Source organism: Amblyraja radiata, unplaced genomic scaffold (genome assembly GCF_010909765.2).
Source record: "Amblyraja radiata isolate CabotCenter1 unplaced genomic scaffold, sAmbRad1.1.pri S149, whole genome shotgun sequence".
Classification (NCBI taxonomy): domain Eukaryota; kingdom Metazoa; phylum Chordata; class Chondrichthyes; order Rajiformes; family Rajidae; genus Amblyraja; species Amblyraja radiata.
In genome coordinates this window covers 1-71,384 of record NW_022630135.1, presented here as the reverse complement: position 1 = coordinate 71,384, position 71,384 = coordinate 1, and the positions used below count along the sequence as shown (strand labels likewise).

General features: G+C 48.3%; 3 protein-coding genes across 4 annotated transcripts; 2 read left to right on the top strand and 1 right to left on the bottom strand.

The window, feature by feature from the left end:
- Window positions 1-18,655: 18,655 nt before the first annotated feature.
- On the bottom strand, window positions 18,656-20,886 carry LOC116969303. Its single transcript, XM_033016174.1, has 2 exons — window positions 19,830-20,886; window positions 18,656-19,414 (listed from the first exon to the last, which is right to left on the bottom strand). Exon 1 carries the CDS (start codon window positions 20,802-20,804, stop codon window positions 19,941-19,943), a length of 864 nt encoding a protein of 287 aa, XP_032872065.1. The 5' UTR covers window positions 20,805-20,886; the 3' UTR covers window positions 18,656-19,414; window positions 19,830-19,940.
- A 6,452-nt stretch (window positions 20,887-27,338) lies between these two features.
- LOC116969302 (pyridoxal phosphate phosphatase-like) lies at window positions 27,339-36,320 on the top strand. The gene is made up of 4 exons (XM_033016172.1): window positions 27,339-27,672; window positions 29,866-30,157; window positions 32,667-32,738; window positions 35,320-36,320. Exons 1-4 carry the CDS (start codon window positions 27,352-27,354, stop codon window positions 35,652-35,654), a joined length of 1,020 nt encoding a protein of 339 aa, XP_032872063.1. The 5' UTR covers window positions 27,339-27,351; the 3' UTR covers window positions 35,655-36,320.
- Window positions 36,321-36,570: 250 nt separating this feature from the next.
- rps18 (ribosomal protein S18) lies at window positions 36,571-64,160 on the top strand. 2 transcript variants are annotated; one of them, XM_033016171.1, is made up of 6 exons: window positions 36,571-36,605; window positions 49,245-49,343; window positions 54,319-54,405; window positions 57,377-57,478; window positions 58,896-58,987; window positions 64,036-64,160. In XM_033016171.1, exons 1-6 carry the CDS (start codon window positions 36,603-36,605, stop codon window positions 64,109-64,111), a joined length of 459 nt encoding a protein of 152 aa, XP_032872062.1. In that variant the 5' UTR covers window positions 36,571-36,602; the 3' UTR covers window positions 64,112-64,160. The 2 variants fall into 2 exon arrangements, with proteins under 2 accessions (XP_032872062.1, XP_032872061.1); XM_033016170.1 differs by lacking the exon at window positions 36,571-36,605 and adding an exon at window positions 44,382-44,486.
- Window positions 64,161-71,384: the final 7,224 nt, after the last annotated feature.

Sequence of the window (71,384 nt, the reverse complement as noted above, 5' to 3'; positions counted from 1 at the left end):
CCTGCACCCGGCGTCGGCAGCCCACGGCGTTGCCCCAACTGCAACTTTTCGTCCCATCAGTTTGATGTGTGCCCAGCTTTGGGAAAGACATGTAACTTTTGCAGGAAATTAAACCATTTCTCTGCAGCTTGCCGCTCCAAGGGCAAGCCAGTACCCGCTCCACGGAGAATGTTAAACAACATTGCACAGGCTGATAGCGAGTTTGATTCCCAGCATGCTTGTTTAAACTGTTTGCCTACCTGCTCGTAGCGCATGAGACGTGGTCGCTATGTCACTACTGTATTGTTTGTTTCCAAGGGAAAGGATGTAGATGTTCCTTTAACATAGTGACCTCACCACTACTAACCACTCCCTATATCACAAGTATAAATGTAACCTCCCCACCCCTTGATCTCTCTCTAGCTCGTGTGACGGACCACGTACAGCTAGTGCAGTATTGTTTGTGAGTTAATGATAATAAAAGCAGTAAAGACAACTGTGCGTTATTGAAGCTCTTTACAGCCACCTCCAACGGGATCCCACCACTGGCCACATCTCCCCATCTCCTCCCCTGTCGGCTTTCCGCAGAGACCGCTCCCTCCATAACTCCCTGGTCAATTTGTCCCTTCCCACCCAAACCACCCCCTCCCCTGGTGCTTTCCCTTGCAACTGCAGGAAATGCTACACTTGTCACTTTACCTCCCCCCTTGACTCCATCCAAGGACCCAAGCAGTCTTTCCAGGTGCGGCAGAGGTTCACCTGCACCTCCTCCAACCTCATCTATTGCATCCGCTGCTCTAGGTGTCAGCTGCTCTACATCGGTGAGACAAAGCGCAGGTTTGGCGATCGCTTCACCCAACACCTCCGCTCGGTTCGCAATAACCAACCTGATCTCCCGGTGGCTCAACACTTCAACTCCCCCTCCCATTCCGAATCCGACCTTTCTGTCCCGGGCCTCCTCCATGACCACCGTAAATTGGAGGAACCTCACCTCATATTTCGCTTGGGCAGTTTACACCCCAGCGGTATGAACATTGGCTTCTCCAATTTCAGGTAGTCCTTACTTTCTCCCTCCTTCCCCTCCCCTTCCCAGCTCTCCCACAGCCCACTGTCTCCGCCTCTTCCTTTCTTCTTCCCTTCCCGACCTGGGGTCCGATCGCCCGGCGCGGAGGGAGCTGAGATCCCCCCCTCCCCGATGCGGGCGGTTGATCGCCCCGATACAGCGGGCTCGACCACCGGCTACGGGAGTCAAGATCGCCCCGACAACGGAGGGCTCGAGGACCACGAGGGAAACAAAGAAGGGAAAAGATTGAACTTTCTTTCACCTTCCACCACAGTGAGGAATGTGGAGGAGTCACTGTGGTGGATGTTTATGTTAAAATGTATTTTGTGTGTTTATTGGTATGACTGCATGGCAAATCAAATTCCTCGTATGTGATATGAGACTCCTCCTCGCAAGCAAAGCAGACCACTTCCAAAAGACGTGGTCTGCATTTTGGACTTACGACAAGCATAAGTTGCAACAGTAATTTAAAAAATAAATGGTGCCAGGATCTGGTAATGGGGGATGAAAAATATGGTTGGTATATCCCTTTTTGCGTAGTTTTGTTACAATAGAGCGATTGTTTCTCTTTCTTTCTTTTCTAGGGTCTATTTCTTAACTTTCTTCTCTAACTCTCTTTCAAATGGGCTTTCTTTTCCCAACACTTTCCTGCACTATCACGACTCTTTCTCACTTTCCTTACTTCTTTTATTTCTATCTTTCTTAAAGTTCAAAAAATGAAGGGGTACAACAAATGTAATAAGATATATGTGGCGTGTATTACTGTAACTTATTGTACTTCTAATAAAAATAAATAAATAGATAAATGAAACTAAGAAAAAATTCCTCGTATGTTGCAAAACATACTTGGCTAATAAAGTATTATTATGATGATTATGATTAAATCTTCTCCACCTTGAAGAAAATCCTAATAGATAAACAAAACCAATTCTTAACGAGTTAGTCTCCATTTATTGACCTCTTGGATTCATGTGGTGCAACAGTATATCGTAAAAAACAACTGTTTCGGGTCTGGGTGAAAGATGATCAAGAATATAAAACCTCATCTTCTATCGCCTATTCTCTAATCTCTCTCCTGCTCTCTTTTCTTTCTTATTTCTCTTCCTCACTATCTATCTCTTTTTTTATACACACTACACATTTTTCTACTCTCAACGATCTCTTTTTTTTCTTATTTCTCTCTTTTAAAAAAATAAAACATTGTTGTAGAGAATGTATCAGGTTAACATATATTCGCCACCTGAAAAAAGGTGCCACTGTATTGTACTTACTTCTAATAAATATATATGTTTTTTAAATGATTAAATCCTCTCTGAACCCTTTCCAGCTTGACAATATCTTTCCTATAACATGGTGCCCAGAACTGAACACAATACTCTAAATGTAGTCTCACCAACGTCTTATACAACTGCAACATGACCTCCCAACTTCTATACTCAATACTCTGGCTGATGAAGGCCAAAGTGCCAAAAGCCTTTTTGACCACCCCATCTACCTGTGACTCGACCTTCAAGGAACCATGCACCTGTACCCCTAGATCCCTCTGCTCTACAACACTACCCAGAGGCCTACCATTCACAATTATAATGTTTTATTTTTTAATTGTCTGCTGTAGATTGTGTATTTATCCTTTAGTCAGCAAAGCACCAGGGCAAAGAACCCACCTGTGTAGGACTAGTGAACTCGGGACCCCTACAATCTTTCCAGGTGAGGCAGAGGTTCACTTGCACCTCCTCCAACCTCATCTACTGTATCCGCTGTTCCAGGTGTGGGCTCCTGTACATCGGCGAGACCAAGCGCAGGCTCGGCGATCGTTTCATAGAAATTAGAAACATAGAAATTAGGTGCAGGAGTAGGCCATTCGGCCATTCGGCCCTTCGAGCCTGCACCGCCATTCAATATGATCATGGCTGATCATCCAACTCAGTATCCCGTACCTGCCTTCTCTCCATACCCTCTGATCCCCTTAGCCACAAGGGCCACATCTAACTCCCTCTTAAATATAGCCAATGAACTGGCCTCGACTACCCTCTGCGGCAGGGAGTTCCAGAGATTCACCACTCTCTGTGTGAAAAAAGTTCTTCTCATCTCGGTTTTAAAGGATTTCCCCCTTATCCTTAAGCTGTGACCCCTTGTCCTGGACTTCCCCAACATCGGGAGCAATCTTCCTGCATCTAGCCTGTCCAACCCCTTAAGAATTTTGTAAGTTTCTATAAGATCCCCTCTCAATCTCCTAAATTCTAGAGAGTATAAACCAAGTCTATCCAGTCTTTCTTCATAAGACAGTCCTGACATCCCAGGAATCAGTCTGGTGAACCTTCTCTGCACTCCCTCTATGGCAATAATGTCCTTCCTCAGATTTGGAGACCAAAACTGTACGCAATACTCCAGGTGTGGTCTCACCAAGACCCTGTACAACTGCAGTAGAACCTCCCTGCTCCTATACTCAAATCCTTTTGCTATGAAAGCTAACATACCATTCGCTTTCTTCACTGTCTGCTGCACCTGCATGCCCACTTTCAATGACTGGTGTACCATGACACCCAGGTCTCGCTGGCACTCCCCTTTTCCTAGTCGTCACCATTTAGATAATAGTCTGCTTTCCTGTTTTTGCCACCAAAATGGATAACCTCACATTTATCCACATTATACTGCATCTGCCAAACATTTGCCCACTCACCCAGCCTATCCAAGTCACCTTGCAGTCTCCTAGCATCCTCCTCACAGCTAACACTGCCCCCCAGCTTAGTGTCATCCGCAAACTTGGAGATATTGCCTTCAATTCCCTCATCCAGATCATTAATATATATTGGAAATAGCTGGGGTCCCAGCACTGAGCCTTGCGGTACCCCACTAGTCACTGCCTGCCATTGTGAAAAGGACCCGTTTACTCCTACTCTTTGCTTCCTGTTTGCCAGCCAGTTCTCTATCCACATCAATACTGAACCCCCAATGCCGTGTGCTTTAAGTTTGTAAACTAATCTCTTATGTGGGACCTTGTCGAAAGCCTTTTGGAAGTCCAGATACACCACATCCACTGGTTCTCCCCTATCCACGCTACTAGTTACATCCTCGAAAAATTCTATAAGATTCGTCAGACATGATTTACCTTTCGTAAATCCATGCTGACTTTGTCCAATGATTTCACCACTTTCCAAATGTGCTGCTATCCCATCTTTAATAACTGATTCTAGCACTGTATCTCTAAAGTGTAAAGTTATGTCATCTAAGCTACTTCGCTGAACACCTCCGCTCAGTCCGCCTAGACCTACCCGATCTCCTGGTTGCCAAACACTTCAACTCCCCCTCCCATTCCCACACTGACCTTTCTGTCCTGGGCCTCCTCCGATGTCAGAGTGAGGCCCAGCGCTAATTGGAGGAACAGCACCTCATATTTCACTTGGGCAGCTTACACCCCAGCGGTATGAACATTGACTTCTCTAACTTCAAGTAACCCTTGCTTTCCCTCTCTCTCCATCCCTCCCCCACCCTAGTTCTCCGACTAGTTCCACTGTCCTCCTGATTAGATATTACTGATTGTACGCCTCGTTGTCAGCTTCCCCTCAGCTAACAATGAACCTTCCACATTTCCTTGATCACCATCTGCTTTGATCTGTCGTATTCACACCTTATCCTTCCATGTCTCTTGACTCCCTCTCCCCTGACTGTCTGAAGAAGGGTCTCGACCCGAAACATCACCCATTCCTTCTCTCCAGAGATGCTGCCTGTCCCGCTGAGTTACTCCAGCACTTTGTGTGTCTTCCATGTAAACCAGCATCTGCAGTTCCTTCCTACACGCTCCATCCTGCATAGGTTTATTATACCAATGTCTGACATGTATATAAAGTGTGTTTGTGTGTTACTTGAAGTAGCTTAGATGACATTACTTTACACTTTAGAGATACAGTGCAGAAACAGGCCCTTCGGCCCACTGAGTCTGCGCCGGCCAGTGATTGCCCCGTACACCAGCACATTCACTATCCTACAAGTGGTACAATTTTAATTTAAGCTTACTGAGTTCAATTACCTACAAAGCTTCACGTCTTTGGAGTGTGAGAGGAAACCGGAGCACCCGGAGAAAACCCAAACTGTCACAGGAAGTGTAGGAAGGAGCTGCAGATGCTGGTTTAAATCGAAGGGAGACACAAAGTGCTGGAGTAACTCAGCGGGACAGGCAGCATCTCTGGAGAGAAGGAATGGGTGACGTTTTGTGTTGAGGCCCTTCTTCAGACTGAGATTCAGGGGAAAGGGAAACGAGAGATATGGACAATGATGTATGATCTCTCATTCATTTTCTATATCTCTCTACATCATCATCGAAATCTCTCCTTTCTCTCTCCCCTGACTCTCAGTCTGAAGAAGGGTCTCGTCCCGAAACGTCACCCATTCCTTCTCTCCAGAGATGCTGCCTGTCCCACTGAGTTACTCCAGCTTTTTGTGCCTACCTGTCACGGGGAGAACGTACAAACTCCGTACAGACAGCACCCGTAGTCAGGATCGAACCCGGGTCTCTGGCGCTGTGAGGCAGCAACTCTACCGCTGCGCCACCGTACAACTCCAAAACGGACACAAAATCCTGGAGTAACTCAACGGGTCAGGCAGCATCTCTGGAGAACATGGATAGGTGACGTTTCGGGTCGGGATGCTGGTAAATGGGTTGGTTTGGCAGCACCAAGATCTCAAAGGGTGCAGAGTTACAAAAGGTCGACTGTTTATCTATGTTCGATGATGATTCAAAGCTAGGTGTCCGTGAGAGAAAATAGATTATAGACTTCAGAGATACAGCGGGGAAACAGGGCCCTTAGCCCACCAAGTCCGCGCCAACCAGCGATCCCCGCAAACTGACGCTACCCTACACACACTGGGGACAATGTACAATTTTAACCAAAGCCAATTAACCTACAAACCTGTACGTCTTTGGAGTGTGGGAGGAAACCGGAGCACCCGGAGAAAACCCATGCAGGTCACGGGGAGAACGTCCAAACTCCGTACAGACAGCACCTGTAGTCAGGATCGAACCCGGGTCTCTGGCGCTGTGAGGCAGCAACTGTGCCTCTATGCCACCCAAAAGGATAGGGGTAGGCTAAGGAGATGGGAAAAGATATGGCAGATGGAATATAATGTGGGGTGATCCGGTGCTGTAACAAGAAAAGGGGAGAGTTAACAAAAGGTTGAAAGAATATTATGCTTACATATCTTGTGCTGCTGCAAGTAAGAATTTCATTGTTCCATTTTGTGACATTTGACAAATAAAATACTAAAGATTCTTGAGATAAAGGGTGTTTCAGGCAACCTGAGGATCTTTGTAAAGGGATTCTAGAGACATTAATGTTCAGGTTTAACCAAAGAGCAAAGGGGAATGGTGTACAAGGAACTGCAGATGCTGGAATCTTGAGCCTATGTTTCCATTCACGAGGATGCTGCCAGGACTAGAGGGTGGGAGCTACAGGGAGAGGTTGAGCAGGCTGGGTCTCTATTTCTTGGAGCGCAGGAGGATGAGGGGTGATCTTATAGAGGTGTATAAAATCATGAGAGGAATAGATCGGGTAGATGCACAGTCTCTTGCCCAGAGTAGGGGAATCGAGGACCAGAGGACATGGGTTTAAGGTGAAAAGAATGGATCGATTAGGCAGCAACTCTGCCGTTGTGCCACTATGTTGCACCCTAAACTAAACTCATTCTGCTCCTATGTCCAGAACCAGGGGTCACACAGTTTAAGAATAAGGGGTCGGCCATTTAGGACTGAGATGAGGAAATACTTTTTCACCCAGAGAGTTGTGAATCTGTGGAATTCTCTGCCATAGAAGGCAGTGGAGGCCTATTCACTGGATGTTTTCAAGAGAGAGTTAGATAGAGCTCTTGGGGCTAACGGAATCAAGGGATATGGGGAGAAAGCAGGAACGGGGTACTGATTGTGGATGATCAGCCACGATCATATTGAATGGCGGTGCTGGCTCTAAGGTCCGAATGGCCTATTCCTGCACCTATTGCCTATGTTTCTATGAGCCAAACACAATGTGTTGGAGGAACTCAGCGGGTCAGGCAGCATCTGTGGAGGGAATGGACAGACAACGTATCGGGTCCGGACCCTTCTTCAGACTCTGGGCAAGGGGGCAGCACGGTGGCGCAGCGGGTAGAACTGCTGCCTCACAGCGCCAGAGACCCGGTTGGATCCTGACCACGGGTGCTGTCTATGTGGAGTTTGTACGTGCTCCCTCTGACCTGCGTGGGTTTTCTCCGGGTGCTCCGGTTTCCTCCCACACTCCCAAGACGTACAGGTTTGCTGGTCTGAAGAAGGGTCTTGACCCAAAACTTCACCCATTCCTTCACTCCAGAGATGCTGCCAATCCCGTTGTGTTACTGCAGCTTTTTGTGTTTATCTTCAGGTTTGTAGGTTAATTGGCTACTGTAAAAATTGTCAATTGTCCCTAGTGTGTGTGGGGTAGTGCTAGTGTGCGGGGCTGGTGGGCAGAAGGGCCTGTGTCCCCGCTGTATCTCTGAGCTAAACTACCGAACCCAGGGGGTCACTGGCGCTGTGAGGCAGCAACTCTACCACTGCCCATGTCTGCTTACTGGGGCAGGGGTGGTTAGTGCTGGCCGCCGGGGCCGTGTACCGTTTCCATCCACGTCCACCCATCCCCATAACAGCAGCCACACTGAAACGGCTGAACAAGAGAAAATGACTCCTTTAGACTTTATAGAGATACAGCGCGGAAACAGGCCGTTCGGCCCACCGAGTCCGCGCTGACCAGCGATCCCCGCACACTTTAAGGAGCCCGCCTGTCATTTTAGGTTTCAGGTTCAGCTTCAACTTTATATAATGCCCCTGTCCCACTTAGGAAACCTGAACGGAAACCTCAGGTTTCCGTTCAGGTTTCCGTTCAGGTTTCCGTTTAGGTTTCCTAAGTGGGACAGGAGTATAACACACACACACACACTGGGGGAAATTTACAATTTAAACTTTGCCGATTAACCTACAAACCCGCACGTCTTTGGAGTGTGGGTGGAAATATTGACTTCCTCAATCAGTGAATCGTTCAGTGTCTGCCTATCTTCGGTGTAAACCAGCATCTGTAGTTCCTTCCTACGCATTTGGTAGGTTTTCCTGCTCGCTCTCTCTGTTTCGAGTGCTCTGTCTAAATAAAGACTTTGATCTACAAACCAAAAGCCTGTTTAATAATAAGCAGACGTGTTTATCCCGCCCCCTCCCCCACCCCGCACAGTTCCACACGGGATGTGATGAACAACGATCAGAGGAAGTAGTGCACAAAACAAATCCCCGCCCCGTTCAATGACGACCCGTCTGCGTTGGTTTCGTTTCCCGAGCGCTGGTGAGTTTCGCCGCATTAAGTTTCACTTCGTAATAACATGTTTGTGGGCGGGCGGAGGAGGGGGGGGGGGGTGAGAGCCCGCCTGGCATTTTAGGTTTCAGGTTCAGCTTCAAGTCAAGATATAGCTTTCCGTTTGTTATTGTCACCCTCTCTCACCGAGGGACTGTGGAAACGCGTCTGCCGGGAGGATGTTGTCCCATGGCTTTAACTCAAGAGGCAAAAACAATGAGAATAATTTACCTGCAACAGCGAGACAGAATATGTTGTGTACGGGCGTCGGGGGTTATGGGGGGAAGGCAGGAGAATGGGGTTAGGAGGGAGAGATAGATCAGCCGTGATTGAAACATAGAAACATAGAAAAGAGGTGCAGGAGTAGGCCATTCGGCCCTTCGAGCCTGCACCGCCATTCAATATGATCATGGCTGATCATCCAACTCAGTATCCCGTACCTGCCTTCTCTCCATACCCCCTGATCCCTTTAGCCACAAGGGCCACATCTAACTCCCTCTTAAATATAGCCAATGAACTGTGGCCTCAACTACCTTCTGTGGCAGAGAATTCCTGATGGGGCAGTAGACTTGATGGGCCGAATGGCCTAATCCTGCTCCAATTCCTTATGACCTTATAACATGGTACACGGTAAACAATATAATAAACGAGAAAAACAAAAAAGATCCGTGTGTAAATACACACACACACACGCACAAGAACACTTAAAAAAAACATTTTAATAATAAGGTGCAGTAATATCAGCATTAGTCTAGGTAGTTCAGAGCTTATTTGAGGTTTTGTGTTTAATAGCCCAATGGATTTAGGGAAGAGGCTATTCGTGAACCGTTCCTCCATTCCCGCACTGACTAACACCCCCCCCCCCCCCCCCCCCACACACACGCACCCACCCCCCACCCCCCCCCCCCCCCCCCCTCTCCTCCCATTCCTGCACTGACCTTGTGTGGAGGAAGGAACTGCAGATGCTGTTTTAAACCAAAGATAGCCACAAAAAGCTGGAGTAACTCAGCGGGACAGGCAGCATCTCCAGAGAGAAGGAATGGGTGACGTTTCGGGTCGAGACTTAAGAAGGGTCTCCACCTGAAACATCACCCAGTCCTTCGCTCCGGAAATGCTGCCTGTCCCGCTGAGTTACTCCAGCTTTTTGTACCCACTCTGACCTTTCTGTCCCGGGCCTCCTCCACTGTCAGAGTGAGGCCCGGCGCTATTGGAGGAACAGCATCTCATATTTCACTTGGGCAGCTTACACTCCAGCGGTATGAACATTGACTTCTCTAACTTCAAGTAACCCTTGCTTTCCCTCTCTCTCCATCCCTCCCCACCCCAGTTCTCCCACCAGTCTGACTGGCCTCCTCATGAAATTTTATCTCTGTTTGCTTCGTTGTCACCTTCCCCGAGCTAACAGGGATCCATTCTACATATTCCTTGAGCTTCGTCCCCTTGGATGTCTTGTTTTCACACCTTACCCTTCCATATCTCTGTATCTCCCTCTCCCCTAACTCTCAGCCTGGGGAAGGGTCTCGACCCAAAACGTCACCCATTCCTTCTCTCCAGAGATGCTGCCTGTCCCGCTGAGTTACTCCAGCATTTTGTGCTCAGTCTCCTCTATAAGGCGCTGGTCTCCTCTATAAGGCTGGATTTGGAGTACTGTGAGCAAATGTGGGCCCCATATCTGTGGAAGGATGTGCCGGCTCTGGAGAGGGTCCAGAGGAGGTTTACGAGAATGATCCCAGGAATGAGTGGGTTAACATAGGATGAGCGTTTGACAGCACTGGGCCTGTGCTCGCTGGAGATTAGAGGGTTGAGGGGGGAACTCATTGAAACTTACTGAATAGTGAAAGGCCTGGATAGAGTGGATGTGGAGAGGATGTTTCCACTAGTGGGAGAGTCTAGGACCAGAGGTCACAGCCTCAGAATTAAAGGGAGCTCTTTTAGAAAGGAGGTGAGGAGAAACTTTGGTCAGGGGGTGGTGAATCTGTGTAACTCATTGCCACAGAGGGCTGTCAGTGGATATTTTTAAGGCAGAGATAGACAAATTCTGGATCAGAACGTGTGTCGGTGGTTATGGGGAGAAGGCAGGAAAATGGGATTAGGAAGCCGAGATAAGCTATGATTGAACGGCAGAGTAGGCTCGATGGGCCGAATGGCCTAATTCTACTGCTATAACCTATGAACGTGTCTATCTTCAGTGTAAACGAGCATCTGCAATTCCTTCCTGCCACATATAATACTTTACTTTGCAATATATAAACACAATCAGACCTTACGCACCCTTCGGTATTAACTGACTATGGGTGTCTCCAGAGTGCTATTCCCTATATGGAGGATGCCTGTGCGTGACTTTGTTTAACGTGGGGAGACTGGTGCACAGGATCCAGGATACAGGATCTGGATCAGGATCCAGTGGCATGGTCCAAGTCGACCGGAGACCCTTTTCGTGATGTTAGCTCCACTAAGGTCAGCCATCGTCCTCCGCCTGTTCCACCGTTGAGGTCTTGGTTGGATTGGCTCTTTGTCAGAGACCTCCCCCCCACCTCGACCTTACCGCCATGGGTGGCCCCACCAGGAGCATAGCTCCAGATGGCATCGCACTCAGGATCTCAGGACCACACAAGCTTCTCCACCACGACAAGGTGACAATCCGCGGAGAAGGATCAGACCAAACTCAAGTTGATGCAGTAACTCCACCTTTAGGTTTCGGTTTATCATTGTGACATCCACCAGGAGATTGTGAAAAGTTATGTTTTACATGCTATCCCAAACTCATCAGGTAATAGTCCATAGATCAGCACAGCACAGGATCAGGCCCTTCGGCCCACACTGTCTGTATCGAACGTAGAACATCACATCACTGTGGAGGATTGACACAAAATGCTGGAGAAACTCAGCGAGACATGGCTCGGGTCTCAGTTTCTGGTCGAGCCCCTTCCTCATTTACTGTATCCGCTGTTGCAGGTGTGGACTACTGTACATCGGCGAGACCAAGCGCAGGCTCAGCGATCGTTTCGCTGAACACCTCCGCTCAGTCCGCCTAAACCTACCTGATCTCCCGGTTGCCAAACACTTCAACTCCCCCTCCCATTCCCACACTGACCTCTCTGTCCTGGGCCTCCTCCACTGTCAGAGTGAGGCCCAGCGCTAATTGGAGGAACAGCACCTCATATTTCACTTGGGCAGCTTACACCCCAGCGGTATGAACATTGACTTCTCTAACTTCAAGTAGCCCTTGCTTTCCCTCTCTCTGTCCCTGTTATCTCTGTTGGCACCTTCTCCCAGCTGACAATGATCATTTTAGTTTTTTTAGTTTCGAGATACAGCGTGGAAACAGGCCCTTTCGGCCGACCAGCGATCCCCGCACACTAACACTATCATATAACCACCAGGGACAATTTTTACATTTACACCAAGCCAATTAACCTACAAACCTGCATGTATTTGGAGTGTGGGAGGAAACTGAAGGTCTCGGAGAAAACCCACGCAGGTCACGGGGAGAACGTACAAACTCCGTACAGACAGCACCCGTAGTCGGGATCGAACCTGGGCAGCATTTGCTGTAAGACAGCAACTCTACCGCTGCGCCACGTGCTGCCCGATCTATTCAATATTTTTCTTGAACCATCCCCTTTGATGTCTTATTTTCACACCTTACACTTCCTTATCTCTGTATCTCCCTCTCCCCTGACTCTCAGTCTGAAGAAGGGTCTCGACCCAAAACGTCACCCATTCCTTCTCTCCAGAGATGCTGCTGCCTGACACGCTGAGTTACTCCCGCATTTTGTGTCTTTCTTGGGGGTAAACCAGCATCTGCAGTTCCTTTCTACACATACAATACAATACAATACAATACAATTTATTTGTCACTTGAACCTCATAGAGGTTCAAATGAAATGTTGTTTCTACAGTCATACACACAAGAAAAAAAGACCCAAGACACAACAGAATTTACACAGACATCCATCACAGCGCATCTCCTCCTCGCTGTGATGGAAGGCGAAGAAGCTTATCTCTCCCCTGCACTCCCCATTCCCCTCCCGATGTCAGTCAAAGCCCCCGGCGGGCGATGGCAATTGTCCCGCGGCCATTAACGCCGCGCCGGGCGATGCAAGGCCACGCTCCGGGTCTTGTTGTTGGAGCCCCCAGCGGGCGCTAGCAAAGTCCCACAGCCATTCCAAGCCATGCCAGGCGATGTCAGGCCCTGCTCCAGGTCATCCTCGACCCCGAGAAGTCGCCGTTGCAGAAGCCCCAAAAAGCGGTCTCCCAGCAGGGACCCGCGGGCTCCCGGTGTCACCGTCCACCGGACCTGCGGTTGGAGCCTCCGAATCTCCGGGGGTGGGGTCACAGCAGCGCGCCACCACATCTCCACCCGCTCCGAACTCGGCCAGCTCCACGATGGTGAGTAGCTCCACAGCTCCGCGACTGGAGCCCCAGGTCGTTCCTGCTGGAGGCCGGTCCACGGTGCTTGGCCCCAACGACAACGGAGACCCGACAGAGAAAAGGTTGGGTTCTCTGTGCAGGGGAAAGATTTTAAAAGTTTCCCCCCCACCCCCCGCCCACACACACACACACACACACACACACACACACACATACCCCATCAAAAAAAAAAAAAACTACATTAAAACGGGACAAATAATAACAAAAAGACAGACGGACTGCAGAGGCCGATGTGACGTCACAGGAGAGGAAGCAGCTCTTTGACCCAGAAGGTTTGTGCTGATTATATTATATCTCTGCACGAATATAATAATAATAATAATAATACATTTTATTTTCGGGCACCTTTCAAAATCTCAAGGACACCTTACAGAAATTAACAGAAGAGAAAAAACATATAGTCGGAGTAAAATAAATAATAAGGACATCACCAACACACAAATTAAAGACAGAAATCGCTCCAAAAACAAAAAATCAAAAAACACAATGTGAAAGAGAGAGCAGCGGCAGCTAAAGCGCGCCAGCGTCCACTCTCCCTTCCGACAGCCATCTTGGACACAGACTAACATGTTTACTTACACACAGAAAAATCATCCCCCCACAGTGGATAGCACTGTGGGGGAAGGCACAATGTCCAGTCCCCATCCCCAGTTCCCCCAAAGTCAGGCCTATTGAGGCCTCCGCTATTGCCTCTACGGAGGCCCGATGTTCCTGGCCGTTATGGCCGGGTGCTGTTGCCCCGGCGTCGGGAGAGTCCTCACAGCGGCTGGGCCACCTGGAACGGCCGCTTCCTAGCTGGGGACCGCGGCTTCCGAAGCCGACAAGGCCGCGCCGGTTTGGAGCTCCCAGGCTCCCGATGTTGAAGTCGGCGCCGCCCGCTCCGCTCCGCAGACCCGCAGCCCAGAGCGGGCGGGAATATGATTTCCCTTCCTATGCATGCACCTACGTATCTAAAAGCTAAAATCCAACACTTGTATCTGCCTCCACCACCACCCCTGGCAACGCGTTCCAGGCACCCGCCACCCTCTGTGTAAATATACATGCCCCGCACATCTAATTGAGACTTTGTTCCTCTCACTTTAAAGCTATGCCCTCTGATTGTTGACATTTCTATTCCGAAGCCAAACCACACACACACGCACGCACGCACACACACACGCACGCACGCGCGCACACACACACAGACACACACAGACACACAGACACACAGATACACACACACACACACACACACACACACACACACACACACACACACACACTCAGGATTTAACCCGAGTCTCTGGCGCTGTGAGGCAGCAGCTCTACCCGCTGCGCCTCTGTGTTCCGCCAGATATCCAGAACATTGGAGAGCCCGACATATACCCAGCGTGACGGATTGTGTCGGATGAACGAGAATTGATCTTAATAGAGGGCAGCACGGTATTGCTCCTGCCTCAGAGACCCGGGTTCGATCCTGACTACGGGTGCTGTCTGTACGGAGTTTGCACGTTCTCCCCGAGACCTGCGTGGGTTTTCTCCGAGATCTTCGGTTTCCTCCCACACTCCAAAGACGTACAGGTTTGTCGGTTAATAGGCTTTGTATAAATGCAAATTGTCCCTAGTGTGTGTAGGATAGCGTTAAAGTGCAGGGATCGCTGGTCTGCGCATACTCTGTGGGCCGAAGGGCCTGTTTCCCCGCTGTATCTCTAAACTAAATTAATAGTCATGTTGTAGGAAGGAATTGTAGATTAAACCGAAGATAGAAATGCTGGAGTAACAGGCAGCATCTCTGGAGAGAAGGAATGGGTGACGTTTCGGGTCGATACCCTTCTTCAGACTGTGATTCAGGGGAGAGGGAGATGAGAGATATAGACAATGATGTATGATCCTTCATTCATTGTTCTGTATCTCTCTACATCATCATCGAAATCCCTCTCCCTCTCCCCTGAAGAAGGGTCTCGACCCAAAACGTCACCCATTCTTTCTCTCCAGAAATAGACAATAGACAATAGGTGCAGGAAGAGGCCATTTGGCCCTTCGAGCAAGCACTGCCAGTCATGGCTGATCATCCACAATCAGTACCCCGTTCCTGCCTTCTCCCCATATCCCCTGACTCCGCTATCTTTAAGAGCTCTATCTAACTCTTTCTTGAAAGCATCCAGAGAACCGGCCTCCACCACCCTCTGAGGCAGAGAATTCCACAGACTAACCACTCTCTGTGAGAAAAAGTGTTTCCTCATCTCCGTCCCAAATGGCTTATTCGTAAACTGTGTGACCCCTGGTTCTGGACTCCCCCAACATCGAGAACATGCTTCCTTCCTGTAGCGTGTCCAAGCCTTTAATAATCTTATATGTTTCAATAAGAGATCCTCTCATCCTTCTAAACTCCAGAGTGTACAAGCCCAGCTGCTCCATTCTCTCAGCATATGACAGTCCTGTCGTCCCGGGAATTAACCTTGTGAACCTACGCTGCACTCCCTCAATAGCAAGAATGTCCTTCCTCAAGTTTGGAGACCAAACCTACACACAATACTCCAGGTGTGGTCTCACTAGGGCCCTGCACAACTGCAAGTGGACCTCTTTGCTCCTATACTCAACTCCTCTTGTTATGAAGGCCAACATAATAGAGACCAGCCTATTCTGCCACAGAAAGTAGTTGAGGCCAGTTCAGTGGCTATATTTAAGAGGGAGTTAGATGTGGCCCTTGTGGCTAAAGGGATCAGAGGGTATGGAGAGAAGGCAGCTACAGGATACTGAGTTGGATGATCAGCCATGATCATATTGAATGGTGGTGCAGGCTCGACGGGCCGAATGGCCTACTCCTGCACCTATTTTCTATGTTTCTATGTTGGTGGAAGGGAGGTTAGTTTGTGTGATGGTCTGGGCTGTCTGTCTGCCTCTCCATCTATCTATCATAGACAAAAAATGCTGGAGTAACTCAGCGGGTCAGGCAGCATCTCTGGGGAAAAGGAATAGGTGACGTTTCGGGTCGAGGCCCTGCTATTTTCTGTCTGTCTGTCTCCCTCCCTCTATGTCTAAAGTTTAGTTTAGTTTAGTTTGGCGATACAGCGCGGAAACAGGCCCTTCTTCCCACCGAGTCCGCACCGACCAGCGATCCCCGCACATAAAATGTCTTGAATTTATAGATTAAATCCGGAATGACTTGAGACCATGGTTTATTTGAATTAATATAAAATAGCATAACACAATAATGACAATACCAGGTAGATCGGCACAAAATGTTGATGCCTGAACTTACAGATTCAGTGATTCCCGCTCCTTGGAGGAGAATCGATCCAGTGTTTGCACATAACAAGCCGACACGACTTCTAAAACACACTACCAAAAATATAGATTGAAGTTACAGACGACTGCAGGTGTTGGAAGCTGGGGTTAAAAAACAGTGCAGGTGGATCTCAGCGGCTCAGGCAGCATGTGTGGTGGGGTAGGATAGGAAGGGGTATAGTTTCAGGTGGAGACCCCCGCCTCAGAACCTGAGAGTGTGGGAGAGGCATGATCGGGCTGTATAAAGTGGAATGATGTGCGTTTGACGGCACTGGGCCTGTACTGGCTGGGGTTTAGAAGGATGACGGGAACACCTCATTGAAACATACCAAATAATGAAAGGTAAGAGTGAATGTGGAGAGGATGTTTCCACTAGTGGGAGAGTCTAGGACCAGAGGTCACAGCATCAGAATTAAAAGATTTTCCTTTAGAATACAGGTGAGGAGGAATTTCTTCAGTTAGAGGGTGGTGAATCTGTGGAATTCTTTGCCACAGAAGGCTGTGGAGCCCAAGACAGTGGATATTTTTAAGGCAGAGATATAGATAGATTCTTGATTAGTGCGGGTGTCAGGGGTTATGGGGAGAAGGCAGGAGAATGGGGTTTGGAGGGAGAGATAGATCAGCCACGATTGAATGGCAGAGATGGGCTGAATGGCCTAATTCTGCTCCTATCACGTATGAACCGATGAAGAGGGATCTTGGACCCCATTGAGGGATGTGTACGAGGCATAATTAGTAAGTTTGCAGATGACACTAATTGTGTCATCTGCAAACTGCATGGGGTGAATGGTGAGGTCGGTTTTCTAAAATTGCAGCAGGATCTTTATCGGTTGGGCGGAGGAATGGTTGATGAAGTTTAATGTAGAGAAATGTGAGATGTTGCATTTTTGGAAAGTCTAACCAGATCAGGACCTACACAGCGAATGGTAAGACTCTGGGGAGTGTCATAGAGCAGAGGGATCTAGGAGTGCACGTGCATGGTTCCTTGAAATTGCCGACACAGGTAAATAGTGTGGTCAAGAAGGCTTTCGACAGTCAGAGTATCGAGTAGACTCACATTTCGAGTATTGTGCCCAGTTTTGGTCACCCTGTTGTGGGAATGATGTTACAAAGCTGGGAAGGGTGCAGAGAAGCTTGTTGCCAGGACTTGAGGGGGAAGGTTGAGCAGGGTTAGACTTTATTTCTTAGTGTGCAGGAGGATGAGGAGGTGATCCTGTAGAGGTTCAAGTTCAAGTTCAAGTTAGTTTATTGTCATGTGTCCCTGTATAGGACAATGAAATTCTTGCTTTGCTTAAGCACACAGAAAATAGTAGGCATTTACTACAAAACAGATATGGTGTATAAGATCATGAGAGGAATAGATCGGGTAGACGCACAGTCTTTTACCCAGAGTAGGGAAATCGAGAACCAGGGGACATGGGTTTAAGCTGAGGAGGGGAAGGTTTAATAGGAACATGAGGAGTACCATTTTCACACAAAGGGTGGTGGGTGTATGGAACGAGCTGCCAGAGGAGATAGTTGAGGCTGGGACTATCACAACTAATTACGGACTGTTCCCAGGGGCACATTCAGAGACGGACATCGAGTGCTGCTGGAGGGTCATCAACTCAGTGAAAGACGCTCTTTGGTCTGCCCGAGCGTTGTTCACCACCCAGCAGAGCGAGATGTCCGTCGGGGAATGTTGCCGACTGGCCCGCTGCAGACTGCAGGAGAACGTGCTGAGGGACGCACTGAAGCTCGGCGCAGCCAACGCCAAGGCTCGGTGGGGGAGGGCCACAGTCTAGGGTCCTTCCGCTGCTGGACATGGGGGGGGGAGGGGTGGGGGGGGGTGGAGACGCCCCTCAAAATAAGGGAAGGGATTCCATGCCAGTGGGCCACATGAGTGGCATGGATGGGGGATACATTTGTGAAACTTGAGCAATGTATATAGACTGTATTGAATAATATATATAGCCTCCAAAAATGTCGGATGAATTTTTTGCACAGTTCATGTATTGTATATACTTATTACCTCAATAAAGTCTATTTTGAAACTTAACAAATTTAATAAACAGTTAGACAGGTCATGGATAAAAACAATATACAATAAGACAATAGAACACAAACAAATGTCAATGTTATTTTTAACGAGGTCTCTTTGCCAGGCAAAAAATGCCCCCACCATTTAGGCTGAAAACTTAACATTACAAGTGCAACCTGAACTTTCAGATTCATTTCAAAGAAAACATAGAAAAACAAGTGCAGGATGCCCTTCGAGCCAGCACCGCCATTCAATACAATCATGGCTGACAATCCACAGACAGTACCCCGTTCCTGCCTTCTCCCCATAATCCCTTGACTCCGCTATCTTTAAGAGCTCTTAAAGGACAGGTTTGGAGGGATATGGGCCAAATGCAGGGAGGTGGGACTAGTGTAGATGGGACATGTTGGGCCGGTGTGGACAAGTTGGGCTGAAGGGCCTGTTTCCACGCTACAACTATGAGGGAGGGGTCTGTAAACTTGTGAGCGAAAGGGGTCTCTCGAATTTGGAGAGCGGGGGGGGGGTACCATTAACTAGGGAGAGAGTGGGGGGGCTCACATACGAAGGAGAGATGGAGGGGTCAATAAACAAGGGAGGTAGAGAGGGTAGCATGATGTAGGGGGAGAGATGGACCTGTACACTCAGGAGAGATGGGTTTCCGTAAATTAGGGATAGAGGGGTCTGTAGACTAGGGAGAGAGGGGCGTACCATATATTAGGGAAAGAGTTCGATACACTTAGGTGAGATTGGTCAATAAACTAGGGATGTAGAGAGGGATCGGTAAACTAGTGGGAAGAGAGGAGCATCTGTAAACTTGGGGGGGGGGGGGGGGGAGAGAGAGAGAGGGTATAAACTTGGGAGATAGAGAGCGCTCCTTAAACTGGGGTAAAGGAGAAGCCATGCTCCCTGGGGGAAAAAAAAAGACATCTCAGATGTCATGGAAGGCGAAACCTAATCTGGAGGACGGGTGGGAGGAATGTGTGGAGAAAGGGACTGCAATCAGTTCTTCACATTTTCAGAGAGAGGGGTTGGATTCCAGTGTACCGACAGTTCACAATAAACCTGGCTATTTTGTGGCGTCATCTTTAGGTTAAAAAATACAGCGTTTCACAGTTCAGTTGAGGACGAAGGTAGACACAAATGATTGGATCTCTGGGGAGAAGGAATGGGTGACACCCTTCTTCTCTCCAGAGATGCTGCTTGTCCCGCTGAGTTATTCCAGCCTTTCGTGTCGATCTTCTTCGGCAGCTCTTTCCTACACATCCAGTTCATGTCCGATGTGTGTGGTCCCATGGTAATCTGCCCGGTGACCAGGGGTTCGTAGAATGGAGGGCACTCGCGGCCGGAGATTTAGAAGTTGGGTTGAAACCCCCTGAAAGTGCAGAGTCCCAAGTCCTTACCCCTCAAGAGAACTTCAGTTCAGTCTCACGGAGGCCCAAGGAACAGCAGATGCTGGGATCTCCAGGCGAACTCCAAAAGTGCTGGAGGAACTCAGCTGGTCAGGCAGAATCTGAGGAGGGGGAGGGGGGGGGTCGATATGTGACCCTCTCGGGACCCTTCCCCAGAGAAGCATCTCTTGAGACCAAGTCTAGATCCACCCTCTTCGGAGGAAATCTGTGTTTGCGGAATGGACAAGCGTAATCTGGGGGGCGGGTTGGCTCAGAAATGTAGGAAGTAGTTGCAGATGCTGGTTTCCATCGAAGGTGGGTGGGTGGGTGGGTGGGTGGATGGATGACGTTCAGAGTCGGAACCTTTCTTTGGACTTCGGGCTCAGGAAGGGGGGTTGTTGGGTTCAAATCATCTCCAGGACAGGGGGGCCACCAGGGTGCCATCTCTCTCAGAGGAGGTTCTGGATTGTCGAGTTCACCCCTCTCCACTCCTCCAGTACCTTGAGGTGGTTGGAGTCGTCTTTGCCCTTTGCTTTGGCCTTGTTGAACTGAGCGGTCCTTCTCTTCACCACCTTGGCCGCCCAGTCGGCCAGCTTGACCCGGTCCGACTCCCGGAACCCCTTGTTGTAGACCAGCATCTTGACTCGCTGCAAGGTCTTCACGTAGCCGCCCGGCTCGTTCCACACCTTGCCCATGTTCTCGTTCTCGTTCGCGATCTCCGCCCTCTGCGCCTCCCTCTTCCACCTCTTGAAGATCCCCTTGTGGCCGGGGACTTGGTCCAGAACCGCGAAGAAGTGTTGGAAGAAGTGCCTCTCCGCGTTGTGCTGGGAGCTGTGCCCTATGGACTCCACATCGGAGCGGTCCGCGGGCGGCTGCGGGTAGTAGGTTTGCGCTGGAGGTAGCTGATCCCAGATGCAAGAGGTGTCCGAGAACGTGTTGACCGCCGCCGGCTGGTAACGCGGACCACCGTTGGCGCGGCTCGGAGAGGGCGCATTAGGGACCACATTCCAGCTCGAAAGTACATTGACCTGGCTCGGAGGTACATTGACCCGGCTCGGACCCACATTGACCCGGCTCGGAGGTACATTGAGCCGGCTCGGACCCACATTGACCCGGCTCGGAGGTACATTGAGCCGGCTCGGACCTACATAGAATTGTCTCGGCGTCGGCTTGGGCTGACGAGAAGCGCTGGAGTTTCTCGAAGCGGAGCCGCTGCGCCTGGAAGCGTCGTTTCCCCAGCTCGGAGGGGTCTCCACTCGCACCGACGCTAAGCCGTCCTCCGAGTCGCTGTCCTTACTCCTACAGCAACCCATCTCGTCCGATCTCCGGGTCTGATCAGCAGCGAGACACAGAGAGAGTCAGCGAGACACAGAGAGAGTCAGCGAGACACAGAGAGAGTCAGCCAGACAGACAGAGAGACGCGACCAGAAGCTTGAAATCACAACAGGAAACTGGACACAGTGTTATTTATCCGCATCTCTTGGTGACGCCCCTAAGTTGAATCATGTCCCACTTTCGGTTTCGTTTGACGTCGCGAAACTCAGGAGTGTTGTAATTGCGGGAAGTTACCGAGTTAGAGTGATACAGCGTGTAAACAATCCCACCTGCCCAACTTTCCCCAACACCGGCCAACATGTCCCATCTACACCAGTCCCACCTGCCCGCCTGTGGTCCACATCCCTCCAAACCTGTCCCTGTCTATCCATGTACCTGTCTAACTGTTTCTTAAATAGACAATAGGTGCAGGAGTAGGCCATTCGGCCCTTCGAGCCAGCACCGCCATTCACTGTGATAATAGACCATAGGTGCAGGAGTAGGCCATTCGGCCCTTCGAGCCAGCACCGCCATTCACTGTGATAATAGACCATAGATGCAGGAGTAGGCCATTCGGCCCTTCGAGCCAGCACCGCCATTCACTGAGATAATAGACCATAGGTGCAGGAGTAGGCCATTCGGCCCTTCGAGCCAGCAATATCAATATCAATCTCAGTTTTATTCGTCACATTGCACATAAAGTGCAAGTGAAATGAATTTGCCAGCAGCGGTACAATGAAAACGAACACACAATACACAATTAAATATTTTAACACAAACATCCACCACAGCATTCATCACTGTGGTGGAAGGCACAAAATTTGGCCAGCATCGCCATTCACTGTGATCATGGCCGATCATCCACAATCAGTACCCCGTTCCTGCCTTCTCCCCATATCCCCTGACTCCGCTATCTTTAAGAGCTCTATCTAAAAGCCCTGTCCCACGGTACGAGTTCATTCCAAGACCTCTCCCGAGTTTGCCCTGATTTGAACTCGGAGATTTACGGTAATGGCCGCTCGTCGGTACTCGGGGCTCTCGTGGACATTTTTCAGCATGTTGAAAAATCTTCACGAGTCTTCCCGTGCTTACCTGCCGTTAGCGAGTCTTCCCGAGTACCTGCCGTCAGCTAAGAGACATCCCCGAGCACCGACATACCCGCTACGTTCATTCTCCGTGCTTACCACGAGTTTGAATTTTTTTTAACTCAGGAGAGCTCTTGGAATGAACTCGTACCGTGGGACAGGGCTTTTACTCTCTCTTAAAAGCATCCAGTGAATTGGCCTCCACCATCTTCTGAGGCAGAGAATTCCACAGATGGCAGTGTGAGCTGCAAGGAGGATACTATGAGGCTGCAGGGTGACTTGGATAGGTTGGGTGAGTGGGCAGATGCATGGCAGGTGCAGTTTAATGTGGATAAATGTGAGGTTATCCACTTTGGTGGCAAAAACAGGAAGGCAAATTATTATCTGAATGGTGTCAGATTAGCAAAAGGGGAGGTGCAACGAGACTTGAGTGTGCTTGTACATTGTACAGTGCATGCATGCAGGTACAGCAGGCAGTGAAGAAAGCGAATTGCATGTTGGCCTTCATAGCGATAGGATTTGAGTTTAGGAGCAAGGACGTCCCACTGCAGTTGTACGGGGCCCTGATGAGACCACACCTGGAGTATTGTGTGCAGTTTTGGTCTCCTAATTTGCGGAAGGGCATTCTTGCCATTGAGGGATTGCAGCGTAGGTTCACCAGGTTAATTCCCGGGATGCCGGGACTAACATACGATGAAAGAATGGGTCGACTGGATTTTTATTCACTGTAATTTAGAAGGATGAGAGAGTATCCTATAGAAACATATATACAGTAATTCTTAAAATATTGGGCAGGCTGGAAGCAGGAAAAATGTTCCTAATGTTGGTGGAGTCCAGAACCAGGGGTCACACAGTTTAGGAATAAGGGGGAGGCCATTTAGGACTGAGATGAGGAAAAATCTAATTTCACCCAGAGATTTGTGAATCTGTGGAATTCTCTGCCACAGAAGGCAGTGGAGGCCGATTCACTGGATGTTTTCAAGAGAGAGTTAGATTTAGCTCTTGGGGCTAACGGAATGGGGTGGGATATGGGGTGAAAGCAGGAATGGGGTTCTGATTGTGGATGATTAGCTATGATCATATTGAATGGCAGCGCTGGCTCAAAGGGCCGAATGGCCTGCTACATCACTTGTGTTTCTTGGAAAGGAATCTCAAAATTCAGGTTGGACTTGCAGTGTTAAGTTTTCAGCCCAAATGGTGGGGCTATTGAATCAGTAATTGCCCAACCCTTGCCTGGCAAAGAGATCTATTTAAAAAAGTTCTCCCACCAGTCTTACTGTCTCTGACTACATTTTATCTCTGTCCAGCCCACTCCCCAGTCATCAGTCTGAAGAAGTGTCTCAACCCGAAACGTCACCCATTCCTTCTCTCCAGAGATGTCGCCTGTCCTGTTGAGGTACTCCAGCATTTTATGTCTACTTTCCAGGTAACTGATAGTTTAGTTTAGATTAGTTGAGAGATACAGCGGGGAAACAGGGCCTTCGGCCCACCGAGTCCGCACCGACCAGCGATCCCCGCACACTAACACTATCCTACACACACTCGGGACAATTTACATTAGTGCCAAGCCAATTAGCCGACAAACCTGTATGTCTCTGGAGTGTGGGAGGAAACCGGAGACCTCGGAGGAAACCCACGCAGGTCACGGGCAGAACGTACAAACTCCGTACAGACAGCATCCGTAGTCAGCTTCAAACCCTGGTCTCTGGCGCTGCAAGCGCTGTAAGGCAGCAACTCACACGCATGTTGGGGAAGTCCAGAACAAGGGGTCACAGTTTAAGGATAAGGGGGAAATCTTTTAGGACCGAGATGAGGAAAACATTTTTCACACAGAGAGCGGTGAATCTGTGGAATTCTCTGCCACAGAAGGTAGTTGAGGCCAGTTCATTGGCTATATTTAAGAGGGAGTTAGATGTGGCCCTTGTGGCTAAAGGGATCAGGGGGTATGGAGAGAAGGCAGGTACAGGATACTGAGTTGGATGATCAGCCATGATCATATTGAATGACGGTGCAGGCTCGAAGGGCCGAATGGCCTACTCCTGCACCTATTTTCTATGTTTCTAACTCTACAGCTGCGCCACCGTGCCGCCCAGATAGGACACCAATAGGAGCCAGGACAAGAGTGTTTTATTTAATTTTAATGTGTGTGTATACTCATTTTTTTCTCATTTATCATATTGTCAGGAACTGCAGGTGTTGGTTTACACCGAAGATAGACACAAAATGATGGACTAACTCAGCGGGACAGGCAGCATCTCTGGAGAGAAGGAATGGGTGACGTTTCGGGTTGAGAACCAGAAGATTACAAGTGTATTGTATTAGTGACAAGCATACTTTGAATGGGTATACTCTGTGATTGACGTGTTAGACGTCATTGCTGCAACTCTGTATAAACACGTGACTACGTTTCCAAAACACTATAAAAAGATGTTTTATGTCTTTGGTCATTAGAGTGGTATCTTCTGGATTGTAAAATCTCCAGCCACTCCCATCTGACATACAAGTAAAGTATTTATGGTTTACATAACCTATTGTGAGTTGTCTGTTTTAAGAAATGAAACTTAACACAAGCGGTAGATAAAAATGCTGGAGAAACTCAGCGGATGAGGCAGCATCTATGGAGCGAAGGAAATAGGCAACGTTTTGGGCCGAAACCCTTCTTCAGGTAAGAAAGTAAGTGTTGCGTGTGTGATGAGTGTATGCCGGAGGCTTGCTTGTCCTCCAGAACGCTTGAGAGACTCCGTGGGTCACACACTTTGACCTTTTTTCCTACCGTGAAGTCACTCATACTGAATTTCTTTTTTTTTCGTTGATTATCATGTTTACACGCTCTTCAAGTATGAATTTCATTATTCCGTTTCGGGACATCTGACAATAAAACACCATAGAGGAAGGAACTGCAGATGCTTGTTTGCACCAAAGGTGGACTCAAAACAGTGGGGTCACTCAGCGGGTCAGGCAGCATCTCTGGAGAGAATACACAAAAAGCTGGAGTATGGCTGTATGGGAACTCAAATCCTATTGTACCAACTGGTGCATGTGACAATAAATGTAACGAACTTGTAACTATCCATTGTCTCTACAGATGCTGCCTGACCCACTGGGTTACTCCAGCATTTGGTGTCTATCTCCACAGATGCTGCCTGACCACAGATGCTGAGTTACTTCAGCATTTGGTGTCTATCTTCACAGATGCTGAGTTACTCCACCATTTGGAGTCCATCTCCACAGATGCTGAGTTACTCCACCATTTGGAGTCCATCTCCACAGATGCTGCCTGACCCACTGAGTTACTCCAGCATTTGGTGTCTATCTTCACAGATGCTGAGTTACTCCACCATTTGGAATCTATCTCCACAGATGCTAAGTTACTCCAGTATTTGGTGTCCATCTCCACAGATGCTGCCTGACCCACTGAGTTGCTCCAGCATTTGGTGTCTATCTTCACAGATGCTGAGATACTCCAGCATTTGGTGTCTATCTCCACAGATGCTGAGTTACTCCAGCATCCATGGATGCTGCTGCACCCGCTGAGATTCTTCGATTGTGTACCTTCGATTTTCCAGCATCTGCAGTTCCTTCTTAATTACTCCAGCATTTAGTGTCTATCTCCACAGATGCTGCCTGACCCACTGAGTTACTGCAGCATTTGGTGTCTATCTCCACAGATGCTGCCTGACCACAGATGCTGAGTTACTCCAGCATTTGGTGTCAATAATGGATGGGATTTATATAGCGCCTTTCTAATACTCAAGGCGCTTTACATCGCATTATTCATTCACTCCTCAGTCACACTCGGTGGTGGTGAGCTACTTCTGTAGCCACAGCTGCCCTGGGGCAGACTGACGGAAGCGTGGCTGCTAATCTGCGCCTACGGCCCCTCCGACCACCACCAATCACTCACACACATTCACACACACAGGCAAAGGTGGGTGAAGTGTCTTGCCCAAGGACACAACGACAGTATGCATTCCAAGCGGGATTCGAACCGGCTACCTTCCGGTCGCCAGCCGAACACTTAGCACATTGCGCCATCTGTCGTCCCACAATCTCCACAGGTGCTGAGTTACTCCAGCATTTGGTGTCTATCTCCACAGATGCTGAGTTATTCCAGCATTTGGTGTCTATCTCCACAGATGCTGAGTTACTCCAGCATTTGGTGTCTATCTCCACAGATGCTGAGTTATTCCAGCATTTGGTGTCTATCTCCACAGGTGCTGAGTTATTCCAGCATTTGGTGTCTATCACCGTTTAGGAGATTGAGAGGGGATCTTATAGAAACTTACAAAATTCTTAAGGGGTTGGACAGGCTAGATGCAGGAAGATTGCTCCCGATGTTGGGGAAGTCCAGGACAAGGGGTCACAGCTTAAGGATAAGGGGGAAATCCTTTAAAACCGAGATGAGAAGAACTTTTTTCACACAGAGAGTGGTGAATCTCTGGAACTCCCTGCCACAGAGGGTAGTTGAGGCCAGTTCATTGACTATATTTAAGAGGGAGTTAGATGTGGCCCTTGTGGCTAAAGGGATCAGAGGGTATGGAGAGAAGGCAGGTACAGGATACTGAGTTGGATGATCAGCCATGATCATATTGAATGGCGGTGCAGGCTCGAAGGGCCGAATGGCCTACTCCTGCACCTAATTTCTATGTTTCTATGTTTCTATGAGATGCTGAGTTACTCCAGCATTTGGTGTCTATCTCCACAGATGCTGAGTTATTCCAGCATTTGGTGTCTATCTCCACAGGTGCTGAGTTATTCCAGCATTTGGTGTCTATCTCCACAGATGCTGAGTTATTCCAGCATTTGGTGTCTATCACCAGAGATGCTGAGTTATTCCAGCATTTGGTGTCTATCACCAGAGATGCTGAGTTATTCCAGCATTTGGTGTCTATCTCCACAGATGCTGAGTTATTCCAGCATTTGGTGTCTATCTCCACAGATGCTGCCTGACCCACTGAGTTACTCCAGCACTTGGAGTCCCTGATCGACCACATGACCGGTCACCCCCACGTGGGGTCGGCGTTCTGATTGGCCGCTGCGGACCCCCCCTCCCCTCTCGGTGTCCCGCGACTGACCAATAGGATCGCTGAACGGTCACGGCCCCACGTGGGGTCTCCGCGCTCTGACCAATAGGATCGCTGACCGGGCACCTCCCCCCCCCCCACACGTGGGGTCTCCGCGCTCTGGCCAATGGGATCGCTGGACGGTCACGGCCCCACGTGGGGTCTCCGCGCACTGACCAATAGGATCGCTCTCCGGGCACCGCCCCACGTGGGGGTCGCCGCGCTCTGATTGGTCCCAGCGAGACGGAGCGCACCGATTGGCCGTTGCTCTAGCCCCGCCCTCCGCCGGGTTAGCCAACCAGCAGGGGAGGCGGGCGGGGGCCGGGCCGCGATTGGCGGAGAGGGCGGGTATAGGCGGTGGTGCGGACGGCGCCGGGCTCAGTCGGGCGGAGGGGAGGATGGCGGCGGGAGGGTGCCGCCGCCTGAGCAGCGTGTCCCGCGGCCGGGAGCTGCTGGCCGCCGTCGACACCTTCCTGCTCGACTGCGACGGCGTCCTGTGGGACGGGCCGCGGGTCATCGCCGGCGCCGCCGAGCTGCTGGGCGGCCTGAGGGCCCTCGGCAAGCGCGTCTACTTCGTCAGCAACAACTGCAGCCGCTCCCGGGACGCGGTGGTGGGAAAGCTCGGGGCTTTGGGCCTGCAGGCCGGGCCTGAGCAAGTCTACAGCACGGCCCGCTGCTCGGCTCTCTACCTGGGCGGCGTGGCCCCCCTCCACCGCAAGGTCATGATGCACAGGAGCAGAATTACACCATTCGGCCCATCTAGTCTATTGCAACATTCAATCATGCCTGATCCCTCTCCCCCCCCTCCACCGCAAGGTCATAATGCATAGGAGCAGAATTACACCATTCGGCCCATCTAGTCTATTGCAACATTCAATCATGCCTGATCCACCTCTCCCCCCTCCACCGCAAGGTCATGATGCATAGGAGCAGAATTACACCATTCGGCCCATCTAGTCTATTGCAACATTCAATCATGCCTGATCCATCTCTCCCCCCTCCACCGCAAGGTCATGATGCATAGGAACAGAATTACACCATTCGGCCCATCTAGTCCATTGCAACATTCAATCATGCCTGATCCATCTCTTCTCCCCCCCCCTCCACCGCAAGGTCATAATGCATAGGAGCAGAATTACACCATTCGGCCCATCTAGTCTATTGCAACATTCAATCATGCCTGATCCATCTCTCCCCCTCCACCGCAAGGTCATAATGCACAGGAGCAGAATTACACCATTCGGCCCATCTAGTCTATTGCAACATTCAATCATGCCTGATCCATCTCTCCCCCCTCCACCGCAAGGTCATAATGCAAGGAGGAGAATTACACCATTCGGCCCATCTAGTCTATTGCAACATTCAATCATGGCTGATCCATCTCTTCCCCCCCTCCCCAACTCCATTCCCCATAACCCCTGACACCCGCACTAATCAAACTATCTATCTCTGCCTTAAAAATATCAACTGACTTGGCCACGGCCGTCTGTGGCAAAGAATTCCACAGATTCACCACCCTCTGGCCGAAGAAATTCCTCCTCGTCTCCTTCCTGAAAGAATGTCCTTTAATTCGGAAGTTGTGACTGTGGGCGGCGCGGCGGTAGAGTAGCTGCCTCACAGCGCCGGTGACCCGGGTTCGATCCTGACCACGGGTGCTGTCAGTACGGAGTTTGTACGTTCTCCCCGTGACCTGCGTGGGTTCACTCCACGATCGTTTCCTCCCGCACTACAAAGACGTTCAGGCTTGCAAGTTAATTGGCTTGGTATAAATGTAACAATTGTTCCTTGTGTGTGTAGGATAGTTTTAGTGTGCGGGGATCACTGGTCGGCGCGGACTCGGGCCAAAGGGCCTGTTTTCGCGCTGTATCTCTAAACTTTAAAAAAATTATGTCCTAGACTCTCCCGCTAGTGGAAACATTCCCCCACCCCCCACCCCCCCTCCTCATCCACTCTATCCGGCCTTTCACTATTCGGTAAGTTTCAGTGCGGTCCCCCCCCCCTCATTCATCTGCTTTGAAGATGATGCCCAACACAGGTGACTGTTTACGTGCTAGACAGAGAAGCAGATGGACAAACTCGCGTTATAATCGCTCCACTCTCTTAAATCCCTATTCCTACAGCAAAATTTCTTCTTGTACACTGAAAATGGAAAACGCACACCTGATTCAGGAATAGTTTCATCCCAGCTGTTATCAGGCAACTGAGCCATCCTACGACAACCAGGGAGCAGTCCTGAAAAACACACACACACGCGCACACACACACGCACCCCACCCACCCCCCCCCACCTCCACCTACCTCTTTGACCGTACTTTACTGGCTTTACCTTGCTCTAATCATTATTCCTTTTTCATGTATCTGTACACCGAATAGCTCGATTGTAATCACTTTCCACCAACTCGTTAGGTCATAAGTGATAGGAGTAGAATTAGGCCATTCGGCCCATCAAGTCGACTCGCCATTCAATCATGGCTGATCTATCTCTCCCACCTAGCCCCATTCTCCTGCCTTCTCCCCTTAACCCCTAACACTGTACTAATCAAGAATCTATCTATCTCTGCCTTAAAAATATCCATTGACTTGGCCTCACCAGTCTTCCGCGGCAAAGAATTCCTCGTCTCCTTCCTCAAAGAACGTCCTTTCATTCTGAGGCTGTGACCTCTAGTCCTAGACTCTCCCACCAGTGGAAACATCCACTCTATCCAAGCCTTTCACAATTCTGTATGTTTTAATGAGGTCCCACCTCGTTCTTCTAAACTCCAGCGAGTACAGGCCCAGTGCCGACAATCGCTCATCGTAGGTTTCCACTGTATCTTAGTGCACGTGGCAGTAAACTAAACGGAGCTGATCTCCAGCGCGTGCAGGCCCAGTGTCGTCGATCGCTCATCCTATGTTAACCCGCTCGTCCCCAGGTCTACGTGCTGGGCAGCCAGGCCCTGTGTGGGGAGCTGCGCGCTGCTGGCCTGCGGGTGTCAGGTGGGCCGCCCGGATCGGGAGAGGACGGGGAGGAGGAGGAAGAGGGGCTGCCCGTGTCCCGCTGCACCCTCGACCCAGAGGTGGGCGCCGTGCTGGTCGGTTACGACGAACGTTTCAACTTTGTGCGGCTGGCCAAGGCCTGCAGCTACCTGCGGGACTCCCGGTGTATGTTTGTGGCCACCAACCCTGACCCCTGGCATCCCATAGGTGGAGGTGCCGTGGTCCCAGGTGAGCAGGTCTCTGTATTTGGGAGAAAACATGTTTATTGTGTGTGTGTATGTGTATATCCCCATCTATATCATCTATATATCTCTCAAGTATATATATATATATATATATATATATATATATATATATATATATATATGTGTGTGTGTGTGTATGTGTATATCCCCATCTATATCATCTATATATCTCTCAAGTATATATATATATGTGTGTGTGTGTGTGTGTATGTGTATATCCCCATTATATCATCTATATATCTCTCAAGTATATATATATATATATATATATATATATATATATATATATATATATATATATATATATATATATATATATATATATATATATATATATATATATATATATATATATATATATGTGTGTGTGTATGTGTATATCCCCATTATATCATCTATATATCTACATTGCATATATATCTATATATCACATGCATATCTATACATCTAACACACACACACACACACTCACACGAAGAAGGGTTGCAATACCAAACGTCACCCATTCTTTATATGATCCAAACCATCACCTATTCACATTCAACTGCCTGACCCGCTGAGACACTCCAGTACTCGATGTTTAAGAAGGAACTGCAGATGCTAGAAAATCGAAGGTAGACAAAAATGCTGGAGAAACTCAGCGGGTGAGGTAGCATCTATGGAGCGAAGGAAATAGGCAATGTTTCGGGTCGAGCCCCTTCTTCAGACTGATGTGAGGGTGGTGGGGGGGGGGGGGGGGGGTGGGAAGAAGAAAGGAAGAGGTGGAGACAGTCGGCTGAAGGAGAGCATAGAAGGGGAGGAGAAAGCAGGGACTACCTGAAATTAAAGAAGTCAATGTTCATACCGCTGGGGTGTAAACTGCCCAAGCGGAATATGAGGTACTGCTCCTCCAATTTGCGGTGGGCCTCACTCTGGCCATGGAGGAGGCCCAGGACAGAAAGGTTGGATTTGGAATGGGAGGGGGAGTTGAAGTGCTGAGCCACCGGGAGATCAGGTTGGTTATTGGGAACCGAGCGGAGGTGTTGGGCAAAGCGATCGCCAAGCCTACGCTTGGTCTCACCGATGTAGAGCAGCTGACACCTGGAGCAGCGGATGCAATAGATGAGGTTGGAGGAGGTGCAGGTGAACCTCTGCCTCACCTGGAAAGACTGCTTGGGTCCTTGGATGGAGTCAAGGGGGGAGTTAAAGCGACAAGTGTAACATTTCCTTCGGTTGCAAGGGAAAGTGCCTGGAGAGGGGGTGGTTTGGGTGGGAAGGGACGAATCGACCAGGAAGTTACGGAGGGAGCGGTCTCTGCGGAAAGTCGACAGGGGAGGAGATGGGAAGATGTGGCCAGTGGTGGGATCACGTTGGAGGTGGCGAAAATGTCGGAGGATTATCTGTTGTATGTGACGGCTGGTGGGGTGGAAGGTGAGGTCAAGGTGGACTCTGTCCTTGTTACGAGTGGGGGGGATGGGGAGTGAGAGCAGAGCTACGGGGTATGGAAGAGACCCTGGTGAGAGCCCCATCTATAGTAGAAGAGGGGAACCCCCATTCCCTGAAGAATGAGGACATCTCCGATGCCCTGGTTTGGAACACCTCATCCTGGGAGCAGACGCGGCATAGACGGAGGAATTGGGAGTAGGGGATGGAGTTCTTACAGGAAGCAGGCTGGGAAGAAGTGTAGTCCAGATAGCCATGGGTACTCTATGTTCTACGCAAGAAGTGTTGTCCAGATAGCCAGAACTCTTTGTTCTACGCAAGATTCCAGCGTCTCAGTTCCTTGTCTGCATTTAAAAATGAAAGCCGTTGGTGAGACCGTATGTAGAGTATAGTGTTCAGTTCAGGGCACCATGTTATAGGAAAGATGTTGTCAAGCCTGAAAGGGTTCAGAGAAGATTCACGAGGATGTTGCCTGGGTTAGAGGGTGTGAGCTATAGGGAGAGGTTGAGCAGGCTGGGTCTCTATTCCATGGAGCGCAGGAGGATGAGGGGTGATCTTATAGAGGTGTATAAAATCATGAGAGGAATAGATCGGGTAGATGCACAGTAGAGTCTCTTGCCCAGTGTAGGGGAATCGAGGACCAGAGGACATAGGTTCAAGGTGAAGGAGAAAAGATTTAATAGGAATCTGAGGGGTGACTTTCTCACACAAAGGGCGGTGGGTGAATGGAACAAGCTGCCAGAGGAGGTAGTTGAGGCTGGGACTATCCCAACGTTTAAGAAACAGTTAGACAGGTACATGGATAGGGCAGGTTTGGAGGGATATGGGCCAAGCGCAGGTGGGACTAGTGTAGCTGGTACATGTTGGTCAGTACGGGCAACTTTGGCAGAAGGGCCTGTTTCCACACTGTATCACTCTGTGAGACTATGAGAAGCAAGGAACTGCGGATACTCGGGTAACTCAGCAAGTCAGACAGCATTAGTGTTGGACCCTCTTGAGTTGCTCCTGCACTTTGTGTCAACATTTTAAAGTAACCTACTTTTTTTTTGTTTGTATCTCTCTCCTGCCAGGTCTGAAGCCACTGACTCCCAGCGCTGTCGACGGAGAGACCGAAGGTCAGGTCACCTGCACAGTACGGCCAGGTATGAACGTAATATGAAGTGGGCTGTCAGCATATGAGCCTACTTCCAGCAGCGAGTTCTTGAACTGCGGCCCTTCCCTATTCAGGATCTATTGTCATTCCAAGACCAGGAAGAGCCCGTTGGAAAAAGGCAAGATACAAATGGTCTTTTGTTTTTGTCTGGCTTGCATGCTGTGAATTCTTGAAACGGATTTGCTACCAATGGATTTGCTGCCCCCTTTGACTGTCTTGGTAGCGGTAGAGTTGCGGCCTCACAGCACCAGACACCCGGGTTCGATCCTGTCTACTGAGTTTGTACGTTCTCCCCGTGACCCTGTGTTTTCTTCAGGTGCCTCCCACACTCCAAGGACGTGCATGTTTGTAGGTTAAATGGCTTCAGTAAATTGCCCCTAGTGTCCTGAATAAAACTAGTGTCATGTTCATAAGTGATATGAGCATAAATAGGCCATAAATATGCTATATTTAAGAGGGAGTTAGATGTGGCCCTTGTGGCTAAAGGGATCAGGGGGTATGGAGAGAAGGCAGGTACAGGATACTGAGTTGGATGATCAGCCATGATCATATTGAATGGCGGTGCAGGCTCGAAGGGCCGAATGGCCTACTCCTGCACCTATTTTCTATGTTTCTATTCGGCCCATCAATTCTACTCCGCCATTCAATCATGGCTGATCTATCTCTCCCTCCTAACCCTGCCTTCTCACCATAACCCCTGTCACCCGTACTAATCAAGAATCTATCTCCGCTTAAAAGTATCCACTGACTTGGCCTCCACAGCCTTCTGTGGCAATGAATTCCACAGATTCACCACTTGACTAAAGAAATTCCTTCTCGATCAATGTAGGGGTGATCGTGGGCTGGTACGGACTCGGTGGGACAAAGGCTGTTTCCACCCTCTATCTCGAAACTAAACTCTCCATTTTGTTCGATTAAACCTATCACTTAAGGAAATTATGTCTAAAAGTGAGCAGTTCTAAACTAGAGCATCTCTGTGGCTGGACGGTGTTTTACCAAACCATGGGATTGAGAGGAGGAACTATTCAAAACCTTTCTGTTTACTTTCCAGTTGACATCTGTGTGAAGAAGGGTCACCTTCCCCTAGAACGCTGCCTTTCCATTTTCCTCCACGGATGCTGCCTGACCCGCTGAGTTTGTGCAGCACTCTGTTTTGCTCAAGTTTCCAGGTTGCTAAATTGACTGAGATCTGGATGGTGTTATTTGGTTGTGGCGGAAGGAACTGCAGATGCTGGTTTAAATCAAAGATAGACACAAAATGCTGGAGTAACTCAGCAGGACAGGCAGCGTCACTGGAGAGAAGGAATGGGTGACGTTTCGGGTCGAGACCCTTCTTCATATTGTTTAATTGGGTTCACTCTCTTCTCCAACTCCGAAGAGCACGCAAGACACTTTCCCATGAGCTGGTTTCTTAGTTTTTTTCTTTAGATTTCGAGGTACCGTGCAGAACAGGCCCTACGTCCCACAGGGTCCAGGCCCGACCAGCGTTCACCCTGCACACTAGCCTACACACACTAAGGAGAATTTTACAACTTGCCAAACCCAATTAACCTCCAAATCCGCATGTCTTTGGAGTGTAAGAGGGTCACGGGAAGAACGTACAAACTCCATAAAGACAGTAACCATAATCAGGATCGAACCTGTGTCCCAGGCAACAATTGTACTGTTGTGCCACCGTGCCGCCCTTGATGTCCTGGAGTAAGCTGAGATGCAGGCTGGATTATTACAGAGAAGAAGCAATTGGGAAGAGGGGAGTGGGGATACAATGGCTGGAACTAGAATTGGAATAAGAGCACACCTCCAGATTCAGGGACAGTTTCTTCCCAGCTGTTACCAGGCAACTGAACCATCCTACCACAACCAGAGAGCGGTCCTGAACTACTATCTACCTCATTGGAGACCCTCGGACTATCCTTGATCGGACTTTGCCGGCTCGACCTTGCACTAAACGTTATTCCTTATCATATACTGAGAGGATGGAGCAGCTGGGCTTGTGCACTCTGGAGTTTAGAAGGATCTCATTGAACCATATAAGATTGTTAAGGGTTTGGACACGCTAGAGGCAGTAAACATGTTCCCGATGTTGGGGGAGTCCAGAACCAGGGGCCACACAGTTTAAGAATGAGGAGTGAGCCATTTAGAACGGAGACGAAGAAACACTTTTTCTCACAGAGAGTGGTGAGTCTGTGGAATTCTCTGCCTCAGAGGGCGGTGGAGGCAGGTTCTCTGGATACTTTCAAGAGAGAGCTAGATAGGGCTCTTAAAAATAGCGGAGTCAGGGGATATGGGGAGAAAGCAGGAACGGGGTACTGATTGGGGATGATCAGCCGTGATCACATTGAATGGCGGTGCTGGCTCGAAGGGCTGAATGGCCTACTCCTGCACCTATTGTCCATTGTCTATGTATCTGTACAATGTAAATGGCTCGATTGTCATCATGTATTGTCGGCTTTCCGCTGACTGGATAGCACGCAACATAAAGTTTTACACTAGCTCGATGCACATGATGATAAACTGAAACTGAACGTCCCGTCCTCTCTCTCTCTCCCTCCCTCCCTCGTCCCTCCCAGGCACAGGCAGCCTGACAGCAGCCATAGAGGTGGGTTCGGGCCGTAAGGCGGTGGTGATCGGCAAGCCCAGCAGGTTCATGTTCGACTGCATCAACGGGACGGCGGGCACCGGGCCCCTGGACCCCGCCCGCACCCTGATGGTGGGCGACCGCCTCGACACCGACATCCTGTTCGGCGCCAACTGCGGGGTGCGGACGGTGCTGACCCTGTCCGGGGTGTCCACCCTGCAGGAGGCCCAGGACAACATGGCCAGTACCCTGCCCGACCGCCAGAAAATGGTCCCCGACTTCTATGTGGACAGCGTCAACGATTTCCTCCCCCTGCTGAACGGATGACCGCACGCGAGGGAACCCTTGGAGGAGGAGGTGACCCCTGCCATCCCACCCGGGTAATGGTGTGTCCATGTAAGCTCCCCTCTCATCCCAGTGAATACAAGCCCAGTCGACCCAGTCTTTCATCATCTGTCAGTCCCTCCATCCCGGGAATTAACCTTGTAAACCTACGCTGCACTCCCTCAATAGCAAGAATGTCCTTCCTCATATCAGGAGACCAAAACTGCACACAATACACCAGGTGCGGTCTCATCAGGGCCTTGTATAACTGCAGGAGGATCGCCTTGCTCCTAACCTCAAATCCTCTCGCTATGAAGGCCCACATGCCCTTGGCTTTCTTCACTGCCTGCTGTACCTACATGCTGACTTTCAGTGACTGATGTACAAGGACACCCAGGTCTCGTTGCATCTCCCCTTTTCCTAATCTGACAGGGTGACTGGGGGAAAGGGACCCCGGTGCCAAACAGTAGCGGTTGGGGTGACCCCGCCATCTGACCCGGGTACTGGTGCCAGCGAATGTGAGCGCAGCCAACCACACACTAACAGTGGCCATGCCTGTGCCCTGAAGCGCCGCACAAAGCAGACCTTGGATTGACTGAAAGAGGAGCAAGAGTGGAACTGATCCTTTTCTAATCCTGACTAAATAATAAAGTATGAAGTGCAGCTAAACCACTTGTTTTGTCATTTAAAATGGTGGGATTGGGAGCAAACGTGTCATAGAGTGATCCAGTGTGGAAACTGGCCCTTCTTCCTGTGCTTGGTCCATATCCCTCCAAACCTGTCCTATCCATGTACCTGTCTAAATGTTTATTAAACATTGGGATAGTCCCAGCCTTAACTACCTCCTCTGGCAGCTTGTTTCATACACCCACCACCCTTTGTGTGAAAAAATTACCCCTCAGATTCCAATTAAATCTTTTCCCCTTCACCTCTGTCCTCACCTTCTCCATCATGGTCTGGTTTGGCTCAGTCACCAAGCACGACTCCTGGAGGCTGCAGCGAATCGTCCGATCAGCAGAGAAGGTTGTTGGCTGCAACCTTCCCTCCATTGATGAACTGTACACTGCAAGGGCCAGGAAGCGAGCGGGCAAGACCATCTCTGACCCCTCTCACTCCGGCCACAAACTCTTTGAATCACTTCCCTCTGGAAGGCGACTCCGGACTGTCAAAGCTGCCACAGCCCAGACATAAAAACAGTTTTTATCCACGAGTAGTTGCTCTACTCAACAGCCAAAAATCTGTCGCCTCCCTTTGATCTGGTATTTTGTTGGTTCACATGCTTGATCAATGGTGTTTTATCATTCATGTTTTATTATTGTTAATGTTTAGTGTTTTCTGAGTCATTCGTAACTGTCACTGTTTGTCATGTTGTTACTTTAGGGCGAAGCACCAAGGCAAATTCCTTGTATGTGAATACTTGGCCAATAAACTCACTTACTTGAAACCTATGTCCTCTGGTCCTCGATTCCCCTACTCTGGGCAACAGACTCTGTGCATCTACCCTATCTATTCCTCTCTTGATTTTATACACCTCTATAAGATCACCCCTCATCCTCCTGCGCTCCAAGGAATAGAGTCCCTGCCTGCTCAACCTCTCCCGACAGCTCATACCCTTGAGTTCTGGCAACATCCTCGTAAATCTTCTCTGCGCCCTTTCCAACTTAATAATATCTTTCCTACACCATGGTGCCCTGAACTGAAGAAAGCACTCCAAATGCAGCCGCACCAACACCTTGTACAACTGCAACGTGTTCTTTGCCATGTCCTGCATTCATCCGTCTATTGGCAGCCAAGCCATTGTTCCTGGCCACTGGCACCTTCCCCTCATTGTGGCTATGAGCAAAGATCCTATAGCGGAGCAAGATCGACCACTCCTTCTAAATGCAATGGGCTGAGGTGTAGTACGCAATGTGGGCCTTTTTTCCATCCATTTCAGTAACCCGACTCGCAGTGTAATCAACGTTGCGGGGGAACAGTTTGTGTTAATAAATTATAATTCTGAAAATGGGGAGAAGATTTTTCCCAAATAAATTTGATTTTTACGAGGATGTTTCCGTAACCGGCTTCCGTCTCCGCACTATTATCCTAAGGGATCTTTGGTGCGGAGACGGAAGCCGGTTACGGAAATGGGGCCGAAAATTACCCGTGAATCTGCCCATGACCGTACTACGTCTTTTTTTTAATTTTTTTTTTAATATATTTTTATTAGAAGTAGACATATTATAAAGTATAGTTACATATTATAGTAAAAAGACTTTTCATATACATCAGTCATACATTATTAAAATTTTCAATTATCAATTACTTCTGCTTCTAGTGTTTTTATTTTTTATAGAAAGAGAGAAAGAGAGGGTAGAAAGTTACAAATTTAAAAAAACAGTCTTTTTCGACGAGTGATCTATCTTGCTCCGCTATAGGATCTTTGGATATGAGTGCAAGCTGTTGATCCATGGAGGAACTAACCAATGGATGCAGTGGTGCAGAGTGGACTTGGGGCCCCTCGGCCAGCAAAGACCAGTTTTCCTAGTCCTGCCTCATTGAGTATAAAAAGTTGGGAGGTTGTTACAGTTGTACAACAGTTGTGAGAGTGGCCATCTCACCTGGCCTAGGCACCACGTTTTCTGCAGGATGTCTGAGGGGTGGGTGGGAGGGGGGGGGGTGGGGGAGGGAGGGTTCCAAGCTCGCTCTCGCAATTTTGTCCGGATTTACGCGCGTCGTGACGTTCACGTGATGCGCGCATGGTGCATGGTGGCGTAGGCAGTGACGCGCGTGGCGCCCCAGGATTATGGGATGTACAAAATCCTCGCGCACCATCAGCGTGACGTGCAAGTGACGTCCAAGTGGGGCAGACCCTTTTGACTTTACATCCAGAGTTTAGATTTAAAGCGCAGAAACGGGCCCTTCGCCCCACCAAGGCCACGCCAATCCAGCGATCACCCCCCCCCCCCCCCCCCCCCAGCCCACTAGCACTATCCTGCACACAGGGTACAAATGAACAAATTTACTGAAGCCAATGAACCTACAAACCTGAACGTCCTTGGAGTGGGAGGAAGCCGCAGCACCCGGAGAAAACCCACGCGGTCACGGGGAGAACGTACCAACTCTGTACGGACAGCGCCCGTAGTCAGGGTTGAACCGTGGGGACCGGCGCTGTAAGGCTGTAACTCTACCGCTGTGCCACCTGGTACCTGTTTAGGCTTTGTAGTTAGAATCTCCTTAAAAGCCTCCCCACCTCCCCTTGACACTTCTTTTTATCGGTCTTTGGACTTCATACCCTAATGTAAAAGCTATTTGTCTTTGACCTGAAGCATTAATCTGTCTCTTTCTACACACATTCAGCGTTTGTTATTCATTAAAGAATGTGGGCTTTGCAAACTGAGCCAGCAATTAATTGCCCAACCCCAATTGCTCTTGCGAACTTGAGCTGTAGATCTATATCTATTTTACATGGAAATTACACGTTTGGAAGGATATGGACCAAACGCAGGCAGGTGGGACTAGTGCAGCTGGGATATGTTGGACTGTTTCCACACTATCACTCTATGACTGTCTGGACACAAAAAGCCGGAGTAACTCAGCGGGTCAGACAGCATCTCTGGAGAAAAGGAATAGGTGACGTTTCGGGTCGAGTTGAAGAGCTGCGTTACTCCAGATTTTTGTTTCTATCTTCAGTTTAAACCAGCTTCTGCAGTTCCATCCTACACAAGGTAGACACAAAATGGTGGAGTAACTCAGCGGGACAGGCAGTGTCTCTGGAGAGAAGGTATGGGTGACGTTTCGGATTGAGACCCTTCTTCAGTCCGAAGAAGGATTAAAGGTGTTGCTGGAACACCAGTTGCTGGAAAATTAGCGGTGGACCTGTATTTTGTTGACATCAGTGAGAAGCAGAAGCATTTTACACTCAACCCTTCCTTCTTCAGTCCAAAGAAAGGTCTCGACCCGAAACGTCACCTGTTCCTTCTCACCAGAGATGCTGCCTGTCCCGCTGAGTTACTCCAGCATTTTGTGTCTTACCAGCATAATCAAGGACCAGTCACTCTTCTCCCCTCTCCCGTCAGGAAGGAGATGCAGAACTTTGAAAACTTTGAATGCCATTCAGTTCTGCTCCGCCATTAAAATAGCAAAGCTGGGAAAAAAGACAGGCAACCCGTATCCATCTCAGGAAGCAAGAGGATTGGGTAATGTTTAAAGAGCAACAGAAGATAACTAATAAGGCAATACAGGGAGAAAAGATGAGGTAAGCTAGTCTAGAATATAAAGGAGGATAGTAAAAGCTTCTTTAGGTATGTGAAGAGGAAAAAATTAGTTAAGACTAAAGTTGGACCCTTGAAGACTGAAAAAGGTGAATTTATTATGGGGAACAAGGAAATGGCAGATGAGTTGAACAGATACTTTGGATCCGTCTTCACTAAGGAGGACACAAACAATCTTCCTGATATAGTAGTGGCCAGAGGATCTGGGGTGACGGAGGAACTAAAGAAAATCCACATTAGGCAGACAATGGTGTTGGGTAGACTGATGGGATAGAAGGCTGATAAATCCCCAGGGCCTGATGGTCTGCATCCCAGGGTACGTAAGGAAGTGGCTCCAGAAATCGTGAACGCATTGGTGATCATCTTCCAATGTTCTGTATATTCAGGAACAGTTCCTGTGGATTGGAGGATGGCTAATGTTATCCCACTTTTTAAGAATGGCAGGAGAGAGAAAACAGGGAATTATAGTTAGCCTGACATAGGTGGTGGGGAAGATGCTGGAGTCAATTATAAAAGATGAAATAGCGGCACGTTTGGATAGCAGTAACAGGATCAGTCCGAGTCAGCATGGACTTTGTAGTTAGAATCTCCTTAAAAGCCTCTCCACCTCCCCTTGACATTTCTTTTTATCAGTCTTTGGACTTGATACCCTAATGTAAAATCTATTTGTCTTTGACCTGAAGCATTAATCTGTTTATTTCTCCACACATTCAGCGTTTGTTATTCATTAAAGTATGTGGGCTTTGCAAACTGAGCCAGCAATTAATTGCCCAACCCCAATTGCTCTTGAGAACTTGATCTATATCTATTTTACATGGAAATGACACGTTTGGAGGGATATGGACCAAACGCAGGCAGGTGGGACTAGTGCAGCTGGGATATGTTGGCCTGTTTCCACTCTATGACTCTATGACTCTCTGGACACAAAAAGCCGGAGTAACTCAGCGGGTCAGACAGCATCTCTGGGGAAAAGGAGTAGGTGACGTTTCGGGTCGAGTTGAAGAGCTGCGTTACTCAAGATTTTTGTGTCTATCTTCAGTTTAAACCAGCATCTGCAGTTCCTTCCGACACAAGGTAGACACAAAATGCTGAATTAACTCAGCGGGACAGGCAGCGTCTCTGGAGAGAAGGAATGAGTGACGTTTCAGATTGAGACCCTTCTTCAGTCTGAAGAAGGATTAAAGGAATTGCCGGAACACCAGTTGCTGGAAAATCAGCGGTGGACCTGTATTTTGTTGATATCAGTGGGAAGCAGAAGCATTTTACAGTCAACCCTTCTTCAGTCCAAAGAAGGGTCTCGACCCGAAACGTCACCCGTTCCTTCTCATAGAAACATAGAAAATAGGTGCAGGAGTAGGCCATTCGGCCCTTCGAGCATGCACCGCCATTCAATATGATCATGGCATATGAATGGCGGTGCATGCTTCTCTCCATACCCCCTGATCCCTTCATTCCTTCTCTCCAGAGATGCTGCCTGTCCCGCTGACTTACTCCAGCATTTTGTGTCTTATCAGCATAATCCTGTTTATATCAACAGGTGGAAAGGGTCAAGAGCTTCAAATTCCTGGGTGTGCACATTTCCAAAGATCTTTCCTGGTCCCAGCACACTGATGCAATTATAAAGAAAGCACATCAGCGCCTCTACTTCCTGAGAAGATTACGGAGAGTCGGTTTGTCAAAGAGGACTCTCTCGAACTTCTACAGGTGCACAGTAGAGAGCATGCTGACCGGTTGCATCGTGGCTTGGTTCGGCAACTTGAGCGCCCTGGAGAGGAAAAGGATGCAGAAAGTTGTAACCACTGCCCAGTCCATCATCGGCTCTGACCTCCCCACCATCGAAGGGATCTATCGCAGTCACTGCCTCAAAAAGGCAGCCAACATCATCAAGGACACACACCATCCTGGCCACACACTCATCTCTCCGCTACCATCGTGCAGAAGGCACAGGAGCCTGAAATCTGTTACATCAAGGTTCAGGAACAGCTTCTTCCCCACAGCCATCAGGCTATTAAACTCGACAACAAACAGACTCTGAACTGTAACAGCCTATTGCACTTTATCTGCTTATTTATGTGTATATTGAACTGAACTGTTCTGTATTTTAGCTTACAATATTCTGTTGTGCTGCAGCAAGCAAGAATTTCATTGTCCTGTCTGGGACACATGATAAAGATTATAAACTCTCTTGACTTGATAATCTAGGACCAGTCACTCATTCTTCTCCCCTCTCCCGTCAGAAAGAGATACATAACTTTGAAAACTTTGAATGCCATTTAGTTCTGCTCTGCCATTAAAATAGCAAAGCTGGGGAAAAAAGACAGGCAACCCGTATCCATCTCAGGAACTGTTTCTTCTCAGCTTTTATTAGGCAACTGAATGGTACTCTCATCAGTCTTTAAACTTTGGAGGTACAGCGCAGAAACAGCATGTCCCGCTGCCAGTCCAGCTGAGTTACTCTAGCATTTTGTGTCTACCTTTGATTTAAACCAGCATCTGCAGTTCTTTCCTACACATCCTCCCTGCACAACTTGATCTATATATATAAACACACACACACACACATCCACGCTGAACTTTATTTTCTCGTTTTTTATATTGTTTTCAATGTACTAAGTTTACATATTCTGGTGTGCTGTTAGAAGGCCGGAGAATGGGCTTAGGAGGGAGAGATAGATCAGCCATGATTGAATGGCGGAATAGACTTGATGGGCTGAATGGCCAAATTCTGCTCCTATCACTCATGACCTTATGACAATAAAACACCCTTGACAATCAGACATTTGGGCGGGACAGGCAGCATCTCTGGAGAGAAGGAATGGGTGACTTTTCGGGTCGAGACCCTTCGGAAGGGTCACCCATTCCTTCTCTCCAGAGATCTCGCCTGTCCCGCTGAGTTTTGTGCCTTATCTTCAGTATAAACCAAAGATACTGGAGGAATATCTTCAGTATAAACCAAAGATACTAGAGGAATTCCCTGGGAAACGTCTTCTCATTTTGCACTGTACAATTGTTGCTTTGCACTGACAATGTAATAACTGACACTGAGTAATAACTCTGGCACTGGCTCAGGCCACTTAAATCAGCTGCCCTGGACATTTTATGACTGTTTTTTTTTTTAACTTGTATTTTAATGTTGCTTTTTGTTTTACTTGCACTGTTTTTTAACTATTCGTACTGTATTTATCAGGAACTGGATTGTTTTTTTATTTAAGCGTGAAATGTTTTAAGTTTTTATGTGCGATGCTCCGGTATTCCCTGGAAAACGTCTTCTCATTTTACACTGTGCAATTGTTGCTTTGCATGATGACAATAAAAGGATGATAATGATAATGATAATGATAACATCATCAAGGACCCACACCATCCTGGCCACACACTCATCTCTCCGCTACCATCGGGCAGAAGGTACAGGAGCCTGAAATCTGTTACATCAAGGTTCAGGAACAGTTTCTTCCCCACAGCCATCAGGCTATTAAACTCGACAACAAACAGACTGAACTGTAACAGCCTATTGCACTTTATCTGCTTATTTATGTGTATATTGAACTGAACTGTTCTGTATTTTAGCTTACAATATTCTGTTGTGCTGCAGCAAGCAAGAATTTCATTGTCCCATCTGGGACACATGACTATAAACTCTCTTGACTTGATAATCAAGGACCAGTCACTCTCTCTTCTCCTCTCTCCCGTCAGGAAAGAGATACAGTATAAACCATACTAGAGGAGTATCTTCAGTATAAACCAAAGATACTAGAGGAATATAATAATTGTAATAATAATAATAATAAACTTTATTACAGACTCAAGGTCCAGACAAGGGGCAACATTACATTTAAAAAAATGCATTGCATATTAAATATCATAAAATACATATAAAATCTTAGTATATCACTTATAAAAACATCATAATTTATATATTTTTTAAAACACAATATATGTTAAAAATCCAGATTAAAATCTTCAGTATAAACCAAAGATACTGGAGGAATATCTTCAGTGTAAACCAAAGATACCAGAGGAATATCTTCAGTGTAAACCAAAGATACTAGAGGAATATAATAATAATTGTAATAATAATAATAATAAACTTTATTACGGACTCAAGGTCCAGACAAGGGGCAACATTACATTTTAAAAAATGCATTGCATATTAAATATCATAAAATACATATAAAATCTTAGTATATCACTTATAAAAACATCATAATTTATATATTTTTTAAAACACAATATATGTTAAAAATCCAAATTAAAATCTTCAGTGTAAACCAAAGATGCTAGAGGAATATCTTCAGTGTAAACCAAAGATACTAGAGGAATATCTTCAGTGTAAACCAAAGATGCTAGAGGAATATCTTCAGTGTAAACCAAAGATGCTAGAGGAATATCTTCAGTGTAAACCAGCATCTGCAGTTCCTTCCTAAACACACTTGGGTGCACGGCAGGCGGAACCTTCCTCCGCGGGTCGGCGGGGAGTGCTGGAGGCGAGGGACCGACCGGAAGTGGTGCTCTCCCCCGTGCCATAAAGGGTGCGGGACGGGGGAGCGACTTCCTTTCTCTCCCAGCCCGAGCGGCCATCATGGTGAGCGAGTGAGCGAGGCCGCGGCGCCGCCGACAATCCGTCTCCATCCGTCCCCGGGCCCGGGCTGCGGGCGGCCGGGAGCAGCGGGGCGGGAGGTCCAGGCCCGGGGGGTGCGGGAGGGCCGGGAATGGGGGGGCGATGGCGCGGCCGCGGGCAGAGGGAGGGGGCGAGGCCGAGGCCTCAGGCTTCAGCGGCCTCGAGTAGTGGGGAGGCCGGGGGGAGAGGGGGGGGGGGGGGGCGAGGCCCGAGGCTTCAGCGGCCTCGAGTAGTGGGGAGGCCGCGGGGAGAGGGGGGGGGCGAGGCCCGAGGCTTCAGCGGCCTCGAGTAGTGGGGAGGCCGGGGGGCGAGGGGGGGGGGGGGGGGGGGGGGCGGGGGCGAGGCCCCAGGCTTCAGCGGCCTCGAGTAGTGGGGAGGCCGAGGGGAGGGGGGGGGTCATAGTTATAGTTCTACCACAGTTATAGATCTGTAGTTATAGTTCTGCCGTAGTTATAGTTCTGTCACAGTTATAGTTCTGCCACAGTTATAGTTCTGTCACAGTTATAGTTCTGTCACAGTTATAGTTCTGCCACAGTTATAGTTCTGCCGTAGTTATAGTTCTGTCACAGTTATAGTTCTGTCACAGTTATAGTTCTGTAGTTAAAGTTCTGCCACAGTTATAGTTCTGTCCCAGTTATAGTTCTGTCACAGTTATTGTTCTGTAGTTATAGTTCTGCCACAGTTATAGTTCTGTAGTTAAAGTTCTGCCACAGTTATAGTTCTGTCACAGTTATTGTTCTGCCACAGTTATAGTTCTACCATGGTTATAGATCTGTAGTTATAGTTCTGCCGTAGTTATAGTTCTGCCACAGTTATAGATCTGTAGTTATAGTTCTGCCACAGTTATAGTTCTGCCACAGTTATAGATCTGTAGTTATAGTTCTGCCACAGTTATAGATCTGTAGTTATAGTTCTGCCACAGTTATAGTTCTACCACAGTTATAGATCTAGTTATAGTTCTGCCACAGTTATAGATCTACCACAGTTATAGTTCTGCCACAGTTATAGTTCTGCCACAGTTATAGATCTGTAGTTATAGATCTGTAGTTATAGTTCTGCCACAGTTATAGATCTGTAGTTATAGTTCTGCCACAGTTATAGATCTGTAGTTATAGTTCTACCATGGTTATAGATCTGCCACAGTTATAGTTCTGCTGTAGTTATAGATCTGCCACGGTTATAGTTCTGCCACAGTTATAGTTCTACCACAGTTATAGTTCTGCCACAGTTATTGTTCTGCCACAGTTATAGATCTGTAGTTATAGTTCTGCCGTAGTTATAGTTCTACCACAGTTATAGTTCTGCCACAGTTATAGTTCTGCCACAGTTATAGTTCTGCCACAGTTATAGTTCTGCCACAGTTATAGTTCTGCCACAGTTATAGTTCTGCCACAGTTATAGATCTGTAGTTATAGTTCTGCCACAGTTATAGATCTGCCACAGTTATAGATCTGCCACAGTTATAGTTCTGCCACAGTTATAGATCTGTAGTTATAGTTCTGCCACAGTTATAGTTCTGCCACAGTTATAGTTCTGCCACAGTTATAGATCTGCCACAGTTATAGTTCTGCCACAGTTATAGATCTGCCACAGTTATAGTTCTACCACAGTTATAGATCTGCCACAGTTATAGTTCTACCACAGTTATAGTTCTGCCACAGTTATAGTTCTACCACAGTTATAGTTCTGCCACAGTTATAGTTCTACCACAGTTATAGATCTGTAGTTATAGTTCTGCCACAGTTATAGTTCTGCCACAGTTATAGATCTGCCACAGTTATAGTTCTGCCAGTTATAGTTCTGCCACAGTTATAGATCTGTAGTTATAGTTCTGCCACAGTTATAGTTCTGCCACAGTTATAGATCTGCCACAGTTATAGTTCTGCCAGTTATAGTTCTGCCACAGTTATAGTTCTGTAGTTATAGTTCTGCCACAGTTATAGATCTGCCACAGTTATAGTTCTACCACAGTTATAGATCTGCCACAGTTATAGTTCTACCACAGTTATAGTTCTGCCACAGTTATAGTTCTGCCACAGTTATAGATCTGTAGTTATAGTTCTGCCACAGTTATAGTTCTACCACAGTTATAGATCTGTAGTTATATTTCTGCCACAGTTATAGTTCTGCCACAGTTATAGTTCTACCACAGTTATAGTTCTACCAGTTATAATTCTGCCACAGTTATAGTTCTACCACAGTTATAGTTCTACCACAGTTATAGATCTGCCACAGTTATAGTTCTGCCACAGTTATAGTTCTGCCACAGTTATAGATCTGTAGTTATAGTTCTGCCACAGTTATAGTTCTGCCACAGTTATAGATCTGTAGTTATAGATCTGTAGTTATAGTTCTGGCACAGTTATAATTCTACCACGGTTATAGATCTGTAGTTATAGTTCTGCCACAGTTATAGTTCTGCCGTAGTTATAGTTCTGCCGTAGTTATAGTTCTACCGTAGTTATAATTCTACCATGGCTATAGTTCTACCATGGTTATAGTTCTACCATGGCTATAGTTCTACTACGGTTATAGTTAGTTCTTCTATAGTTATAGTTAGTTTTTCTATGGATATAGTTAGTTTTTCTATGGATATAGTTAGTTTTTCTATGGATATAGTTAGTTCTTCTAAAGGGTTATAGTTCTGCCACAGTTATAGTTCTGCCACAGTTATAGTTCTGCCGTAGTTATAGTTCCACCATGGTTATAGTTAGTTCTATCATGGCTGTAGTTCTTCCATGGATATAGTTAGTTCTTCCATGGATATAGTTAGTTCTTCCATGGATATAGTTAGTTCTTCCATGGATATAGTTAGTTCTTCCATGGATATAGTTAGTTCTTCCATGGATATAGTTAGTTTTCCATGGATATAGTTAGTTCTTCTAAAGGGTTAGAGTTCTACCGTAGTTATAGTTCTGCCGTAGTTATAGATCTGCTGTAGTTATAGTTCTACAATGGTTATAGTTCTGCCACAGTTATAGATAGTTATATCATGGCTGTAGTTCTACCATGGTTATAGTTAGTTCTTCCATGGCTATAGTTAGTTCTTCTATGGCTATAGTTAGTTCTTCTATGGCTATAGTTAGTTCTTCTATGGCTATAGTTAGTTCTTCTATGGCTATAGTTAGTTCTTCTATAGTTATAGTTCTTCTATGGTTATAGTTAGTTCTTCTATGGATATAGTTAGTTCTACCAGGGATATAGTTAGTTCTTCCATGGATATAGTTAATTCTACCACGGTTATAGTTAGTTCTGCCGTGGTTATAGTTCTACCATTGTATTAGTTCTACTGTGGTTAAATAGTTATAGTTCACCAATAGTCATAGTTATAGAATGGTTACAGTTATACAATAGTCAGAGTTATAGAAGATAGACACAAAATGCTGGAGTAACTCTTCTCTGGAGAGAAGGAATGGGTGAAGTTTCAGGTCGAGACCTTTCTTCAGACTCTGTTTTCGGTGTAAACCAGCATCTGCAGTTCCTTCCTAAACATTGTTGTAGTTCTCCAATTGGCATAGTTATAGAATATAGACACAAATTCAGCAGGGCGGACAATCTGTGGAGTGAATGAATGGGTGACGTTTTGGGTTGAGACCCTTCAGACTGAGTCGGGAGAGGGAGAGATAAGGAAGGGTTATGTGTGAAAATGAGAGATCAAAGCAGAGGATGTTCAGGAATTGTAGAATGGTTCATTATTAGCAAGAAGGTGACAACGAAGCTACAAAGTCCTGATTAAATTTCTCTGTGTGTGCTTCGGTGTCAACTTTCCCCAGCTACCAATGAACTATTCACGTTGGAGATATTACTGATTGTATGCCTCTGCCAAGTTTCCCTCGGCTAACAATGATCTATTCTACGCTTCCCTTGAGTTTTGTTGTGTTTTCACACCTTACCCTTCCATATCTCTCGTCTCCCCTCTCCCCTGACTCAGTGAAGAAGGGTCTCGACCCAAAGCGTCACCCATTCCTTCTCTCCAGAGATGCTGCCTGTCCCGCTGAGCTACTCCAGCATTTTGTGTCCATCCATGTGCCTGTCTAAATGTCTCTTAAACGATGGGATAGTCCCTGCCTCAACTTCTTCCTCCTGCAGCTCGTTCCGCATTTTGTGTCCATCCATGTGCCTGTCTAAATGTCTCTTAAACGATGGGATAGTCCCTGCCTCAACTTCTTCCTCCTGCAGCGCGTTCCATACACCCACCAGTAGTGCAGGTATGCAGGTTAATTGGCCTTTCTAAATGGCCCCTGGTGTGTAGGGGAGTGGACGATTAAACAGTATATAGTACAGTGCAATAGCGGGCAGAATGGCCTGCTTCCACGATTTATCTCTGAAACTAAAAAAAAAACCTTTACTTAACTTCTACACTTCCCGTCCCTCAGCACTGAGTTAGTTGCTGGCAGCCCTGTTTTGCAATGTGGAGTATCGATGTTAAGATATGATGGTGGTATTGGGCATATGTAGAATGCCCTTGCCTTCAGGCTCACTTTCAAGGCTTTGCTCTCCTGTGTCGTAAGGTCATAAGTGACAGGAGTAGAATTAGGCCATTCGGCCCATCAAGTCTACTCTGCCATTCAATAACGCCTGATCTATCTCTCCCTCCTAACCCCATCCTCCTGCCTTCTCCCCATAACCCCTGACACCCGTACTAATCAAGAATCTATCTATCGCTTCCTTAAACGTTTTAACTCTCTCTTCATGTTTTTTTCTCCCCCCCCCCCCCCTTAGTCGTTGGTTATCCCTGAGAAGTTCCAACACATTCTCCGAGTGCTCAACACCAACATTGATGGGCGAAGGAAGATAGCATTTGCCATCACCGCCATCAAGGTGAGAATTCCTGGTTTTGATGTTTTAAATGTTGCCGAAACTAGAAGACTGAAGGAAAACGGGGAGGAAATGGCTGGCGTCTCCCAAGGGGTCAGGCAGCAGATGCCTGTGTGTGTCTGAAAGAACTGCAGGTGCTGGTTTAAACTGAAGATAGACACAAAATGCTGGAGTAACTTAGCTGGCAGCATCTCTGGAGAGAAGGAATGGGTGACGTTTCGGGTCGCGACCCTTCTTCAGATGCCGATTCTGTGTGACCGGAGATGAGAGGCTCATCACGAACTCCCCCTCCCATTCCCACACTGACCTTTCTGTCCTGGGCTGCCTCCATGGTCAGAGTGAGGCCCAGCGCTAAATGGAGGAACAGCACCTCATATTTCGCTTGGGCAGCTTACACCCCCAGCGGCATGAACATTGACTTCTCTAAGTTCAAGTAGCCCTCGCTTTCCCTCTCTCTCCATCCCCTCCCCCTTCCCAGTTCTCCCCATCAGTCCTACTGCCCCCCTGTTTACATTTTACCTCTGCTTGCTTTGTTGTCACCTTCTCCCAGCTAACAATGATCTATTCTACATTTTCCTCGACCCGCGTCTCTTTTGATGTCTTATTTTCACACCTTATTCTTCCTTATCTCTCTTGCTCTCTCTCTCTCCCTTGACTTTCAGTCTGAAGAATACTCTCGACCTGAAACGTCACCCATTCCTTCTCCCCAGAGATGCCACTGAGTTGCTGCAGCATTTTGTGTCTTATCTTTGCTGTGATTGCTGTAGGCATTGTTATAATCAGTTTTGAGTGTGTTTAAAGCCACTCATTTGTGTCTTTGATGGAGGAGTTGGGAAGGCATGGTGGGCATTTCAGCGGGGGATCTTGCATCAGGACAGCATGGAAACAGGCTCACCGGGCCCACGCCGCTAATCGATCACCCCGCACAATAGTTAGATGTTATCCCACTTTCTCATCCACTCCCCACGCACTAGGGGACAATTTACAGAGGGGCCGATTAACCCACAAACCCGCACGTCTTTGGGATGTGGGAGGAAACCGGTGCCCCCGAAGAAAACCCACGCAGGTCACAAGGAGAACGTACAAACTAGTTACAGACAGCTCCAGAGGTCGGGATCGAACTGGGGTCTCTTGTGCTGTGAGGCAGAGGCTCTACCAGCTGCGCCACCGTCCCTGTATTGATGTAACTGCAGCTCCTGCAGATTAGCTTACGCTGTTACAACCTGCTACAATCTAGCATCATACTGTGTAAACAAGTTTACACTCCTACAAGGACTGTTGTTGCACTGGATTTCCTCTGGGTCTTTCAAGTTCAAGTTCAAGTGAGTTTATTGTCATGTGTCCCTGTATGGGACAATGAAATTCTTGCTTTGCTTAAGCACACAGAAAATAGTAGGCATTTACTACAAAACAGATAAATGTGTCCATATACCATGATATAAATATATACACACATGAATAAATAAACTGGTAAAGTGCAAATAACAGAAAGTGGTTATTAATAATCAGAGTTTTGTCCGAGCCAGGTTTAATAGCCTGATGGCTGTGGGGAAGTAGCTATTCCTGAACCTGGTTGTTGCAGTCTTCAGGCTCCTGTACCTTCTACCTGAAGGTAGCAGGGAGATGAGTGTGTGGCCAGGATGGTGTGGGTCTTTGATGATACTGCCAGCCTTTTTGAGGCAGCGACTGCGATAAATCCCCTCGATGGAAGGAAGGTCAGAGCCGATGATGGACTGGGCAGTGTTTACTACTTTTTGTAGTCTTTTCCTCTCCAGGGTGCTCAAATTGCCGAACCAAGCCACGATGCAACCGGTCAGTATGCTCTCGACTGTGCACCTGTAGAAGTTAGAGAGAGTCTTCCTTGACAATCCGACTCTCCGTAATCTCAGGAAGTAGAGGCGCTGATGAGCTTTTTTGATAATTGCGTTAGTGTTCTCGGACCAGGAAAGATCTTCAGAGATGTGCATGCCCAGGAATTTGAAATTCTTGACCCTTTCAACCATCGACCCGTTGATATGAATGGGGCTGTGGGTCCCCCTCCTACTCCTTCCAAAGTCCACAATCAGTTCCTTGGTTTTGCTGGTGTTGAGGGCCAGGTTATTGCGCTGGCACCGTATGGACAGTTGCTCGATCTCTCTTCTGTATTCTGACTCATCCCCATCAGTGATACGCCCCACAATAGTGGTGTCGTCAGCGAACTTGATGATGGAGTTCGCACTGTGGTACGCTACGCAGTCATGGGTATAGAGTGAGTACAGCAGGGGGCTGAGCACGCAGCCTTGAGGTGCTCCCGTGCTGATTGTTATCGAGGCTGACACATTTCCACCAATACGAACAGACTGGTCTGTGGATGAGGAAGTCGAGGATCCAGTTGCAGAGGGATGCGCAGAGACCCAGTTCTGCGAGTTTGGTAACCAGTTTGGAGGGGATGATTGTGTTAAATGCCGAGCTGTAATCAATGAATAACAGCCTGACATGAGTTTTTGTTGTCCAAGTGGTCCAGTGCGGAGTGGAGGGCCAGCGAGATCGCATCCACCATTGATCTGTTGTGGCGGTACGCGAACTGCAGTGGGTCCAGGTTTTTGTCGATGTAGGAGTTGATTTGCTCCATGATCAACCTCTCAAAGCACTTCATCACCACCGGCGTTAGTGCCGCTGGTCGATAGTCATTGAGGCACGTCACCTTACTCTTCTTGGGCACCGGTATAATTGATGCCCTTTTAAAGCAGGTGGGGACCTCAGACCTCAGAAGTGATAGGTTGAAAATGTCTGTAAAATCTCCCGCCAGTTGGTCCGCACAGGTTTTTAGAACACGACCGGGTATACCATCAGGACCAGGTGCTTTTCGGGGGTTCACCCCTCTGAAGGATTTCCTGACATCGGCCTCTGTGACTGAGACTGAAATGCCATCACAGCGAATGGGGGATCGGGAAGGCACATCAGTATTCTCCCTGTCAAACCGTGCGTAAAACGCATTGAGCTCGTCAGGGAGTGATGTTACACCGACATTTGAGCTGCCTCCTGGTTTTGTCTTGTAGGAGGTGATCAAATCCATGGCCGGAGTAAATTGCAATTTTCATTTCCTAGTTAGTTTTGCAGGTATATGCTTGTTTTCCAGACGCTTTAAGGAGCCATTAACATTATTGCACTAATCACAAATGGCCCAATGTTTGAGTTTTTGGATGGTACAACTTAGTATATTCCAGCCATTCTTTCTTCAAGCCTACACCTTTCTAAAGGTAGTTGTTAACAGTTATTGTTGGGGTGGAGCAGCGGGTAAAGCCGCTGCCTCACAGCGTCCAGAGACCCGGGTTTGATCCTGACTTTGGATGCTGTCTGTGTGGAGTTTGCACCTTCTCCCTGTGTGTGACCAGGTGGGTTTCTTCCGGGTTCCTGAAGATGTGGCTTTGTAGGTTAATTGCCCCATCTGTAAAAAAAAAAAAAATAGTCCCCAGTGTGTAGGGAGTGGGTGAGAAAATAAGATAATCTAGAACTGGTGTGAACGGGTGATCGATGGTCAGCGTGAGCCAAAGGACCTGTTTATTTGTTTTGTTAAGGGCTTGGACACGCTAGAGACAGGAAATGTTCCCGATGCTGGGGGAGTCCAGAACCAGGGGCCACACAGTTTAAGAATAAGGGGTAAGCCATTTAGAAAGGAGACGAGGAAACACTTTTTCTCGCAGAGAGTGGTGAGTCTGTGGAATTCTCCGCCTCAGAGGGCGATGGAGGCAGGTTCTCTGGATGCTTTCAAGAGAGAGCTAGATAGGGCTCTTAAAGATGGCGGAATTAGGGGATATGGGGAGAAGGCAGGACGGGGTACTGATTGGGGATGATCAGCCATGATCACATTGAATCGTAGGGCCAAATGGCCTACTCCTGCACCTATTGTCTATTGTTTCCATGCTGTATAGACTAAACTAAAACATTATGCTTAGAGGTCACTTCTCTTGTGGAGAATAAGGCAGGAGCAGTGATCTTTGTGTTTAATTTTACATGTATTTTAGTTGTTGTTTATTCTTCATTAACTCTACATCTTACTGGAGAGGAACTGTGGAAAGTAGATGAATTGTTGGCAGGGATGCCAGTGACTTGAGATTAGTTTATTGTCACGTGTACCGAGGTACAGTGAAAAGCTTTTGTTGCGTGCCAACCAGCCAGTGGAATGACAATACATGATTACAATCAAGCCCTTCACAGTGTATAGATACAGGGGAGAACGTACAAACTCCATACAGACAGTGCCCGTGGTCAGGATCAAACCCGGGTCTCTTGTGCTGTGAGGCAGTAGCTCTACCGTTGCACCACTGATGCCCAAAGTCAATGGCACCTGGTCTCCCATCCAAGTACTAACCAGGCCTGAGCCTGCTTAGCTTCTGAAATCGGGTGTTTTCAGGCTGGTGTGGACATGGGTGAATTTGAGGGTAGGGTGCAAATTGGTGGTGAGTATCTCAGCGAAACAGGCAGCATCTCTTGAGAGAAGGAATGGGTGATGTTTCTGGTCAAAACCCTTGTGTCTGAAGAAGGGCATCGACCCGATACGTCACCCATTCCTTCTCCAGAGATGCTGCCTGTCCTGCTGAGTTACTCCAGTATTTTTAGTTTAGAGGTACAGTGTGGAAACCAGCCCACCGAGTCCGCCCCGACCAGCGATCCCCGCAGATTAAAGCTATCCTACACGCACTAGGGTCAATGTACATGTACGCCAAGCTAATTAACATACAAACTCGTACGTCTTTGGAGTGTGGGAGGAAACCGAAAATCTCGGAGAAAACCCACGCAGGTCACGGGGAGAACGTACAGACAGCACCCGTAGACAGGATCGATCCCGGGTCTCTGGTGCTGTAAGGCAGCAACTCTACCGCTGCGCCACCGTACATTTCTGTCTATGTTCGGTGTATAACCAACATGTGCGGTTCCTCCCCACACTGATGTTCTGACTATACTGAGCCACTAATTGCCTGCTATGCTTTGTTGCCAGGGGGTTGGACGTCGCTATGCCCATGTGGTGCTGAGGAAAGCTGACATCGACCTGAGCAAGAGAGCCGGGGAGCTTTCCGAGGAGGAGGTGAGGCGTCTGCGTTTGCATCCGGCCATCGTGCACAGACTGTTATCGTGCCCATTAACCTTGTAGCTGCTCAGTTTAGTGTGGAGATACTGCGTGGAAACGGTCCACCAGCACAATCACGGAGGGTCTCGACCTGAAACGTCACCCATTCCTTCTCTCCAGAGATGCTGCCTGTCCCACTGAATTACTCCAACACTTTGTGTCTTATCAGCATAATCAAGGACCAGTCACTCTCTTCTCCCGTCTCCCGTCAGGAAAGAGATACAGAACTTTTGAATGCAGTTCAGTTCTGCTCTGCCATTAAAATAGCAAAGCTGGGAAAAAGACAAGCAGCCTGTATCCATCTCAGGAAATGTTTCTTCTCGGCTGTTATCAGGCAACTGAATTGTCCTCTCATCAGTCTTTAAACTTTGGAGATACAGAGCGGAAACAGGCCCTTCGGCCCACCGACCACAGATCCCCGCATATTAACGCTATCCTACACACACCAGGGGCAATTTGCATTTATACCAGGCCAATTAACCGACTAATCTGTACGTCTGGCGTGTGGGAGGAAACAGATCTCGGAGAAAATCCATGCAGTTCTCGGGGAGAACGTACAAACTCCGTATAGACAGCACCCGTAGTCGGGATGGAACCCGGGTCTCTGGCGCTGTGAGGCAGCAACTCTACCGCTACACCACCGTGCCACCCAATAGAGTGTGGTCCTGATCTCCCATCTACCTCTTTGGAAAAGTTTGAACTATCTTTAATCCGACTTTAACGGACGTCGGTGTTAAATCTGTGCTCTAAATGTTGCTCTCTGGCGCTGTAGTGAACAACTCTGCTGCTTTGCTGCCATCCACCACTTGTGTTCCCTACATTGAAGAATGTCAGTTTTCACATTGCCGATCATCCTGTTTCTATAAAATCTTACCTGTTCCATGCGCCCCTCTAACATTAGAATATCTTTCAGGAATATCCCTGCATCATAAATCTAACTTCCGTCATCGCGCTTTGCTCTTTGGCCCAAGTATCCCGTGGCGATGCATGGCGTCACATTTCACCGCTAATTTCGGGAGGTGTCGTGGAGAGTGGGGCCACTTCCCTCGAGGCTCTGTCCTTTATGTTGGCTACAATGGCCCATCAACCTACATTCAAGAACAAACAGTGTCCCCGGCTGGCAACCAAGGTAACCAGAGTAACTGCTCAGCTTTAGTTTTTAGTGCTAGAGATACAGCGCAGAAACAGGCCCATCGGCCCACCGCATCTGCGCACGTTAACACTATCCTACGCCCACTAGAGACAATGTACGCATAAACCAATCCGATGAACCTACAAACCTGTGCGTCTTTGGAGGAGGGGAGGAAACCAAAGATCTCGGAGAAAACCCACACAGGTCACGGGGGGGGGGGGGGGGGGGGGGGGGGGGGGCGTACAAACTCCGTACAGACAGACAGGAGGGACCGAACCTGGGTCTCCGGCGCTGTGAGGCAGCAACTCTACCGCTGCGACATCGTGCAGCCCATTCTTGCCGAACATTCGGTACGCCTGTGACAGCACACAGGCATTCCACGAAAACCACACCAACGCCTCCACTTCCTTAGAAAGCTGAGGTTCGGTGTGTCCCCAACAACTCTCACCAACTTTCTACAGATTCGCCGTAGAAAGCAGCAGCAGGTTAAAGCCCTGTCCCACGGTACGAGTTCATTCCAAACGCTCTCCCGAGTTTGCCCTGATTCGAACTCGGAGATTTACGGTAATGGCCACTCGTCGGTACTCGGGGCTCTCGTGGACATTTTTCAATGTCCTGATTCGAACTCGGAGATTTACGGTAATGGCCGCTCGTCGGTACTCGGGGCTCTCGTGGACATTTTTCAACATGTTGAAAATTCTTCACGAGTCTTCCCGTGCTTACCTGCCGTTAGCGAGTCTTCCCGAGTACCTGCCGTCAGCTAAGAGACGTCCCCGTACCCGCTACGTTCATTCTCCGTGCTTACCAAAAGTTTGATTTTTTTTTAAACTCGGGAGAGCTCTTGGAATGAACTCGTACCGTGGGACAGGGCTATTAGGGAACAGCTCCATCCAAGACCGCAAGTAATCGCAGAGAATTGTGGACGCAGCCCAGACCATCGCACAAGCCGACATCCCTTGCGTTGACGCCATTCACACTTCAAGGACCAATCTCGCCCCCCCCCCCCGTCTCTTCTCACCTCTCCCATCAGGCAAGAGGTACAGAAGTTTGAAAACGCGTACCTCCAAATGCAAGGACAGTTTCGTCCCAGGTTTATCGGGCAACCGAACAGTCCTCATCTAAATGCTGGAGTAACTCAGTGGGTGTGACGGCATCTCTGGAGAGAAGGATGGGCGACATTTCGGGTCGAGATCCTTCTTGATACTTTAGAGATGCAGTGCAGAAACGGGCCCATCGGCTCACCAAGTCCGCAGGGATCACTACACGAGCACTATCTCACACACACCAGGGACAATTTCAGGCAAGTGAACCGTCCTCTCATCAGCTAGAGTGCAGCTGAGATACCATCTACCTCATTGGAAGCCTATGGACTATCTTTAATCAGCGAACTTCAATGTTAAATCTTTGCTTCAATAGACAATAGGTGCAGGAGTAGGCCATTCGGCCCTTCGAGCCATTCACTGTGATCATGGCTGATCATCCACAATCAATAACCCACATATCCCCTGACTCTATCTTAAAGAGCTCTATATGACTCTCTCTTGAAAGCATCCAGAGAATTGGCCTCTGAGGCAGAGAATTCCACAGACTCATCACTCTTTGGGTAAATTTTTTGCCCTTTATCATTTAGCTTTGCATTGTAGGCAGATAGTTTGTATCTAGGTTGTATTTAGTCTTTTCTTTAAACTAGATAGCAGGCAAGCAAAAGCTTTTGACTGTATCTCTGTACGTGTAACAATAATCTAAGCTGTCTTTCAACCCTGGGCAACTAAAGACTGGCTTGTCTGCCCCCTGCAGGTGGAACGCATTATCACCATCATGCAGAATCCACGGCAGTACAAGATCCCCGACTGGTTCCTGAACAGGCAGAAGGATGTCAAAGATGGCAAGTACAGCCAGGTATGGAAGGGGCCGGGACTGGGGCCGACTGCAGTGTGTGATTCGGCAATGTGGTGTCCCTCCCCAAATCACCCGGCCTGTTGCCACGTTCTGACTTCACCCACAATACAGCGTGGAAACGGGCCCTGCGGTCCACGCCGATCATCGATCTCCCGTTCACACTCACTCCCTGCTATCCCGCTTTCTCATCCACTCCCTACGCACCCGGGGGGGGGGGGGGGTGTATAGAGGGCCAAATTACCCTTCAAACCCGCACGGTCACACATCTTAGGTGTGTGGGGGTGGGGGGGTGAACGTGCAAACTCCACACAAGCAGCACCCGAGGTCAGGATCGAGGGAGAGTTTACGGAGGGCCTATTAACCTACAAACCCACGCGACTTTGGGGTGTGGGAGGAAACACGCGGTCACGGGGAGAATATGAAAGCCACACACACACAGACAGACAGTACCGGAGATCAGGATCGAACCCGGGTCTCTAGCGCTGTGAGGCATCGGCTCTACCCGCTGCACCACTGTGCCGCTCACAAGATTATTTCAGTTCAGATCCCCTCTAAGGCTCCTCTCTCACCTCTTACATACATAACATATTTAGTTTAGAGATACAGCGTAGAAACAGGCCCTTCGGCCCACCACGTCCTCTCCAGAAGCCAATTAACCAACAAACCTGCATGTTTCTTTAATATCTGAAGCCTAAATCAATGGCTGCTTGTCCCTGCCCAAAATGGACTTGCACACTTCTGGTCACCCAGTTTAGTTTAGAAATAGCACAGAAACAGGCCCCTCAACCCACCGAGTCCGCACCGACCAGTGATCCCCGCACACTAACACTATCCTACACAATTTACAATGATACCAAGCCAATTAGCCTACAAACCTGTACGTCTTTAGAGTGTGGGAGGAAACCGGAGCTCCTGGTGAAAACCCGGCATGGGCAAGTTGGGCCGAAGGACCTGTTTCCGTGCCGTATGACTGACTCTAAACTCAGCGGGCCAGGCAGCATCTGTGAAACATCATCAACCCATTGCCGCCACGGATGCTGCCTGGCCCGCTGAGTTTTAGATTTACAGCGTGGAAACGGGCCCTTCGGCCCACCGAGTCCTCGCCGACCAGCGATCCCCACACACTCATGCATACAAGGGACAATCTACAATCTATAGAAGCTATTTAACCTGTACGTCTTGGGAGTGCAGAAGCGTCCAGAGAAAACCCACGCAAGTCACGGGGAGAATGTACAAACAGCGCACAGACAGCACCAGTAGTCGGGATCGAACCCGAGTCTCTGGTGCTGTGAGGCATCAACTCTACCCACAGCGCCATGCGATGCCCTTGCCTATTTCTTTCCTGTGCTTCATCCACGGCGTGCTAAGTTTAAACTATGAGTAATGTACGCCTTGTTTTCTCCTTGTGATCTGCCAGGTCCTGGCCAACGGTCTGGACAACAAACTACGCGAGGATCTGGAGCGTTTGAAGAAGATCCGTGCGCACAGGGGTCTGCGGCACTTCTGGGGGTAAGACATAGGAACAGAAAATAGGGGCAGGAGTAGGCTATTCAGCCCTTCAAGCTAGCACCGCCATTCAATATGATCACGGCTGATCATCCACAATCAGTACCCCGTTCCTGCTTTCTCCCCTTATCCCTTGATTCCGTTAGCCCTAATAGCTTTATCCAACTCTCTTGAAAGCATCCAGTGAATTGGCCTCCACTGCCTTCTGTGGCAGAGAATTCCACAGATTCACAACTCTCTGGGTGAAAAAACTATCAAGTCACCCTACAACCTTATAGCATCCTCCTCGTAGCTCACACTGCCACCAGTTTTGTGTTATCGGCAAACTTGGAGATGTTACATTTAATTCCTTCGTCTAAATCGTTAATATATAATGTAAATAAAACCCGCTGCTGCTGTGTGCCACGTGTACGCAGTACCGGTACGCATTGCTTTCTTATTTTAACCAATAAATAGATTAATTTGTGTATTTACAATACTACCTCATTGAAACTTACAGAATAATGAAAGACTTAGATAGTGGATGTGCAGAGGATGTTTCCCCTGGTGGGGGAATCTAGGACGGAAGCCTCAGAGTTAAAGAGAGCTCTTTTTAAATGGAGTTGCGGAAGAACTTCTTTAGTCAGAGGGTAGTTAATCTGTGGAACTCATTGCCACAGAGGGATTTGGAGGCCAAGTCAGCGGATATCAAAGGCGTAGAGTATTTTCCAAATGGGGTGAGAATCCAGAAATCGGAGGTACAAAGGGACTTGGGAATGCTGGTGCAGGATTCCCCAAAAGTTAATCTGCAAGTCGAATCGGTAAAGAAAGCAAACTCAATGCTAGCATTTATTTCAAGAGGCTTGTGTACAATACAATACAATACCTTTTATTTACAAAAACAGGGATGTAATGCTGAGGCTCTATAAGGCGCTGGTCAGGCCGCATTTGGAATATTTTGAGCAATTGTGGGCCCCATATCTGAGGAAGGATGTGCTGGCTCTGGAGAGGGTCCAGAGGAGGTTTACGAGAATGATCCCAGGAATGAGTGGGTTAACCAATGATGAGCGTTTGTCAGCACTGGGCCTGTACTCGCTGGAGTTTAGAAGAATGAGGGGGGACCTCATTGAAACATACAGAATAGTTTCCGTGCTGTGTGACTGACTCTAAACTCAGCGGGTCAGGAAGCATCTGTGAAACATTAGCCCACTCCCTCCACGGATGCTGCCTGGCCTGCTGAGTTTTAGATCTACAGGGTGGAAACGGGCCCTTTGGCCCACCGAGTCCACGCCGACCAGCGATCCCCGCATACTGTCATACATACTAGGGACAATTTACAATCTATAGATGTTTAAGAAGGAACTGCAGATGCTGGAAAATCGAAGGTAACAAAAATGCTGGAGAAACTCAGCGGGTGAGGCAGCATCTATGGAGCGAAGGAAATAGGCAAGGTTTCGGGCCGAAACCCTTCTTCAGACTGATGTGAGGGCGGGGGGGGGGGGGGGGAGAAGAAAGGAAGAGGAGGAGCCAGTAGGCTGAGGGAGAGCTGGGAAGGGGAGGAGAAAGTAGGGACTACCTGAAGTTAGAGAAGTCAATGTTCATACCACTGGGGTGTAAACGGCCCAAGCGAAATATAAGGTGCTGCTCCTCCAATTAGCGGTGATCCTCACTCTGGCCATGGAGGAGGCTGAGGACAGAAAGGTCGGATTGGGAATGGGAGGGGGAGTTGAAGTGCTGAGCCACCGGGAGATCGGGTTGGTTAAAGCGGACCGAGCGGAGGTGTTGGGCGAAGCGATCGCCAAGCCTACGCCTATCCATCTATAGAAGCTATTTAACCTGTACGTCTTGGGAGTGTGGACAAACCCACGCAGGTCACTGGGAGAAGGTACAAACTCCGTACAGACGGCACCCATAGTCATGTCTCTGGCGCTGTGAGGCAGCACCTGTACCGTGTCGCAGTAATAAATAAAGAAATAAATGGTGGGTCTTTGTCCCAAATATTATGGAGGGCACTGTATGTGCCTATCTAAAAGTCTCTTAAAGGCCTCTATCCCATCCACTTCCACCACTGCCTGGGCGGCTCAGTGGTAGAGCTGCTGCCTCACAGCATCAGAGACCCGGGTTCGATCCTGACCTCGGGTGCTGTTCCTGTGGAGTTTACATATTCTCCCTGTGACCGCGTTGATTTTTTCCGGGTGCTCCAGTTTCCTCCCACATCCCAAAGACGTACAGATTTGTAGGTTAATTGGCTTCTGTAAATTGTCCCCAGTGTGTTGGATAGAACTAATGTACGGGATGATCGTTGGTCGGCGTGGTCTCGGTGGGCCGAAGGGCATGTTTTCACGCTGTATCTCTAAACTGAATTACTAAATGATTCAGTCAGCAGTGTGGTGGTTTGAGTTTAGTTTATTGCCACGTCTACCGAGGTAGAGTGAAAAGTCATTGTTGCGTGCTACCCAGTCAGCGGAAAGACTCAGCGGGGTGACCATGTAAAGGGTTATAACATCACGAGGGGTGTAGGTAAGGGGGGTGTATGCATCAATGCGGTGTTGTACAGCAGCAGCAGTACAGGCACATGGACTCGACAAACACACAAAACACAAATTATAGACAAATTCTGCAGGATAGTAAAAAATAAACAACCATGAGAAAGCAAATCCATGGTCCATAGTTTAAGAAAGAACTGCAGATGCTGGAAAAATCGAAGGTAGACAAAAATGCTGGAGAAACTCAGCGGGTGAGGCAGCATCTATGGAGCAGGGAAATAGGCAACGTTTCGGATCGAGACTCTTCTTCAGACTGATGTGAGGGTGGGGGGACAGGAAGAAAGGAAGAGGTGGAGCCAGAGGGCTGAGAGAGCTGAGAAGGGGAGGAGAAAGTAGGGACTACCTGAAATTAGAGAAGTCAATGTTCATACTGCTGGGGTGTAAACTGCCCAAGTGAAATATGAGGTGCTGCTCCTCCAATTTACGGTGGTGCTCACTCTGGCCATTTCCGACCTTTATGTCTTGGGCCTCCTCCATGGCCAGAGTGATCCATGGTCTATAGTGTTCTGTTGACAGACACAAAAAGCTGAAGTAACTCAATGAGTCAGCAGGTAGACACAAAAGCTCATGGCATGTTGGCCTTCATAACAAGAGGTGTTGAGTATAGGAGCAACTCCTTCTGCAGTAGTACAGAGTCCTAGTGAGACCACACCTGGAGTATTGTGTGCAGTTTTGGTCTCCAAATTTGAGGAAGGATTGGGGGAATGCAGCGTAGGTTCACAAGGTTAATTCCTGTGATGGCGGGACTGTCATTTGTTGAAAGAATGGAGCGAGTGGGCTTGTATACTCTGGAGTTTAGAAGGATGAGAGGGTATCTTATTGAAACATAAAATTATTAAGGGATTGGACAACTAGAGGCAGGAAACATGTTCCCGATGTAGAACCAGGGACCACAGTTTAAGAATAACGGGTAGGCCAATTTTGAACGGAGATGAGAAAACACTTTTTCACCCAGAGAGTTGTGAATCTGGAATTCTCTGGATGCTTTCAAGAAAGAGTTAGTTAGGGCTCTTAAAGATAGCGGAGTCAAGGGTTAATGGGAAAAGGCAGGAACGGGGTACTGATTGGGGATGATCAGCCATGATCACAGTGAATGGCGGTGCTGGCTCGAAGGGCGAATGGTTTACACCGAAGATAGACACAGAATGCTGGAGTAACTCTGCGGGACAGGCAGCATCTCTGGAGAGAAGGAATGGGTGACGTCTCGGGTTGAGACCCTTTGGTTCAGGAACCTGATGGTTGTAGGCAAGTAGCTGTTCCCGAACCTGTTGGTGTGGGACTTCAGGTTTCTGTACCTCCTGACTGACATCAGCAGTGAGAAGATGGTGGTGATCCTTGATGATAGATGCCGCCACCTAGAGGCAGCGCCTGGTGGCGATTAGATGATAGGGGGGGGGGGAGAAATGTGCCCATGATGTCCATCTGCACTAACTGCTGCCCCAGAGCCGCCTCATTCATTACTTTAGCCAGAGGGTGGTGAATCTGTGGAATCCATTGCCACTGACGACTGTGGAGGCCAAGTCAGTGGATATTTTCTAAGGCAGAGATAAATAGATTAGTAAGATTAAACGAGAACTTACCAGTTTGAAGTTTGATCTATATTTTATGAGGAGTTACGATGAGGGATTACGTGAAGACCCCGCCAGCACGCATGCGCGTCTTTAAAGACGCGCATGCGTGCTGGCGGGTTCTTCACACAGTCACTTACGTGACTGCGAGGTAAAATCTTGATTAGTGCAGGTGTGAGGGGTTATGGGGTAAAGAGGGTGAGATAGATCAGCCATGATTGAATGACGGAGTAGACTTGATGGGCAGAATGGCCTAATTCTGTGCCCAGAACTTATGAACTCATGGACTGGGGTAAATGCTAGTTAATCCAGCACTGGCGACAAGTCCCAGATACAGTGTTCAAAAAGGAACTGCAGATGCTGGAATATCGAAGGTACACAAAATTGCTGGAGAAACTCAGCGGGTGCAGCAGCATCTATGGAGCGAAGGAAATAGGCGATGTTTCGGGCCGAAACCCTTCTTCAGACTGATGGGGGGTGGGGGGGGGGGAAGAAGGAAGGAAAAGGGGGAGGAGGAACCCGAGGGCGGGCGGATGGGAGAGGTGGGAGGAGACAGCTAGAGGGTTAAGGAAGGGGAGGAGACAGCAAGGGCTAGCAAAATTGGGAGAATTCAATGTTAATGCCATCCGGACGCAAGGTCCCCAGACGGAATATGAGGTGCTGTTCCTCCAATTTCCGCTGTTGCTCACTCTGGCAATGGAGGAGACCCAGGACAGAGAGGTCGGATTGGGAATGGGAGGGGGAGTTGAAGTGCTGAGCCACCGGGAGTTCAGGTAGGTTATTGCGGACTGAGCGGAGGTGTTCGGCGAAACGATCGCCCAACCTACGCTTAGTCTCCCCGATACAGTCCCAGATACAGTTGGTTGGGTAATAGCTCGCTGGATGCTCCATAATACCAGCCTGCTGCTGCTGCTGCTTCAAGCTCCCTCTGATGCATGTTCTCTCCATCTCTCTGCAGCCTGCGTGTGCGTGGACAACACACCAAGACCACAGGAAGAAGAGGGCGCACAGTCGGTGTGTCCAAGAAGAAGTAAATATTTTGCCAGGCGCCAATTTAGCAAATAAATATCCAGTTGAACTGATTCTGTGTGTGTGTGTGTGTTTGTCGCCTGGTTTGTCCACTGGCTCGATTCTCATCGCTGCCGAGGCAACAAACTGCACGGTGGCCCAGCGGTAGAGTTGCTGCCTCACAGCACCAGAGACCCGCCCGCGTTCTATCCCAACTACGGGTGCTGTCTGTACAGAGTTTGTACGTTCTCCCCGTGACCTGCGTGCGTAACTCAACGGATCAGGCAGCATCTGTGGAGCCAAATGGACAGGCAACATTTTGGGTCAGGACCCTTCTTCAGAACATGTCAAAACTTGGAACTGCAGGTGCTGGTCTAGGCAAGGACACAAAGTGCTGGAGTAACTCTGGGTCAGGTAGCAGCATCTCTGGAGAACATGGATGGGTGACATTTTGAGTCAGGACCCTTCAGAACATGTCGAAACTTGGAACTGCAGGTGCTAGTCTACACAAGGACACAAAGTGCTGGAGTAACTGGGTCAGGCAGCATCTCTGGAGAACATGGTAACATTTTGGGTCAGGGCCCTTCTTCAGACTGATCTGAGTTACTCCAGCATTTTTGTAAGGTGGGACTAATGTAGATGTAGAGAGAATGAGTCAGTGTGGGCTAGTTGGGCCGAAGGGCCTGTCTCCACGCTGTATCACTCTGACGCAAGGAGCTTCATTGGTCAGCAAGCCATTCGGCCCGTTGCCTCCATGGCATTTCTGAATTACAGGTTTTTACTGAATAAAGTTTTAAATTTGTCTATATATGGATTTTGTAACAGTCCAACCTGCTTCTAATCTGAACGTTCCTGACGTTTGATTTGTGACCTCTTCCCCTCTGTGATGAAGAAGCATTGATTTGATCACGTTTGCTGAAGTGACTAGACCCATGCAGCCTTGGATCATCAGTGGTGAATGTACAAAACCGTAATGGCACCCAGGGTGAGACTGGTCCTCGATTATGCTGGTGGCCTTGCCGAGGCACCGTGGGGTGCAGATGGAATCAATGCCATACCGAGCATCTTGCCATTAATTGTACATTCGCCCCTTACTTTAGACATGAGAGATACAGCGTGCAAACAGGCCCACCGAGTCCCTGCCGACCAGTGATCCCCGCACACTAGCACTATCCTACACACACTAGGGACAATTTACATTCTACAGAAGCCAATTAGCTCACAATCCTGCATGGTTTGAGTGGGAGGAAACACAAAATCCCGCACACGTCACGGGGCGACTGTACAAACTCCGTACCGACAGCAGCTGTAGTCAGAATCGAACCTGGATCTCTGGTTTTGTAAGGCAGCAACTCTACCGCTGCGCCACTGTGACAAAAATGTATTCCTTGGGACCATTGTCCAATTAGTACTCCATGCCGAATGATAGCTTTAATTTCACTTCCCATTTCCAGTGCTTGCAATTCCTATTCTGATCAAACTTGCCCTCAGGCATCCAGGTTTGACTTCAGACCCAATCTCCTCAAGTGCAATCAGTAAATGATCAGTCAGTCGTGTAAGGTGTGAACATATAAAGGTGTAACATCATGAGTTGTGTGTTGAGAGGTTCAACCCCCGGGTAGCGCCCGCAGTCTGTCTTGTCTCTTCTCTGTTTTTATTATTTTAAGTATGTCTTGAATGTTTGTTTTAATGTCTCTTGGTGTTGTTTATGTGGGGGGGGGGGGGGGGGGACGGGAACCTTCCCCAGTCACTTACCTCGACGGAGAAGCGATTTTTTTCCGTGTCGCATCTCAGCCCCCCTTTGGGGCCTACAACGTGGAATGGTGCGGCCTTTCCTGGAGCTTCAAGCCGCGGGCGCGGCGCAGTGTGGATTTACCATCACCGAGCCTGGGATAGAATCATAGAAAATAGGTGCAGGAGTAGGCCATTCGGCCCTTCGATCCTGCACCGCCATTCAATATGATCATGGCTGATCATCCAACTCAGTATCCTGTACCTGCCTTCTCTCCATACCCCCTGATCCCTTTAGCCACAAGGGCCACATCTAACTCCCTCTTAAATATAGCCAATGAACTGTGGCCTCAACTACCTTCTGTGGCAAAGAATTCCAGAGATTCACCACTCTCTGTAAAAAATGTTTTACTCATCTCGGTCCTAAAAGATTTCCCCTTTATGCTTAAACTGTGACCCCTTGTTCTGGACTTCCCCAACATCGGGAATAATCTTCCTGCATCTAGCCTGTCCAGCCCTTTAAGAATTTTGTAAGTTTCTATAAGATCCCCCCTCAATCTTCTAAATTCTAGCGAGTACAAGCCGAGTCTATCCAGTCTTTCTTCATATTAAAGTCCTGACATCCCAGTATCAGTCTGGTGAACCTTCTCTGTACTCCCTCTATGGCAAGAATGTCTTTCCTCAGATTAGGAGACCAAAACTGTACGCAATACTCCAGGTGTGGTCTCACCAAGACCCTGTACAACTGCAGTAGAACCTCCCTGCTCCTATACTCAGATCTTTTGCCGAGGATAGCCAGTGTTGGAGTTCCGACCGCGGGTCCTGTGAAACCCGCGGTCTCCGGTAAGAAGCGGCCGACTCGGGAGCTCCATGCCGCGGAGTGTTCAGATCCGTCCCGACGCCGGAGTTCCCATCATCCCGACGAGAGGGCTTGAACTGCGGGCCGTCGGCAACGGGTGAACAAAGGAGGAAGATGACTGAACTTTATTTGAGGAAGGACATCCTTGTGATTGAGGCAGTGCAGCGTAGTAGGTTCACGAGATTGATCCCTGGGATGGCGGGACTGTCATATGAGGAAAGATTGAAAAGACTAGGCTTGTATTCACTGGTGCTTAGAAGGATGAGGGGGTTCTTATAGAAACATATAAAATTATAAACGGACGGGACAAGCTAGATGCAGGAAACATGTTCCCAATGTTGGGCGAATCCAGAACCAGGGGCCACACAGTCTTAGAATAAAGGGGAGGTCATTTAAGACCGAGGTGAGAAAAAAATTTCAGCCAGAGAGTTGTGAATTTGTGGAATTCCCTGCCACAGAAGGCAGTGGAGGCCAAATCACTGGATGGATTTAAGAGAGAGTTAGTTAGAGCTCTAGGGGCTAGTGGAATCGAGGGATATGGGGAGAAGGCAGGCACGGGTTATTGATTGGGGAAGATCAGCCATGATTACAATGAATGGCTGTGCTGGCTCGATGGGGCAAATGGCCTCCTCCTGCACCTATTGTCTATGTTTCTATGTTTTATTGCCTTTCATCACAGTGAGGAATGTTGATCCCACTGTGGTAGAAGTTTATGTTAAACTTTATGTGCTGTGTGCATTTTAGCTTTTTACTTAGTATGGCTATATGGTAACTCAAATATAGAAACATAGAAAATAGGTGCAGGAGTAGGCCATTCGGCCCTTCGAACCTGCACCGCCATTCAATATCACGGTACCAATTGGTGCATGTGACAATTAAATTGAATCTGGAACTTTTTCACACAAAGGGAGGTGGGTGTATGGAACAAGCTGCCAGAGGAGGTAGTTGAGGCTGGGACTATCCCAACGTTGAAGAAACAGGTATAGACAGGTACATGGATAGGACGGGTTTGCAGGGATATGGCTATGTGCAGGTGGACTATCTTGCTCCGTTATAGGATCTTTGGTCTGAAGGGTCTCGACGCGAAACATCACCCATTCATTCTCTCCACAGATGCTGCCTGTCCCGCTGAGTTACACCAGCATTTTGTGTCCTTTTTGTTGTAAACTAGCATTGTGTATAGTGAACCAGCTTTTTGTGGCTAACCTCAATGTCAGAAGATCAGCAATTGGGAAAGATTTTGTAGCCAGCTTTAGGAAAATTCCCCATGAAATAAACTTGAGGAGATGTCACTAATGTAAAGACATTACTAATTAACTAACAACACTTATGGACCACTTTCCGTTCCTGTCTGAAGAAGAGTCTCGACCCGAGGTCACCTATTCCTTTCCTCCAGAGATGCTGCCTGACCCATTGAGTTACTCCAGCTTTTTCTATCTTCAATTTCCTTTAGATGCAGGAATTCTGCAGGAATTTAGTTTAGTTTAGAGATACAGTGTGGAAACGGGCCCTTCAGCCCACCGAGTCCGTGCCGACCATACAATAGCACTATCCTACACACTAGGGACAATTGACATTTTTTATGCCCTTGCCCTTGTGGCTAAGGGGATCAGAGGGTATGGAGAGAAGGCAGGTACGGGATACTGAGTTGGATGATCAGCCATGATCATATTGAATGGCGGTGCAGGCTCGAAGGGCCGAATGGCCTACTCCTGCACCTAATTTCTATGTTTCTATGTTGCCGGGGTCATCCTGACTGGACAATGTGCCTATCTCCTCTACTGCTGCTGCAGCACTCTATGCAATTGCATTAGGGCATCCAGCAGCCTACTCTACCGACACGACTACTCAGATGCCTCTTTGATTTTGCTTGTGAACACACCATCCTTCGCCTCTGATGGTCGTTGCTCCACCTCTGTGCCCCAGAGCACCTCCCGCAGCTGACACAGAGCGTTTCAAGCACCTCTGTGGGCACAGAAAGTAATCTTCCAGTCCGCTGACCAGCATGAATCATTCTTCCCATCCACCGCCATCTTGATGAATTGGCTTGCCCCACGAACACAACACCAATAATAGCTTTGAATGGGGCTATTGGAAATTAATCGAACCTTGAATGCAGTAGAATGCTCCAATGTAGAGATTCCCCCCAAATGCTATGAAAGTACTTGGCAGGCATAGTTTTAAAATCACAAAGGATATTTCTGGATAAATGAACCAGTTTATTTTACCTGCAATTAGAAACTTACAAAATTCTTAAGCGGTTGGACAGGCTAGATGCAGGAAGATTGTTCCCGATGTTGGGGAAGTCCAGAACAAGTGGTCACAGTTTAAGGATAAGGGGGAAATCTTTTAGGACCGAGATGAGAAAAACATTTTTCACACAGAGAATGGTGAATCTGTGGAATTCTCTGCCACAGAAGGTAGTTGAGGCCAGTTAATTGGCTATATTTAAGAGGGAGTTAGATGTGGCCCTTGTGGCGAAAGGGATCAGGGGGTATGGAGAGAAGACAGGGATGGGATACTGAGTTGAATGATCAGCCATGATCATATTGAATGGCGGTGCAGGCTCGAAGGGCCAAATGGCCTACTCCTGCACCTATTTTCTATGTTTCTATGTTTCTATGTTTATTGAAGCCAATTAACCTGCAAACACGCACGTCTTTGGAGTGTGGGAGGAAACAGGAGCACCCGGAGACAACCCACGCGTACTCGGGATTGAACCCGGGTCCCTGGCGTTGTGAGGCAGCAACTCTACCGCTGCGCCCACAGTTTTCTCTCATCTACCTTTGGAGGTACAGCACAGAAGCAGGCTCTTCGGCCCATCAACCTCCGTACAGACAGCACCCGCAGTCGGGATCAAACCCGGGGTCTCGAACAAGGAACTGCAGATGCTGGTTAATGGAAAAAAGATACAGAGAAATAAGGCAGCAGGCTTAAAGAATTGGAGTGTGGGAGGAAACCGGAGCACCCGGAGACAACCCACGCAGGTCACGGGGAGAACGTGCAAACTCCGTACAGAGAGCACCCGTGGTCAGGATTGAACCCAGGTCACTGGCGCTGTGAGGCAGCAACTCTACCGCTGCGCCACTGTGCCGCCCACAGTTTTCTCTCTTCTGCCTTTGGAGATGCAGCACGAAAGCAGGCTCTTCGGCCCATCGAGTCCTTGCCGACCACCGATCACCCAATACCGAGCGTACACTTGTGGCAATGCTGCAAAGTGTTTAATCGCTGAAGTTACTGCAGGTTCCCGAGGCTGTGAAGTTAGAAACATAGAAACATAGAAATTAGGTGCAGGAGTAGGCCATTCGGCCCTTCGAGCCTGCACCGCCATTCAATATGATCATGGCTGATCATCCAACTCAGTATCCCGTACCTGCCTTCTCTCCATACCCTCTGATCCCCTTAGCCACAAGGGCCACATCTAACTCCCTCGTTAGCATAAACATCCAGATATCTCCCTCATACCCTTGCAAATCTTTCATTTTCAACAAGTTCTAAAAAAACGACCCATCGCCCTTGGACATAAAGTACTCGACGGCCTTGGGAAAGGTTCCAATAAAGTTGTGGCGTTCTATTTGTTCCCCCCCTTTCTTTGCTTAAACGTTATTGACGACTATTGAAATGCACGGCATTCTCCGAGAGCATTCTTGAACCCGATCCCACATTTAAAAAAACCTGGGAATGTGCAGGAAGGAACTGCAGGTGCAGGTTTAGGTTTACACCGAAGATAGACACAAAGTGCTGGAGTAACTCAGCGGGACGGGCAGCATCTCTTTTTTTTACACAAAATCATCATTTTTTTTACACAAAGGGTGTTGTGTGTATGGAATAAGCTACCGGAGTTGAGGCACCAACGCTGAAGAAACATTTAGACATTTGGGCCACCGAGTCCACACCGACCAGCGATCCCCGCACACTAACACTATCCTACACACACTAGGGACAATTTACAATTTTACCGAAGCCAATTAACCTACAAACCTGCATGTCTTTGGGTGCTCCAGTTTCCTCCCACACTCCAAAGACATACAGGTTGGTAGGTTAATTGGCTTTGGTCAAATAAAATTGTAAATTGTCCCTAGTGTGTAGGACAGTGCGGACTCGATGGGCCGAAGGGCCTTGTTTCTCTAAAGTCTCAATTATTTGGTAACTTGTAAAAAATAAAGGAAATAAAGGTGTTTTGGGAGCATCCGATATCTGATGAAAGGTCTCGACACAAAATGTCACCTATTCCTTTTCTCCAGATATTTTCTCTGTCAGTTTCCCTGCACGGATGCTGCCTGTCCCGCTGAGTTACTGCAGCTTTTGTGTGTCTATCTTCGGTGTAAACCAGCATCTGCAGTTCCTTCTTACACACAGCATCCAATAGGGGGCAATAACGAACCAATGCCGATACTAGTGGGAAAGGTCTGCAGTAATGTTTACTTTAGGTGGAATCTATCATTGTGCTTTATTGAATGGGGGCTGAGGAGAGCGGGAAAATTGTTCAGTGGATCAATGTAGACTTTTCCCACACCACCTCAGTTCAGGAACAGATTCTTCCCTGCAGCCATCAAACGAATAAACACTGCAACCTCCAAATAAGCTCAGGACTACATAGACTTGGGGGCATTATTATTGTTTGTATTTTATGTGTGTGTGTATTTGTGTGTGTGTGTGTGTGTGTGTGTGTGTGTGTGTGTGTGTGTGTGTGTGTGTGTGTGTGTGTG

Excerpts from the sequence above, each read along its gene's own strand:
- LOC116969303 (XM_033016174.1), bottom strand. The coding sequence starts at position 20,804 with ATGGGTTGCTGTAGGAGTAAGGACAGCGACTCGGAGGACGGCTTAGCG.
- LOC116969302 (XM_033016172.1), top strand. The coding sequence starts at position 27,352 with ATGGCGGCGGGAGGGTGCCGCCGCCTGAGCAGCGTGTCCCGCGGCCGG. Across the intron at positions 30,158-32,666 it reads TGGAGGTGCCGTGGTCCCAG|GTCTGAAGCCACTGACTCCC; the intron begins GTGAGCAGGTCT and ends CTCTCCTGCCAG. Across the intron at positions 32,739-35,319 it reads CACCTGCACAGTACGGCCAG|GCACAGGCAGCCTGACAGCA; the intron begins GTATGAACGTAA and ends CGTCCCTCCCAG.
- rps18 (XM_033016171.1), top strand. Across the intron at positions 54,406-57,376 it reads GGGAGCTTTCCGAGGAGGAG|GTGGAACGCATTATCACCAT; the intron begins GTGAGGCGTCTG and ends TGCCCCCTGCAG. Across the intron at positions 58,988-64,035 it reads GGTCTGCGGCACTTCTGGGG|CCTGCGTGTGCGTGGACAAC; the intron begins GTAAGACATAGG and ends ATCTCTCTGCAG.